Here is a 71,172-nt window from a genome sequence, read left to right on the forward strand (position 1 = left end):
CCATTTAACAAATAATGCTGCAACCAGGGTGAGCTCTCTCCATCTTGTCACCACCACATCATTTATTTTCAGACTGCCACAAAGTATGCATATTTAAAATAAATTTATACTTGTAATGCCACAGAATTAAAATAATTTTATGTAGGGGTTGACAGGCAGACAAATAACTGGTTTTTAAAGAAAGAATGCCCATAGATATCAAGAAATACCTTGAGCAAATTTGGATTTTGTTTAGAAAATTTTCACAAGGGAAAAATCTATTCAAATTTACAGAGTAGAATATATTGAAAACATGCAAAACTGTTTCCAGGTCAGCCTGAAAGAGTGTCTGGGAAGTGTTTTATTTGTGTGGGTAAGCATCGATCAGTCAAGGAGACGATTGCATTTTGAAATACGCCATGGAAAAGAAATTCTACTGCAATTATTCTTTTTTTTTTTTTCCCCTGTTTTTTTCTCTCTCTTCTCTCTCTCTCTCTCTCTCTCTCTCCCCTCGTCTCTCTCCCTCTCCCTCCTGAAAATCTCCTGCCACAGCGACTGCATTTGCCTCCAGACTTGTCAGACACAGTGAGCCGCACAAGCAAACAGGATCTGGCAGAATCCGCCAAACTGCTGAGCTCAGGATGTGGTGCTATGGCCATCGGCAAGAAGCACCTGGACTTCTAGTGATTTCTACTTAGCAGCTCCACTCAGATTTATGTGACACTCTAATTATGAGTGTTAATGACTTATATAAATATTTTTCTTAATGATTTGACCCAGCAGTCTTTAAAAAGGCACGTTAGCGTATGGTGCCTTCTTTTCTTTTTGGTAATTTTCTTTCCTGGTTTCTTTGTATGAATGTTGGGTTTGTTTGGAATTTGCTTTGAGTTAAAGCTTTGTTATGGGTCCTGCCATTGTTCTGCTTGACTGAAAACACACAGTATTTTGTTCCATTTTTCTACTGTTTTGGTTTTGGTTTTTTTTTACAATAAAAATAAAGGGACATATTTGCCAATGGAATTTTTTTATACTTCTATTTAATATTTTGTATGAATAGTAAGCTAAGTTGGATCGTTTATTGAAATAAAGGAATGAAACTAAGCAATTCATTGTCACGTGTTATTCAGAGGCAAACTATATAGTTGTGTATATATATATATGGTTTTAAATATATATATGGTTTTAAAAACATTACTTTTTGTAATTGAAATACCATTCATAAATTTCAGGAAATCTTTCAGTTTGTTTATCAAATATGGAATAAGAAATTTAAAATACATAATTACTTTTTATTCTAATATGACAGTAATTAAGAATTATTGGGGGTTTAATTATTATAGATAATTACTTAACCTTGTGGCTTACTACATGTATTAAAATGGACCTGAATGGAATTTACTAACCATAGAGAAAAGAACTGATTTCCTCATGTAGTTCAAAACAGTGATGCTAAACAATTGAAGTCAGCACTATGAAATTATGTCAACAGATATAATTCAAGACTGAAATTCAAACCGACAGCTACATTAATGCTAGGAAACCAGAAGAATGCATTTGAGCTGGGAGAAGGATATCACAGCATGCTGGTCTAAAGCAGGGCAGAATATACAAGTAATTCAGGCTTCTATACCCTCAGATATACAATTTGTGGACTTCCAACTATTTTGTCTGTATCTCTGTGTATATCTCATCAAACAAAAGAACAGTAAAGCAAAGCTGACCTGTAAGTTAAAGTGGTTTGCATTCTTTCTTCTGAGGCTGACTTTCATTTTGAAAGGTAATATCTTCTCTGCAGAACTTCCAAGCCATCCAGCTGTAAGATTGCATTACAGTTTCAAAATTTAGTCTTTATAATAGTGTATTACATGGCTGGAGTGAAATTGACTCTTCAAAGAACATGTTAATAGGATGCAATAATGGTAACTTATTTTGATGGGTTTAGAACCAAGAGCTGGTTAAGTGATTTGCTTTTTTTTCCCCTGCAATCCAGGTTCTACTTTATTTTTTTCTTGACAACACTGTGTAAAACAAAGACATAGCTTTTAAAACTGTCTAACTAATATGATGAATGTCAATCACTTAAAAAACTCCACTGTAGCATAAACACATACTGTATACAGCTTTTATTCTGAATTAGAATAATTGAATCAATGACAGTGATTTGCCAGGATGTCAAATCTATCCATCATATCCTGTCACTACCAGTTTATTTTTTGTGATCAAAATCAAAAAGACTACTATTTTATCATCAGCTATTTCATTAGTAGTAACAATCAGGTTTTCTCTTCTATATTTTTTACATATGCCTGTTATATTTTTTATTTCTAAAGACACAAATCCTTTTAAAATCTTTTCAAAATGAAGTTTCAGAACTGAACTGTCAGTTTAATAAAGCAAAAAGACATCTACTCTCCCGTGCCAATATATTTAAAATATTATCATTGATGTCTCAAACATTTTTTCTCTTTTTCTATTATGTGTAACATTGAATGGAAGTTCTCAATTGATACTTAATTGTGCCTTTTGAAAGCATGAAATAATTTCAATAGTTAAGACAAAGTGATTTTTAACAAAGGTGAAGTTTTACATAGTACGTCTCTTTAATGTAAATAAAACACAGTATTTCTTTGTGAAATATAAAATCACCAGACATATGAATTGCTGCCAACATACTTAAGTAGGTCATTGACTTAACATACAGGGGAGGAAATATAATAAAAGTCACAGTTGATTTCTTATTAATGTATTAACTGAAAGTTGTTAGTGAGTGGTATGTGTATTTCACATATGTGTGTGTGTGTGTGTGTATGTGTGTACATGTGTGTATATGTGTGTGTGTATATGTGTCTGTGTGTCCCATGCATTTATAAGACCTCAGTTTGAAATACTTTGGTAGGTTGACACTAAAGCTGACAAATATTTTTGATAATAAAGGGAACTCCTTCTGCAAATCAAGATTAATTTTTTTTCTGAGTCACTAAACATGCTTTGTAAAATAAGTGTTAGAGTATACAGATGTAAAATGTTGTTTACCTAAGGCAAAAAAACATGGAGCAAAATTTGTCTTGTTTTCTTCCAAAATATTGCATCACTTAACAACAATACATGACAGTGACTTGGCTAATCCAGTAAACGGGTAAGTGAAATAATGCTGTGTACATGGATGTAGAGAGATAGTAGATAAAGTGTAGGTTTCTTTTATTGCACCAAAAGCAGTTTTGACAGGGGGAGCAGGAGAAAAGTGTACATGGTGATTCTGTGGCCTTTCCCCATAACCACTCTGACTACAAAACATCCTCCACTTCTTTTCTTCCCTTGCTTTGAAGACAAGTGTTTTAACGAAGGGGCAGCTCAGGCAGTCGAGGTGCAGCCTCTTTTGATGGGCTGTTGCAAGGTGCTACCAGCTTCTTTTTGCATCTTCAGAGCCCCCTTCAGAGTGTTGGCTTGGGTGGAAAAGCTGCGTGATTCTTCCTTTGCTTGGTGGGCTCTTTCCCACAAAGGTTGCAGTAGGAGGGTTTTTTGTTTGTTGCGATTTTTTAAGCAGAACTTCCTACTTTTTAGCAGGCAACAAACTGAAACCACCAGACTCAGCAGGGAAACAATAGACTCATGCCAGTGAAGACGTTCCCAATTCAACATAAGAGCCTGATCTTTACAGGATTGTGACACACAGTCAAGAAAGCAGTGATGAAATTTAAGACGTTGTGTCTTTAATATGTCAAATAAGAATTCTTTATGTAATTTCTGTTGTGTTGAGGTTTTCAAAATACAAGTATTTGGAACATGAGAAGAACATTAAGTCTTTTTCTATGTTTGTAAAGAAATTTCAAAAGCAATTTTCAAGGGTGCAGCTGAATTGCGTTGTCTGTAACAGTAGCTACAAGCATCTGAAAAAGGTATTCAGCTTCTCCACACTTGATATGTATGCCATACTTTAAATCTAATATAAAATAGTGATGTTGTTCCAAACCCAGCTTTTGGAAAAGTGCAAAAGTCTAACTGACAAAAAGTCTTTACTACACCAATATTGGAAAGGGAGCTAATAATCCAGTAACACATCCCTTTAAATACATATATATTAAAAGTATTACACACACAAATGGACACACTTGCACACATATTAAACCAGTATTTCTCTAGGATCACATGTTCGAAATTTAATAAAGTGCTCTTCTTCTTTTGCCTGTGCTGGAGAAACATCATCCATAGCTACAGAGCACAACAGAAATAGGAAATAAGATGCTTTTATGCCTTTAAGGGGTGGTGGATGCAAGTGCTATCCCCTGTGACCTCTCTAGGGGTTTTTGTTCTCTCTTGTGAGCTACCTGAGTGCAAGGCCTACATTTCTTTTTTTAATCACACTGAGCACATGATGGTGCTTATTCAATAATAAATGTACCTGTGTAGAAAAAAAGAATGAAAGTGAATCCTCTTCATCTGGAGAAAAAAGACAGCTTGAATGGAGGAATAAAAAAGAAAACAAAAATTCCACCACTTTTTTTTTTCAGTTTCTAGTCTAATATAAGCAAACGTTAGGCTCTTTTGTGTTTGGTTTTGTTGTTTATTTCTTTGTTTGTTTTCCCAAAAAAGCATAATAAATATAATGGATGCCTACATCAGTATTCCAGCATCTGAACAGACAGATTTTTCAGGAGTGTTGAGCATCAAGCATCCCAGAGCATCTGCTGAAAACTTGGCTGCTTATTTAAACTCTGCCTTTAAACATTTTTGAAAGTTATCAGACACATGAAACTAATTTACAGACCTTCTGTTCATATCAAAACAAAGAAAGTTTTTATGCTTTCTAAATTTTATTGCACATGGATTTTCTGGTGCTATAGAATTTAATCTTCCAGAGAAGTCAGTGAAGGTTTAGACCAGGAGCAAACTGGTAGGATTAGGTCCAGTGGATCTTTTTTAAAATGTTAGCAGATCTAGAGAATTTGTAGCTCTGTATTCCTGTATTAAAAAAAAAGTCTTCTGGCTTTAAGGGTAAATGGTAATCAAAAATGTAACAAGAATTAAAAAAATAAAGTCTATGCTGGCACTCTGAATGCTCATGCTCTTAGAATGCTCTCAGCACTTACGGCATCAGAGATATTCTCTTAATGTCTTGAAACAGGTGAATTTTCCTGCACTTTCAGATACCTTCATTTGAGCAAACACACCAAAGAAAGCTCTTGCTGAAATTTCATGGGGCTTGGACTTACAGAAGAACAGAAATGAGGTCTGTTTTGGGTTTAGGTATGAAATCAAGCACTTTTCAGTGCCAATATTTTGGGAAAGCATATTCTGCAGAGGAAAAGCTGAAAACTTTTTAAAAATATGTTGCTTGAGACTTTTCTGCAGTTTTCCATATATATTTATTTATATTAACAAATTATTTTGGAGCTACTACTCATAGACCAGGACTGTTTTGTGCAGGACATCATTCTTGGCCTGGGACTTGCACCACTGCAAAACCAATTTGCCTTCCTGACCTATTTTAAATCAATAGGAATGGGATTGTTCTACCAGGACCTGATGTTATGTTCTAGCTCCATCATCTTCAGCTGGCAGACATAGCAGGAAACTGCAGCTCCAGCACTTGATTCCTGACCAGGGAAGTTTTAATGGGTTCATTTCTTCACCAGGCACATTCAGCATCTGTGTGGATCCAGCAGATGAGCTGGTCAGGCAAAAGATGTACCTCTGCTATCCATCATGTATAGCAAAACTCCTGCCACCAGCATGGCCTCGCCCTTGGAAAAGCTAAACTAAGGAAAAAGCTGAACACAGGCAAGACCAGACAGGGAGTGACAGGCAGAGGGAAGTGTTTGGCAGAATTCTCCAGCAGGGTGAAATTTCCATGTATGGTGCTTCCCAGCCTAGATCCAGGATAGCTCAGCAATTTTGGAAAATTACTTGAGAGAGAAGCAGTTTGACAGTACAGTCTTGGAGACAGTGAAGTAGCAAGTCCATCTGTGTGGGAGACAAAGCCTTCTCAGGAGCCACCTCAAAACCGGAAGGTTCTTTCCAACTAGCAAAGGGTCACAAGTATGGAGCTTCAAGACATCCACCATCAATACTCTGGCTTCAGACAAGCAAATGAAACTTTATCACAGCAAAACCCTGGGAAAGAGGATGGAAGCATAAGCTTTATGGTAGATAAGCAGGCACAATTACTTTGTGCCTGATGGAGGGTACAGCAGATAGCAAAATAATATATGCAAGAGAGCAGAACAGGGGGTTGTTTTTGCAGTCCTTGCCTATAAAAGACTCTATGAAGTTCTAAGTATGTCCTTGCCCAAGCAGGTGTAAATCAACAACAGTTCATGCAGAGCAACTGAATCTTAACTCAGAAAATCATCAGACCCAACAGAGGCTTAGTCTAAGTAAGAATCAAAGGCTTTTTTTGCAAAGTAACAGTGTTGATTTAAATGCAGAGAAATCGAAGAGGATAAGTTGCTTCTTTAAAGCAAAAATTTATAAAATTTACATGATTGGATTTTTATTTAATCCAGTCTGACAGAGGGAGTTTTAAAAATAAATAAACCCTCCTCTGTGGTATTCAAAACACAAAGCTGAAGACTACAGACTTTGAATATGAATCCAGATTTGCAGAGAGAAAAGTAAAGGGTAAAATATAAGCAGTTACAGGGAGAAATATGATTTCTTTTCAGTTGTGATAAGTTAACATATTTATTGTAACAAACTGAGGGTGTTTATCTGCTGTATGCAGTTCCAAACAAATCAAGAGTCCTTCTGGTGCCCTGTACGAAATTTCCGTGGAATAACTGTTCATAAACTTCTCAAAATCCATCAGCACAGGTCTGACCTGAAGAAGGTTATCTGTGAATCTTCAAACTCCTCTGGTGCAGCTGGAAAAGCTCATATGTCCCAGGAGAGGAAGAACTGCAATTCGCAACCCTCACTGATTTTAGCTGCTGGAGTGTACGTGAGGTCTGTCAGGTGCCTGGAGGCAATTGCAGCCTCTGCTGGAGGATCTCATGCAGCTCACAGCTCCTGGCAGGCACCTGAAGGTAACAAGGATCCTCCTGGTTCACTCTCAAAACCTCTGCTCATCATCTGCCCCAGCTGCAGTTCAGCTTTGGAGGTCAGGCTCCAGCACCTAAGAAACCATAGACCTCTACCAGCCCAACAAAAACAGTATCATGGTCTTTTCTGGGGTCAGAGCAGCTCCAGCATATGGCCCAAGGGCATCAGATATGCATTTTCACCTTCATCCCCTTCAAAATGATGATCACATCACCAGGGATATTACCTGTTGGGATAGTACCTACAAGGAGGAAGGAAACAGTAGGGAAGGGCCTGAAATTCTCAGTGTGTTAAAACATAGACATCAGAGGTTCTCAGTGAAACATCAGAGAAAGCAGGTTCCATGAGGACTTTTCTCTAAAGGGCCATCTTCAAAAGAAACAACAGAGATTCTGGCTGATGGAGTTTTTTTGAAAATCTGTCACACATGTGAGCTGTACATGTTAAAAGACTGATCAAACTGTTTCATTCATTTGAGGTTTCATTTCTGCAGCCCTTATGAAAACATCTTCATCTTCCACTTGATCACTAATGAAAACTATCTTAGGATAGTAAAGTATCCTAAGTAAGCTACTCTGAGGAACTGTCTGCTGATACATGGGGGTTTTCTTTCTTTACATCTACAAGAATATTAGGGGAGGAATTAATTTTAAATACATTTTAAAGCCAGGAACTTGCCAACCTGGCTTCTGTCCAAACTCTACTATCTTTACTACCACACAGCTCGTGCTGATTGCTCCATCCTCTGCTGTTCTCTCGAAGAACTACTAAACAGATAACGTATGTGAGAGACTTGCCTAACATCATTCTCCAAGAGTAATCTAAGAGGAGCTATATTCCATGGTTTGTTTTCCACCCAAAGAGAAGGGATATTTCTTCTGCCTCCACCACAGCAGGCAGGGCAGGGGCTTCAGGGCTCCCTGCAGGCATCAGCCAGAGACACGCTCCCTTGGCTGCCCTCTCTCCACAGCCAGGCGTGTAAATATTCACCATCTGAACAGGGCCCATCAGCCATCACAGACTCTGCCCTCACGTCTGTAATTCATATGCCTGTTTCTAATGGGGGAGGGATTGTATTTGGGTATTTGCAGGTGCCAATCACACTTTGGATTAGAAGCAGGGCTGAGGGAGCTCATTAAACAAGCAGGTGTCTTGTCAAAGAAGAGTTATTTAAAAAGAAGATGCTACACCATTTCCAGAGCAGAAGAGCCTTATCAGCTGCACGTAGAGCAATGCTCAACTGCTGAAGCTGAGGAGAAGAGCACATGGAAATTAACTGAAAAGGAAAAAAATAATAAATAAATAAAAGATTATACATTTTCAGTTTTCCTAGTGCTGTATATACCATGGAAATGCAGAACAAATTTAAATTTAAACCTTAGCATAACTCTAAACCTGCACATATCACCCAGAGAAAAGGAGATATTTTAGTCAGTAATATCAGAAAAATCAATTTAAAAAAAATAAAATAAAATAATTAAATCCAGACACCTTTGGCAGTGGAAAGTGCCTGAAACAGGACTACCAGTGGCTGGAAAACCTGGGAGAGGCAATGTGTGTTACCAGTCCCAGGTTGTTCTTAGCAACTGTAATCTTGTCCCCAAAGATAAATCCCATGTTAGGCTGCCTGAAGTAAACCAGCCTACAGGGGCATTTTGCTCACTTCATAAATAAAAACCTAGCTAAAAAGAAGTGATTAAATCCCCTTTCTGTGTTACAGTCAGGGTGAGAAAGCAGCTCTTTCTGCCTTCTGGAGCAGGGCACAGGCTGACTCATGATTACCCTGTAAAAAAAATTAAAACCAGTATCTACACCATGCAAGCCATTTCTGACATGTATGTCACTGCATTCATGTCTGCTGTGCCATCAGCATGTATGGCTCCTCATCTGTCTGCTCTCAACAATAACTGTTAGGTTAGCAGCCTTTTCACTTGTAAATATTGCATCTAGAACACAATATTTGAAATACAAAATACAGTGTTATTAAGGCAGCTCTCACACATCAATTCTTGTGTGACTATAATTTGTGAAATGCCTTAGGAGGGGCTTACAAATAAAGCATAAGGTGTTATTATGAAATACGTTTTAACCAAATGCACAGAAATGGCTCTTTCCTAGTGAAATAAATAGCAAAACTCCCACTAATTTCTGTGGTAAGAAGAGGAGACCCTTGGAAATTGCTGTTAGGCTGAGTAATACATTACAGCAGACTTCTGTCTTCCTCAGTAGTACAGCCCTAGAAGAAAGGGGATGAAAATGGATATTAGAGGCAGTTCAGAGCATGCTGAAGGTTTTCATTTCCCACTTAGGAGGCTGGAACTGGTGCCTGACGAGGCAGGACGTCCCCAGGTTGCCACACACGACCCCCTCCCCCGTTTGCAGCGAGGCTTGGGGGCCAGCTGGGCACCGGGGCTGCTCCAGGGCCTCGCCTGGCCCCTGGCAAGCAACCAGGAGCTGCCACTGGTCCTCAGGAGCTGGAGCCCCTGCACCTCAGCCCTGCACCCCAACCTACCCTGGGGAAAACGCTCTGGAGGGGGCTGTGGATTGTAACCCACAGAGCCCTGGCGCACACAGCATCAGCTCTTCAAGGCAAGCAATGCTCTGGGGACCAAACGCCCTAACTTCTTCCCAATGTGCAGCCAGCCAGGGACTTTTCCCTGCTGACCTCCTTCCAGAGGGCACAGTAACAAGTCAGTGAGCCAGAAATGTCTCCTCTGCGCCGCGGCTGGCTAGCCTGTCACCAGAATCGGCTGAAGGTTCATCCGCGCATCCAACTGCTTTGTAGCATTGCTGCAACAGCAGCAGTAAGGGGCTGTGAAAGGCTGCAGCCCTGCAGCACTGCCTGCCCTGGAAATGGCTTCAGAAGGGACACACAGGGCTGGACATGGCTTGATGGAGGCCACCAGTGTCTGAAGAACAAGCGGTGAAGCTGCAAATCCAGGAAAACCCAGAAAGAGCAGGGAAGAGCTGTGGAGAGCTGCCTCTGCCCATGTATCAGCACCTGCAGAAACAGCAACCTTGGCACAAAAGCTCCTGGGGGAGGAAGGGATGGGAAGCTCGTTTCCATTCCTGGTTGAGCAGAAGTTGGCATTTAGATAACAAACTGTGTTAGTAGATATGAACACACTAAGTGGCTATATAAATGCTGGGTTTGTACCTGTAATTGTTCCCAGAATTGATTTAGCTATGCAAGGAGGAACTTGCCTATGGTGGTGTTTAATATGATCTATCCATATCCTATAAATATATATAATGTAGTGTGCATGTCTGATATACATAAATACATAAATAATTTTAAAATTCCACATTTAATTGATATTTGCTGACAGATGGCTTCTAGGTAATTAAAACTACTGAATACTGGTATAACAAATATACTTACAACTGACCAATATAAATTAAAAAGAAATATTTTAATCTAATGGTTTTGCCCATTGCTGCTTGCTTTGGGCTCTTATTTTCTTGACTATCATCTCGTGCTTTGAGCGAAGCTGCTCTTTGTCCCCAAAGGGTTTGGAGTTTACGTGCGTTTAATCTCGTCTGTTCCGCCGCGTCGCGACTACCTCAGCAGCACCACAACTCTGCTACTCCAAGTTTACAGTGAAGTGTTATCTGCAGTGACAAAAATGCCAAAAGGAAAACACAGCCGGCCTAGATACTATCTTTACTTTACAAAGGCTGCTTGTGATGCCTGTGCTTTGACTCAAAACTCCCCGTGCACTGGCTTTTGAGATCCCTTTTCAGTGCGGCATCGCAAGTAACAACTGCACCACAATGAGCCAGCTTCATAGATATGGGAATGTTTAGATTTCCCTGCCAGTGACTAAAGGCCTTTAGTTTTCACTAGCCAGTCCCAGCTCGCATTGTTGTTGCCTGTTGATTTGTCTTCTGTCATTATTCCTTGACATGCAGCTCTCCACCCACGCCCACACTAACAACCCTCACACAAAGCGCATTGAGGTATTAACCAGGTTACAAGTTCAATGGAAAATTACACTAAGATTGTGCTGTGTGGCAATATAAAGGGATGGTATTCACTTTCCCAAAGAGCCTGTTAAAAACACAGCTGTTTCTTTTTTTTTCTGTCTCTCTTTTTTTTTTTTTTTTTCCTTTTTAAACATCCTAACAAAACCAATTTTTGGAAGTCAGGGATGTATATTTGTGTGTGTATGTGTCAATACATACTTGATGTAAATTAAAACAGACAGACATGAGCGTGCATCGTGTCTCCACCACTGACTGGCACAATGCAAACTCCCCACTGGAAATTCTCCTGGATTCTGGAGTTCATTTAGAACATCCCCAGAAACCTGAGCTAAATAAACAACCTCCTCCTGCTCTCAGCTGCAATTAGATACGTGAACCTATCTTCTTTTTGTTAGCCCAAATTACAGGCTGGTGGAAGAGCTGAAAGTCTATAAAAACATTTCTTAAGAATCCCTCCTTATTGACAACTGAAAATAAATTCAAAATAAAGCTTAATGAGATTAACCTAACACAGTAACAAAATTTGCAACACCACACTATAAGGTTAAAAAGAAAATAGTATAATAAAGGAAATACAAAGGCTTTGGCATGGTTTTTACAATCAACAATGGTTAATTTTGATATGTAGTTGTGAACAACTTCAAAACACTTAAGTTTAAAACTCTTGCAAGCACTTTTAATTGATTAGGAATGAATTCTAGATGCACAAAAATGATTGGACTGTGAACAGTAGTACAACTATATCTAAGAACAATTAACTCTTGCCGACCAAAAAGAAACGTATGATGCATGAAAATGTGTATAAAACATCTATAGAATATTCTTGTCAAATATAAATGAAATTAACTTTATTATAGAAATCATTCTGGGAGATTTCTAGGGAAGACAAATACTTACATTTCGACATAAAACAAATTGGATTATATCGAAGACACAATCTACCTTTTATCTATCAAACTCTTTTCTTCATCGAAGTTCTCTCTTAACCCCTGTTTGCACATAGCTTCTTCAGCCGTTAACAACCTTTGGAAATACCAACAGATATTTTTCTTACATAAATCTAGTGCGTATTGTTCCAGGTTTAATTATATGCAATGGAATGATACAAACTTGGAACATCAATCCATAATCTATGAACAGATTGGTAGAAGTATTCGATATATCTTGATAAAACTCTTAAATTCGTGGCAAAGCTTGTTGATCATGGCTTCTTTTTTTTTTTTTTTCCTTTTCTTCTTTTTTTTTTTTTAAAACAACTTCATGACCAACACAGATCAAACATCCATCCAGTCTACATTGTTCTTTTTTTTTTTTTTCATTATAACATACAAATGCCCATTTACAAATAATACACCAAAATGAATAAAAGTTTGGATACCAAAATGAAGATTTGTTCCAACTGATATAATGCCTTCAGTGTACAAAGGTCCATGTGAAAGTCTTTTCCATGTGTTACAGCATAGGGCACAGTTGCAGTACAGAAGTACTCTGAGAGCCATTCTTCCTTTATAAAATACTGCTGAACATCCAACTGTTGTCCATATAGTCATTTACAGAATTAACACATGTTTTACTGTAATCTTGGCCAGTATTGAGACATATCAGGTTCACTGCCAGGAACTTGAACCGGAACTGACACTCCAGGGGAAATGAGACCTGAGAAGGGAGGAGGGAAATGGATATTTTAGTTCTTCTGTATGTAGCACAAGTTTTGCTTTACAGTTTCACAGATGTGTGCTTGTGTTTTGGTAAGTATTACATTTCAAAAATTTACCAGTCTGTAGAACTGGGGGGGTGGAGGACATGGGGGGTGTATATTTTAATAACCTGTGCACATCTCACTGATTTGTTGTTATAAATAAACTGTCATGCTTTGAGATAAATGCCAGAGCCTCAGCTCATTTGTATCAGTTGGGAATTCAGCCCAAAATACACCAAACGTTTCTATTCTTTTAAAATGTGTCTGGATTGCTCATGTTTATGCTGACACCCTTTTTTACCCTGTTTTGCCTTCTCCTGCGTAGGTTAATATTTCTACAAGTTACATGCCTTTTCCATAACTTAAATCTTTAGCAAAAAACAGACTCTGACACAGACATGGATAAAACACACTCAGTCTTGCAATCACTTTCACGTACACTTAAGGTCACAGGTATGAGTGTCTCCACTGAAATTCAACAGTGGAATAAATGCTGCTTTAGAAAGCAATTATACAGGGAAGATGGGGTGGGGTGGGGGCCTTGCTGAGAAAGTTTCCACTCAACCACTATTCAAACCACCTCTGTTAATCATCCATCTTTCATCTACCCCTTCAGCAGAGGCTTAAAAATCACACTTTCTGCTCTAGCCCATGAGGTTATACATTTTCATCTTCTGCCTGGTTCAAAAGCTACTCAGCCCAACAGAGACACCTCTCCCAGCAATGGGGAGAGTCTTGTCCCAACAAATACATGTGAAAAACCTGATGGCCAGAGCAAGGAAGCCACAAGGCCACTCACCTGTGGAAGTGGTGCCAGAGGTGCCCATCGGCTGGCTGTTCATGTGTGTCTGCATGTGAGGAGGGGTGTATGTATCATAGCTCCGTCCATTCACCGATGGACTGGTGGGCAGCATGCAAGAGTAGGAGGAGGTCTGGCTGGGTACCGGGGGCTATGGGAGCAAAGGACAAAACTGTGTTAAGTATCAGCTGGGGTAAACACAAAATTACACTCTTCTGGCTGGATGTGCCAGAATGCACAAGCAAAAACAAGCTTCAGTTTCAAATTCAGGGACCTAGATGTGAATCCCTATCTTGGAGCTCAACCGAGCAGCCTCTTTCCAGAGGTTTTTAGCATACAGAGACAACATGGACAGTCACCAGCACCTTTTTAGACACATTTGGAGAGCAGATCCCTACATTTTGATGCTAACCAAAGCCAAGGAACCAAAGCCCTTGTTTGTGCTTTTGTAGAAGAAAGATGTCTCATGCCATTTGCAGCTACTCAGAGATAGAGTAGGACTGATGTCTTCTCTTGCATTTGGTGGTGTAACTAAAAACGATTAGTGGTGTAACTAAAAATTACTCCACGCACTGATCCTGCATCTGCAAGAATGTTTCACAGACGATGTGAAAATGCAAACGTACATATGCTTTGATTCCCCTTCAGAGCCTCAGTCACCCCAAAATCACACCAGCAGCATCTCAGTAGACCAGACATCTCCATTTACCTAAATCCCAACCCTTAAAAACCCACCTTCCATGGGAGGGGGCACCTGGGGGCAGCGGGTGAAGGCTGGTATGCTGCCAAGGAGGGACGAAGCAGGGGCATCTCCCACTCCAGGGTGCCAGGGGAGTGGGATGCACTGACACAGGGGAGCAGGAAGCAGGATGAGTAATTTCCACTCTGAGCGCATGAGACTCAACATGTCTGCACGTATTTCGTCCATCTGCATGTCCCTGACACACGCCATCTCCAAAAAGACTGACAGCACACATGCTGTGCTCCAGGAGAACCAGCAACGTGCCGACGGTTCAGCTGCCAAATCTCCCGCTCCAACGTCGCGTGGCCATCACAGCGTGGTGGCCACGTGGACAGGACTTTCCAGAGCACTCATATGTGCCAGGTCCCTGCCCAGGTGGCTGGAGGTGAATCAAGGGCCTCTTGCTTTCCCAAGGGTCCCCTCTTGTATCAGCCTTTTGATCTTTTGTCATCTGCTGTGAGCCCACTGCCGGGAATGGCACTGCTGGCCTCCGACGTCACGGAATAGCGACCTAGGCAACGTCATTTCTTTCCATGGACTTGTGAGACTCTAACTTTATTTGGTTAATTTTGGTTCAGCAATTAGTAACATAGTAATTGCTGCAGTGAAGGAGTCAGGCTCTCTAATCTGCTCGCCTGTCTCCAGCAGTGGTCAATGCTGTGTGCCTCAGACAAAGCTGTAAAACTCCCGTAATTGGCCAGCACCTTCCTAGGCCAACCCCACCATTAAAAAAGGAGGAATTTTGCATCTGAAAGGTCTATAGAAACAGACCCCAAAGGAACAGATTTCTTCCTAACCCAGCTGGTGATCAGCTAATGCTTTCAGGCATGAGGATTGACAGCTCTTGCAATTCTGGCTTAGCTGGCATAACCACTGATGCTAATCACATCCTTCCCTCACTCAGGTGCTCCTAATGTGTTGCCACCACCACGTTACCTACACTGAGAAGGTTGGATCCCTCCAGCAGCTTATTCAAGAGGCAATTTCCACAATACTGCACCAGTGGGTTCCATAGGTTAACCATGATTTGTGGGTTGTGGTGGTTTTTTTCCAGAAACCTTTTTTACATCCCAGATTTGTTGCCTTGTAATTTTGAGGACCTTTCTCTTTTGAAATTTTGGAAAAGGTCTTGTTAGAATACTGGGACTTATAGTGCCCTTTCCCTTGTGATTCTCCCAAAATAGGGTATCTTTTCAGAGGCTGGGGAAGCCTTTGATGTTGGTTTCCCTGCCGCATGGTTTGGGTTCATAACCCCATATCCTGAGGAGGAAGAGCCCCCTGCCCATGCCCCCACACACCCCAGGGGCCACCGAGTCCCAAGTGAGTGTCATGCCATGGTGGTGGCACCAGACTTACTTGCATAGGCAGGTTGTTGGCCATGGTGAAGCTGGGCATGGGCGGCAGCGCGCTGTATGTGTTTGTGAGCGCCGTGTCTGTTCTGCCCAACATGGAACCTGATGTGAAAGAGGAAACTATAATAGAATAGACAGATAGATGAACACATTAGTTTAACCACAGTTACAATTGGCAATACAGTCTCAGAGTGTCATTTTCCCAAGAGGATGGATGAACATGAGGGGGTCAGTGGCATTACCGGGGGTAGTTGGTTGTGGGATCGGCTGGTAAACGCTTGTGCTGAAACTACTACTGATGGGAATGTGACTGGGAGTATTGCTGGCTTGTCTTCGCTGGTTCCTCAGCTTCTCTTCCCTTCTCCACTTGGCCCTTCTGTTAGAAAACCATACCTGGAAATACAGCGTTTGAGAGACGTGAGTGACCTTATAAGGACTAGAGGCATGAGGTCTCCCCCACGTAACTCCAGGCCGTGCTGATAGGAAGCTGGCTGGCAGCATAGCAGGGCAGCATGCAAAAGCACACCCCAGCTGCTGTTATTGCCCTCAAGAAGGAGATGGACAAATACCCACTCATAGGTAGGGGCTGCCTTGTGCTTTGAGAAGCCAGGAATAATAAAGTTGTAATAGTAATAGTAGAAATAATAATAGTAATAATTGCACAGCAGCTCAGTACCTGTATCCTTGCTTCAGGCAGGTCTATTTTAGCAGCTAGTCTCTCTCTTGCAAACACATCAGGATAGTGGGTCCTCTCAAATTCTGCAGAAGGAAATATTGTTGTGTTAGTTGCAAAGAGTCAGTGTGGCCAGCTGTAAAATCTGAGTCCTTCTTGTGCTGCCTATGCTCTAAATGCTCTTAAGAAGCACTGCTGCAAAGGCATAGCTGAGCTTTTCTACATGTGTGTGTGTGTGTGTGTTAGGAAGGAACTGGCCTTGCCTGCTGGGGTGTATCACTGAGAGGACAGGGGGGCTGGGATGCAATGCTGCATCTTTCAGGAAGCAGCTAGAGCTTCTGTCTCTGCTGAGGGGGTCCCCAAGGCAGCTCTGACCCTGTCACTAGGAAGTGAAATGGCACATCGCTAAATAACAGCAGAAAATAAGAACAAAGATGCGCAGCAGGTCAGAGGTGAGGTGTACCCAGGCCAGTCAGGGAAAAGGGCACCTGCTCCCAGCCCTGGGCAGTGGCAGCACTGGGGATGGGGAGCGAGTGTGGGGGCAGGCATGGGGGGCTGCTGCCAGCCCCAGCTGCCTGCCATCTCCTTGCAAGCACACGGCAATGCTGCCCAGCTGGGAACACGGCACAGGCGGCAGGAAGAGATTTATCCCCCGTGAGAGGAGCCTGGGGTGTAATATCAATGTTTTGGTATGATCTGTGCCCTGAGTACATTCCCTTTGAACCTTTTAACATATTTTTCAGTGCCTATCACAGCCATCGATGAATATTTGGAGCTCAATGAATACAACAGCATGGAGGGAGAGACAGCCTTAAAATATATACATACATAAAAGGCATGTGAATGCTGTGTTTCCATTCTGCTCTTAATAGAGCCAGGGCACATTTTGCTTTTTTCTCCTGCTTCAGCCTTAGGAAAATGTCACTCACCTTTCTCAAGGGCTTCGATTTGCTCTTGGGTAAAGGATGTCCTATTTCTCTGCAGCTTTCTTTTCAGCTGAAGTCTCATTTGGGCTTCGTCTGAGTCTTCTCCATTAGAGCTGATGGAGTTAGTGTTTTCCCCTCCTCCCTCCTGTTGCGGACAGCCATCTGCGGAACCAAGAGTCGGAAAGTGAAACGCAGGCACCCTTGTTTCAAGATCCCTATCAGAGAAATAACACGATAGGAAACAAGCTCAGCTATGTTTGCTGACACCCTCTCCTAAAAACATCTGGGGTATCAAAGCAACATTGCACTGATGACATGGGTAACACGGAAACATTTCAGTTTCCAGCGTTATCACGAACATCGGAGATGAAGAATTACGATTGCCTGGTCTTAATTTCATTTTGTTTTTCCTCTGGAATAAAACCCGCATAAAAATACCTTCCCTTGAAAGTGATTCTTTCCATGCATCACTGCTGAACTGCCATGGCAGTCTCCTCTGTCTGCCGCATTTATTTACCTATTGCTATGTTTAAAATAGTGATATTCAGTATTTCAGATTATCTATAATCAGTAATTCCTATCTAATCAATTAGGTGTTGATAGGTTTGCAGAAAATGCTATTAAGAAACCAAACCAAGCTTGTAATCTTTTTTAAAAAATATTTATCCAGTTTTTATTTGAATTCTGCACAGTCAATTTCATTTTAAAGGTTGTGAATTTAGAAGTGCCTGCATTGTTCTGCAGTTTTATTCAACTATTGTATGAGTGTGCATTGCCTTGACACCTATTACTGAGCACAGCTGTAATTATATCATCACCAAGAACAGGCTATAATTGCTGAAAATGGAATTTTATATTTAGATAAAAGGACTGTCCATTCTTTGTAATGTGTTGCACCAGAGAAAAGTAAGATTTCTTTTAAAATTTTAACATGTAATTTTAAAAGAAATAGTAGCGAGTTCACTAACTAGCTAAACACGCCATTCTGCAGCTGAACGGTTGGCATATCATTTAAGCGGTACATTTTTAATGAGGGCATTTCCACCACTTTTAATGTAATTTCTGTCAGGAAACAGGGGGAAAGTTGCATTGTGCTGCGCTCCTTTCGGGCAGTCGCAGGGATGCGTCCCGGGGCCGAGCGGCTTTGCGGGGCTCGGCGGGCACCCCGAGCTGCCGGGGGCGAAAGAAACGGACCTTTCTTGCCGAGGCGGAGAAGTCGTTGTCTCTAAATTAGCTCTCCCTCTCCTTTCAAAGCATATTTTTCGGGGCGTTTTGATGTCGCATAAAGGGGGGGGGGACGGGATGAGGAACGCATGGGCTACTTATGCTAATTCCCTTGAAAAGTTACGCCAAAAATAAATAGCGACACTCCCGCTACATCCTTTAAATATTGTGGGAAATCAACTTTAAAGTAATATCATTTATAATCGGCGAACAATGGCCCCGGCCTTCAAAGCTCGGGGGGAATTGTGACAGGATCTGGTGGGACCCTTTCAACCACTTTGAAATGTTTTAAAACCCGAACTTTCTCCCCCATTTAAACACAGGGATTCAGCGGCCGTGGTCACCATATGGGCGGCCGCAGCCCCATTGAGGCGGCCGGCGGCGGGTGAATAGCCGGGGGGGGGCCGGGGGCTGCCTTTCAGGGGCACACAAAGCCGCCGAGCCCGGGGATGGCCGCCGCGGCGGAGCAGCCGCCCTGCCAAGCGCTGGTGGCAGCGCCGGGGGCCGCGCCCGCCCGCCGCGGGGGCCGCCGCGTAACCTCCGCCACCGCTCTCATCCATCACTGTCCGCACGGACCGGACCGCCACCGACCGAGAGGGGAGGGGGGGAGAGGGAAGGGACTGGGGTGTGTTGGGGGGAGCAGCCCAAAGGCGGCGGGGATGGCCCGCTGCCCCCCGCGCCGTCGGGGCCGGGCAGCGCGCCCTGACTGCGCCGGGAGCGAAGGGCATCCGCGGGGCCGCGCCCGCTCCGCCTGGGCCAGCCCAAACCGACACCCCCCTCACTTATTAGTAAACTTTTTCAGCCAGGTTTTGGGTTGTTTTGCAACCCCGTCTCGGTGTGCTGCCCATCTTCCCCCCCGAACCTTTGAGACAGCGAGAAGTTTCACCTAGAGTCAAACTCACAATTAATTAAACCCCTCGCGCCGGACAATTAAGATATCTTCTCTTAAGAAGGCCCCCTCCCATTTATTTTTCTTCCTTTTTTTTTTTTTTTTTTCCCCCTTAAAAAAAACCCTCACAACAACAAAACCCTAAAAGGAGCCATCTCAATAGGGTTGTTCCACCTTCCAGACCTAATCCGTAAGAAAGCGAGTGAATGTTCGTCCCTATTATCCTATAGCCAGACCATCTGACGCTGGGTATAGGATTTGTTTCCTGGAAGCAAAAAAAAAAAAAAAAAAAAGGACGCTGGGAAATAAAATCATTCCTTAGTTTCTTAGTGTCTTAATCAGTGAGGCGGAAAACAAGCAAAAAAAGATAGCAAACCAATTGCGGCACCTCTCAGCTATAGAGCTGGGATCAAAACATTGTAGCATCTGTTGAAAGAGAAAGTGTCTAAATCCTATAGAAGGCTTTAGTCTTATAAGAGGGGGGGGGGGGGGGGGGGGGGGGGAGATAAGAAACAGTGTCTCGGTGATCCCTAAAACTACTAAATCACTGGAGAATTTCTCCCGGATAGAGATGTCTCTTTTTGTTCTGTCAGCCCTCATGTATCCATTATTTGATTCACTGCTGCATGGCGTTTATCAGATTGAGACCATATTTGTACCCCTCTGAGACCTAACCTCGCCTTATGCTTTTTGAGTAATGGACTCTTAAAATCCAGTAACATACCCCTGCAAGGGAAAAACATTAGAGGGACCATGAATATTCCAGAGGAAATCCATTTTATTAATTTTAATTTTGCCATGCGGATGTTTTAAGTGCTTCCTGCCTCCCCCTCGCCTCTCCTGCCCACGCATCAAAACACCCCCGGTCCGAGCCAGCCCTTCCCCGCTCCGCACCGCTTTCTTTCGCTCGCAATTTGGGAGCGGGCTCCCGTGGTCCTCCCGCCCCGCCACGCTCCTGCCCGCGGTCCGCGCTTCCCCGCGGAAACTGCGCTCATCCCCACGCCGCGGGAGGGGTCACCACAAGCCTCCAGTAGCTCCACCGACACCCCCCATGCCCCCTTCGCAGACCCAGGCGCCTCCATCGCAGCGCTGGGGTGGCCAAGGTGTGTGCCCGCAGCGCGCCGCACCGCACCTGCGCACACACCGCGCAAAGCTAGGCCCGGGAGCACCGTTCCGCGGCGGGGGAGGGTGGGAGCAGGCAGGGGGTCGCCCTACATTTCTCCATTTAGCTCCTTTTCTGATTTTTTATTATTATTATTATTTATTTTTTTAAAATGTGAAAAGAAACATAAAAACCCTGCGGGAACAGAGGGCGCACGGGCCATTTGGAGCCGCACGAGCGGAAAGCGCGCTCCTCTCCACCGCGCACCTTTCCGCGGTTTGGCTCTGGGGTGCAGGGCGGAGAAGGAAGGACGGGGAACCCCAAGGCCGGCCGGCTGGCCCCGACGTGCGGGCAGGGGGCAGGGGCAGCCCCGCACGGGCCATGTGCCGCAGGTAGGGGCGAGCCGGCGGCAGGGTCTGGCCCGGGTCTGAGGGGGCACATCGGGCAAAACAAAATTATTAAATTAAAAAAAAAAAACCAACAACCCAAAACAGCAAAGTGGGGGTGGAAGGAAGCGAGGGCTTCGCTCTATCTTTCTAGTGTCCTTCATAGATTGTTTTCTTCTCTTAAAACTGACATGTCTAATTGGCAAGCGGTGCCATATCGTGTCCAGAGGTCTCCTGTGGAACATTTCTACAGCTGTCTCCTTCAACTAGACGCTTATTCATGTCGCCTTAATGAGAAACAAAACGATCTCTAATGAGCAATTACATAGCGACAGAATTGTTCCCATAACAAATTCTTGCGTGTGACAGAAACATCCTTTGTACCAGATATTCCGCACACTGTTACTGATTTTTTTTTTTTTCCTTGCGGGGTGAAAACAAAAAGCAGGTTGTTGTATATAGACACCTCTTCTAAAGGAATGACCACAGCCAGGGAGAGCGCCGAGCCTCAACAGAGCCCGTATTCAAAAAGAAGCCATTAACCATCTTAAGTATGTAACGTAACATCCCATTATCCTTCATATTATCCCCTTGTCATTCCCACAACAAATACCTATTAATCTTCAGGATAAACAGTTTCCTATATTTACAAAGTTGTTTCGGGTCCATTGAGGAGGAACTATAATCAGCCCTACAGAGATAGTTACCGATCCTCCCGACTCCGAAGACCCCGGCGCGGGAAGGCGGCCCGGGCAGGGAGCAGGAGCCCTAATTACCGGGCTGATGGGCGAGGTTAAGGATCAGCCCCGCAACCCGCCCGCAGCCGGCACCACAGCTCGGCGGCCGCAGCTCTGGCAGCGGCTGCTCCCGGGCTCCCCTGCTCCCCACCGGGACGAGTCTGGAAGCCCGCCCGGCCGCTGGCTCCCACCGCCCACCTGCCCGGGGAGGCGGCGGGAGGGGCGCCCTGAGACACTGTCCTGAGAAAATTGTCCACTGCCCTCAGCACGGCGGCGATGGTCGGGGAGGGGGCGAAGGTGACCCGCGTCGGGGCCACCTCCGTCGGGCGAGGCTGATCCCCGCCGGACAGCGCTGGCCGGATTGTCCCTTACCTTGAGCGGGCTGCCCGGGTACCGAGGTGCCAGGGTACCAGCCGGGCCGGGTGCCCCAGGTCCCCGTCTGTCCGTTCAGCATCCTTAGCTTGTCGTACATCCCGTCGGCACCCATCTGTTGCTTTTCGCTAGCCAGGTTGCGTAGGACTCTGTTTATCGACGACACCTGGAAGGCAAAGGACAGGAAAGGCAATGGTAGTGCGGTAGCGCGCTCCCCGCGAGTCACCCGCGCAACCCCCGCGCCCTTCCGCGCCCCTCCGAGCTGAGGGCGGCTCGACCTGGGCGCAAATCAGGGCTTCCCCGAGCGCCGGCTGCGCTCTGCGGCCGCCCAGCACCGCCGTGTCCCAGCCGCCCCGACTCGCTTACTGCTGGTGGTGGTGCAAACAAACAAACAAACCACGGGGAAGAAAAGAAAAAAAAGGAAGAAAAAAAAAAAAAAGAGGAAGAAAAAAAAAAAAAAGCGCCCCAAACCCAACCCTGCAAAACCAGAGTGATGGCTTCGACTGATGCTCGCAGTCCTGAGGCGCCAGGCGCAGGGGTGACCCGCATATTTTTTTATTTTTTTTTCCCCCTCCTTAAAGGCATTTGTCAGATTCTGTATGAAAAAATGTGTCTGACCCTGCCACATGCAAATGATGTGAACCTGCTATCCTCTCATCTGATACAAAAACAAAGGAAGCAGAGGCTCGCTACGGCTACCCAGCATTGTACACAGCACACAGGAAGGGGTTTTTTTCATGAACTTACACTGGGTATATTATCGTTGGTACAGACCCCCTCTGATAGTAATCTGTCTCGAATCTCCCACGCAAAGATGGAGGGGCACTCTCGTTTATACTGCGCTATTTTGCTTACAACTTCTGGAGTCGCTACTCTCGGTTTACTACCTCCGATTGCCCTGGGTCTGATGGAGCCAGTTTCGTAATACCTGCCCAAAATTTTACTCACACATCCATTCGACACCTGGATAGGGAAGCGGACAGAAAATCACATTATTAATAATTTCAAGACAAAAATAAAATTGTTTAAGTATGCATTAAACAATGACAAGCTTACGTTTTGATTGTCCAGCACTTGGACTTTTGCATCTGCATGGGTCTATAACACAAAAATATACCTTAAATGGTATGAGAACTTACTTAGAGAGTCTTTTTTTTTTCTTAAAAAAAAAAAAAAATAACATTCGTGGCCCCTACCCTCTACAAAAGTGCTACTTTAAAACCATTTGGAAGAAAAAAATAAAAATAAAAATCTGGTCGAAACGTAACTCTTTTAGCATTAATGTTAAAATACGCCTCAAATGCGAACAATAGCTAAACCAGACTAGTCTCCATCGTCCTCACTGCTCTTAGACAGAGTATTTGTGGGGGACAGGGTGAGTGAGGGGTTATCGAGACCTACATTTACATTGTACCCCTGAGCTGCGCCAGATCGCGTTAGTGTCCGTAAAGACGGATTCCGGGCTACAACTGCGTGGCTATGAGGGGGTTTCTTTCCTTCTTTTTTTTTTTCTTTTCTTTTTTTTTTTCTTTTTTTTTTTCGCTTTTTTGGAAGAAAAACAAAAAAAGAAGGTAAAAATAAAAAAAAAGCAGTAAGCCACGGCAAATGCATACAGATTTCACAAAATCCTAAGTAAACATGAGGGGGGAGGGGGAAGGAGAGGAAACTGAAATTATGGCGAGCCGAATAATTCAGTTTATTACAGCGAACTAACTGTAACGAGAGTGCAGGTTATCACCGGGTGGGAATAAAGGGGAACATACAAAATTTAAAAGGTTTTTAAAGGTGTGTATGTATATATACATATACGCGTAGAGAGGTCTATTTGGAGCAACAATCGAGATAAGCAGATGGATCGTTTTATTCGGCTGGAAGGCGGGTGGCGGTGATGGTGGGTGGGTGGGTGGGTGTGGGGGGGTCGGCAATTAGCGCCTTGGCGGCCAGCGGTGGACAAAGCGGCTCTGGAGCGGAGCGGTGGGAGGACGGGGGGGGGACCCGCCGCCTTCACCTGCAGGATCCGGGAGATGTCGCAGGGCCGGGCGCCGCTGTGAGCGAGTTCCACGATCTTCTGCCGCGTGGAGTCGGGCAGCGGCCTCCCGTTGACGAACACCCCGCCGAGCTGGTTCACGCCGCTGTGACCTGCGGGAAGCACAGCGCCCACCATAGCACCCTCCGCTCCCGCGCAGACCCCGCGGAGCGAACCAGCTCTTCTCCGCGCCCCGCCGCGCAGCACCGCGCAGCAACGACGCTCCGATCCGTCCCTCTCCGCCCGCTCAGGGGCCACCGCGCCTGGCCCGGCCCCGGCGCCGTCCTCACCCGCTGCTCCCCGGCAGCCCCCGCGGCTCCTCGCCAAGCACTCCCCGCCTGCAAAACCCTCGGCAGCGGCGAACCCTCAAACCTAACCCAAAAGCCCAGAATATTCCTGGTTGGATCGCCTTGGCTTCCTTCTTTGCGTTGTCTTTTTTTTTTTTTTTTTATATTTTCCTCCCCGTCAAAAAAAAACAACCAAAAACCAAACCAAAACAAACCAAAAAAACCCCAACAAAACCAAAATCGAAAACCAAAACCCACAACCAAAGCCCAAACCCAGCCAAGCCTGCCTGCATCCGCACAGCCGCAGCTCGCTTCGCCAAAAGCAAAGCAAGGGGCTGCCTCGCCAATGCCCAACCTGAAGCTCCAGGCTTTGGAGGGAAGTCTCCCTGGAGAAGCTCTGCTCTACGCGCGCTCCGCTCTCCTCTCTTTGGAGCCTCCTGATAAATTGACTCCAAGAGCCCAGGCTTCTTAGCAATAAATAAGCTCCAAATATAGAAGAGGGGGAAAATATGATGAGCTTCTCTGACATTTGTCTTTAAAATAAAACTAGCTGCACGTCAAGTTTGAGCTTAATTTCTGGAAATAGGCGGAAGTCGCCCCGGATCATGCATGGAAGGCTAATTGAAAAGATCAGTTGGAGCACTTGTGGCAGGCGTGTCACTTTATGACAGTACTCTGCTTTTGAAAATTGCATCGTCACGACAAATAGTAGCATGATAAAACGACCCTTTCTGTCCGCATTTGGATATCACTCAGACTAGATTGAACTCTACTCGCTCTCCCTCCGAGGGAGGCTGCGGTTTGAGGTAGCCGGGGGGCTCTGCGCGGACACAACCGAGGGGGCGCGCTCCCCGCGCAATGGATTCAAAGTGACATCGGGGCTGGGGAATTTGCCGCCCCGGCCCAGCAGCACGGCCGGCGCTGCGACCTGCGCTTCCCACCGCGGGGAGAGGAGCCTCGCGTCCCTCCCCTCCTGCGCCCCGGGGGGCGACGGGCTGCGCCCCGGCGGGCGGGCCGGCTCCGGGCGGCGGGGGGCGGCCGGGGGGTGCCGGCCCTCGGCTCCCCCCACCCCAGCCCTCGTCGTGTCCTATCCCTTCCCCCCGCCCCGTTCGCGTCAATGCGTGCGGGGAGCCCGTTTCGGGGGAGAGGGGAGGGGGCACGCTCACCGACATAAAAAATGGCAGCGGGGAAAGCAAAATCAAAGTTTCACTTAAAAGGTTAAGCCTTAATCATTATATAATTTCCCTGGAGAGCGGTGTAGATCTCGCCCAGTGGCAATGATTATGCGCCTTGTATTCTATTGCTAGTCATCTAATAGGAAAACATATGGTGTCAATTTGGATGCTCTGCACCATATACACCCAGGAGTTATTAACACAAAGCCTGAAGAGCCCGCCGCGACCTTTAAACAAAATAAAGGCTTCACCCGAATGATATCTTTTCTGCGTTTTGCAGTGGCGATCCCAAACGGCCGAGTGAAGGCATTTCCCCATTACCATAAACCCTCGGCACGCCACGGCCAAGGGCAGCCACGGCTGTCCCTGCCAGGCGCAGGTAATACCCTTCTCCGGGCTGCCGAGGCTCAGTTTTCCTCGAGATAAACGAAAATACATCGCACAGACACACAGGCAGCGGCCCCACAAAAAGAAAACAAAAAACCAGCTCCACCAGAGGTTTTCTGAGAACCCCCCACAACCCGCGGTTTTCCCGATCCTCCTCATACGAGGGGGCAACGTATTAACCGATTTAACGGGGGGATGATAAAGGGGTCTCAGAACACCGCATCCCCAGCGAGGTCCCAAAGAAACACCGGGGTCCCCCCGCAAGGGCCGCGCAACTCGGCCTGCGCTGCTCGCCGCCGCTACCGCGCAAAATAAGCGCGCCTCCCGCTCGGGAGCGCCGCGGGGTTGCGCGACCTCGCAAAATTGCGACGGCGTGGAGCATATCCAGCAGGAGATCCGCCTCTCGAGGAAATGGGGCCTGCTCCGGTCTGGCTGGGACCTCGCACCCGTTCCCCCCGATCCCCGAGCAACCTCTTCCGCCGGAGCGCAAGGAGAGGTAGCTTCTTTTCAGCCACCGTGCCCGACCGCGGGTCCGTGCACTCCCGCGTTGTGCAAGCACCTTCCCCTCTGAGTAGGGGCCCATCGCGGGCCCATCGGCGAGGTCTTAATCAACATCACCAGCGGCAACAACTTTTTTTTTTTTTAAAGGCCAAAAAAAAAATAATAATCCACAAAAGGCACCGGAATCGGGAGGCAAATAAAACCAGGAGGTGGCGGAGAACTGCACCTAGCGCAGTGGTGGCTTTTTCCTGTTCAGCTCCCACTGAGGAGCAGGTAGGGACACACACCAGGGCCTGGGCCACGGATAGGACAAGCCCCGGTGGCCCAAGAGCGGTGACAGCGGCTCCAGGCCCCTCCACGCTGCCCAAGGCGGTACCCGCGCCCCGACGGGGCGGGCAGCGCTCCCCACCGCGCAGGGGCCACCGCGCCCGGCGGAGCCGCCTCCCTCCCCCGCCCCAAAGCAAGCCCTCGGCCCCCGGCTGCCTGCCCGCTCATGCGCGCCCGCGGCCGCCCCCGCCTGCCCTCCGCGGGGCGCGGAGTCACTTACTGTTCTGCATGTTGGGCTGATAGAGCAGTATCCCACGGGGCTCGCCTATAGCAGTCTATCAGTGATAAAACAGGCGTTAATCAGGGGAGGTAGTGCACACCGTTAAGCTGCAGAAAGGCTAATATCTCACAGGCTTACTTTGTTATCCTTAGGCGTCTTCCCCCGATTAGTTTAAGGATTTGGGGGCTTTAATACCTAGAGGCGAAAATGTACACATGTATCCCTAACACGCGAAAAAAAAATAAAAAAAATAAGAAAAGCAACCCGCCAAGTGGTTTCTCGTTTTAATTGCATGCAGGTGGCGTATTGCCTCGTCGTTAGTGCCCTTTGCTGAGGTGGGGTATTAAGTGGAGCGACAACAATCACAAAGAGAGTCCGAAGTCATGTTTTAAAACTTGCCTGAAAGCGGGGTGGACTGTCCTCTCATACAATTTAGGGACTCGCACATCTGCGTGTCACTAGTTAAAGTCTTCCCTCTAGGACAAAGCAGAAGAAGTACATTAAAAAAAATGTGGAGCAATGCCGGGAAGGTGTGCGGTGCGGTGCGGGCCGGGGGGAGCGGAACGGGGCGGGCGCTGCGCGGGCACCGGCGGCAGGGGGGGGGGGAGGCGGCGGGGAGGAAAGGGGGGCTCCGCCGGCTGCCCTGCGTGCTGGGAGCGGGGCTCCATTTTTACCTCCGGGTATTCCTCGAGGTTTTTTTTGTTGTGGGTTTTTTTTTTTTGTTTTTTTTTTTTCCTCCTTTCCCCGCGGCACTAGCAACTTTTCTCCCCCAAACTCCCCGTCTTGTGATTAACTTCTTTTTTGGTCTTTAGATCTTCCCCTTTTTCACTGTACTGTGACACACGCTGTCTACCTCGCCTCACTGCTTTAAAAAGTAAGAACAGGAGGGGGTGAGAACTGTTAAACAAAGCCTACAGAAAGCGAACAATGGCCTCCATTCTGCTCCTCTACCCAAACCCAGAGTGCAGAAACCCAGGCTCCTTAACCGGCCGCGCAGCTTCCCAACTCAACGGACCAACAACCCTCCAACTTACAAAGAGCAGAGAAACAAGCCCCTTCTCCCTTCATTAGTGCCTGCCTTGACCCAGCGCCTGGACAGTCCCCAGCGCCTTTTTTTTTTTTTCCCCCCCCCCGCTCACCGCCCCCCCTCCCCGCTCTCTCCCTCCTTCCCCTGCTCCCTCTCTCCTCCTCTCGCCACCTTCCTTCCCTCCCTCCTTCCCTCTCCACACACACACACACCCCCCACCACCTCCCCGGGCCACTTATTTATTTATTTATGCGTCCCCATGTATTTATTTGAAATCGTCGCGGGTGAAAATGGAAAAGTAATTTCTCGTTATAAATATCTGGCGGTAATTGTGTTACTGGTGCGAGTTGTTAGGGGTTGTAAAAAGATACAACAGCTCAGTGGGGTGCTCAATTGGGGAGGGACAATTACAATAAAGAGCCCATTCAAGGGGGTTGCTAAAAAAAAAGGAGGTAAAATAATGAAATACTCGCAGCCTTCATTTTCTCTCCTTTTTTTTTTTTCGCCTAAAAATACTCATTCTCTTTCTTTTGCGCCTATAATGAATATTAATTTTACTCTTCCTGCATATGATGGAGAATTCAAAGAGGCACGTTTCCCCATTCAGGACTAGCCATGGTATAATATATTAAGTAGCTTTTAGTAATCTTAAATCCATAAAAATAAACATCAAACAAGTACTTTCTCGCAGCATGAAGACTTTAACTGGTAAATATTTACTGCTCTTTGGAGAGCTACCTGATTAGCAGCAGAGCAAGCTACACTGTGCTTCAATGGAGACGTGGCGATATCTCCTTCAGCTGAACTGAACGTGAAGCCATCCCTTTAATACACCAAACACGTCTGCATAGACACACACCGAACGGGAAACCCACTTCTTCGGACACAATTTCCTCACATATTTGAAGCACAACTCATAAACGTGGGGCCTACGGGGTTAAAGAAGCCATCCAGAAAGCCACTATTAAACTTCTAGCCCTTCAGCTCTGCCAGCACGAACCTCCAAAATGACAATGAGTGGATTTAAAAGAAATGTGTGTGAGGGGGCGGGGGGAGGAAGGGGAAAAAATAAAAAATAAATGGAAAAAAAATAATAATCCACGAAACAAAACCAAACCAAACCTCAAACGCAGCCGAAAGCGTTTTACAATAGAGGGCGAGGGCAGCCAAGTGCTTCAGCAAGGTAAGAGGAGGTGTGGGGCAAGGGAGCTGCGGTTCTGCTCAGCAACTCTCTCACGCCTCCAGCAACCGGCCGTGCATCCCCAGGCCAGATCCGGGGGCCCTGCACCCCCAGGCAACACCACCGCAAAACTGCCTTCTCCTGCCGCACCCCCAACTCGCTGCTCCCCCACAGGGACCTGCGGACCCGCAGCCAGGCGGGAGGGACACGGTTGGATCCCGGGAGAGGAAGGGAATGCAATTCGCCGTGTTCTAATAGGCCGGGCCTAATCTGCAAGTCGGTTTTTAATCTCGAAATCTTGATAGAATCTGCTGGCGGATAGTAATTTCCCCCCCCCGTCTCCCGGTGAAACCGTAATTAGACGTTAAGATGACAAAGTTTCACGTTCTCGGGGCAAATGAGAAAAAGATAAAAAGGAATCGTTTTGCGATTAGGCGTTGGTAAAGGTCAGCAGCTATAAACATTTATTGTCAAGGGCCACTTTTATTATTTTATGTCCCGAAAATGGAGAAGATGCAGTCACTTTTCTTTCTTAGGACATTGTTGTCGTTTTCTAAAACAGCCTCTGTCAGGTACATTTAATCGTTCGAGAAAGTTTGTTCTTAAACTTTCCAGAAATTATTCCTGCTCTGTGCATCCATGTAACATCTCCGTGCAAAGCGTTACAAGGTTAAATTCAAATTCAGATTTTTTTTCCAATTGCACTTGCGAGGGGAAAAAAAAAATATCAAGTTTATTGCTGGTTTTTGTTTGGTTGGTTTTGGGGGTTTGGGGTTGTTTTGTTTTGTTTTTCTACACGGAGAAGAGTTTGTAACTTAAAAAGAAAATATTTTAAAATTAGGGGGGAAAATGGCTTTACTAGAGTGGGGGATCGTAGTGCTGGGGGAGCAAAGGGGCGATTGTTAGGCTCTTCCCGAAATAAGCGATAGTAGGGTTGTTAGTTTTTTAAATAAAATCATATTTTTAAAGCGTATTCATTTAAGAAGGCACCCAAAAATCCCCCACGCCGCGGCCCCGGTGCCGAGGAGGGACGGGGCGGTGCGGGGGCGGCCGGCGGGGCCCGCGGTGCCGGCGACTTCGCGCCCCCGGCGCTTCTCCCGTTACCGGAGCTGGGAAAGTTGCTGGCACTAGGGACAAGTTGGGAAGATCCCCGGGTGGCTGATTAAAGCTGACAGCCCTTCAGCTCCGCTCAGCTCCCCGCCTATACCGCGCCTGGGAGCTGACTTGGCCTAGGATGTGATTTATTTTTATTATTATTATTTTTTACTATTTTATTTTCCCCACGCAAATCTCCCAGACGCTCACGCTCTCTCTTTCCACTCCCCCCCCCTCCACACACACCCCGATCAGGGGTGATCCTTCCCTAACCGAGACTATGGGAACACAAAGCTAGAGCCGCCGACCGGGCTCTTCCCTCCCTCCCACGCGGCGTGGCGTGGGGCCGGAGCCCGGGCCGGACCGCGGCTGTCCCTGCCGCCCTTGCATGGCCCCTACCCGGCCCGGCCTCCGGCCCCAGCGTCCCTACGAGCTGGGCTACCGGCAGCATCTGCAACACAGACACCGGCGCTTGTGGTCTCCCTGCCCAGCAAATGCTGCGTGGGAATTACTGCTGCTGGTGTTGGCATTGATTTCCGAGTCAGATGCTTTAGCTTTTCCAGAGGACACGGGCTTATGTGAAAGGCAGAAAGTTTGTGAGCTCCTGGGCTGGAAAGTTCCCTGGGAAGCTCTCCGGAATGCAAATGGGAATAGGAGAGAGAGAGAGAAAGAGAGGAGGAGAGAGCGAGAGCCCTGCCTAAATATTAAAATGCAAGGAGGGAGAAGTTGGGAGAAGAAATGAGCAGACTCACCTTTATGAGGCATCCTGTCTTGTTGTCAAAGCTCCTGTCAATAGTTTAAGAGCGCACTGATTTGAAATGATGGTGCTTTAAAAAGAGTTGCCAGCAAAATAGTTTTTCTCCACTGAAGCTGCTGGTTGTGTGATCTTGAATTCCTGGGAAGGAGACAGAGATTGACAATAAAATGGGCTGTCAGTGACTGGAGAGCGAGAGATAAAAGAGTGTGTGAGTGAAGTGGGGAGAGAGAGACAGAGCACACCTATGCTGATTGGTGATGGTTCAAGTGTATTAATGTATGTGTGCCTTGGTCTCTGCCTCGCCTCCACTGCTCTTCACTGGCCCATTAGCAAAGCCTGACCTCTGTCATCATCTTCCAGCAAAACACTTCCTCCCTGCGCCTTAACCAGAGCGGGAAATGCGGCTGAGCCGGGGCTGGCTTTTCAAACCCACTAATCACTCCGCAACATGCAAATGCTCCCTTCGCTCCCACACAAAATATTGCTTTATGCAAAGCAACGCCAGCGCCTCCCCGCCGCCGATTGGCCGCCCGGCGCCCGGCACGGCTCAATTGGCCCGAGCCGTTTGAATATGAATGCGCTGGGCCCGGCTCCCGGTTCCCGGCCCCGGGATCCGCACCCGCCGCCCTGCCCGGCCCCGGGCTCTCCGCCGGCCCCGCGCCTGCCGCCTCCCAGCCGGGCCTCCCCCCGCACCGCCTCCGAGCCGGGCCCCGGGGACCGGCGCGTTTTCAGGTCGGGCTGGGGGAGGGGGGAGGCGGGAGGGGGCCGGGAGTTGGAGGGTGGGGGGGTGGTGGTGGTGGTGGTGGCGGGAGGGACGGGAGGGGGGGTCGGGGGGGGGGGGGTTGGAAAGGTCAATTTGCATTTAAACAGTTCGCTCCCGTCCGACAATGGAGATAAGGGGAAAATAACATTCAAATGGTAAAGACATAAATATTTGGGAGACAGGCTCTTTGTCAGCGGTGAATCGCCCGGAGCTCCCCGAGGCCGGCAGCCCCCCCTTCCCCGCTCCCAGGGCCGGCGAGCGGGAGGCTCTGCCCGGCCGGGAAAGAGCAGAGCAAATACACCATTTACTTTGTGTATTGAGGGCTCTTGTGAAAGGCCCTGAAGAGTCCTTTACCAAACACTCACAAACTTCTCCCACGTGCCATTTGTTGACTAAGGGCTGCCCGGCTGGATTGGTTTTGTTGTTTTGTTTTGGGTTGTGTTGGGTTTTTTTACCTTTTCCCTTTTTTTTTTTTCCCCCCTCTGTTTCTTTTTTTTCTTTTTTTCTTTCTTTCTTTTTTCTTTTCTTTTCTTTTTTTTTTTTTTTTTTTTCAAGACATCCCGGAGCAGTTGGAGTGGGGGTCCCGCAGGCAGCACCGGGCGCTGGGCACTGCCACCGTTTTTGTGCCCGACCTCTGAAGGGGCTTCCCCCCCGCCTTTTTGCCAAGGGAGCCCCTTCGCTGGCTGCCAGAAACTCAAGGGGGAAAGTAAGTAAATGACTTTGCTGCTCTGACCACACACCACAAGTACATTTGTTGAATGCCGGACTATTAAGACACACCTCAGTAAACTCTAAAGCAACCCCTCAGCGCATGCATTTAAGGTTACACTGGGAGCACCAGTCCGAGCTCAGGGTGTCCCAATCGGTTATGGCGAGTGGTCCCGGGGGGAGGGGAAGCGGAGGGAGGGGGGGTCTGCACAGGGAAAGGGGAGGGAAAAAAAAAAAAAAAAAAAAAAGGCTTGGGGGAAAGAAAGGGAAGAAGGAGAAGGGACAGGAAAAAGAAATTCCAAGAGAGCCACTGCGGAAAAGTAGAGAGTATGAACGCGCAAAGCATAAAATGAAGTCGTAGCCGCATACACTTGACTTCTCTTGACATGTGAAAAGTGCTAAAAGTCAAAGCTCATCAATAAAGTATCTTGAAATTGAATAAGAGCCCTGACAACCATTGCATTCTTAAATAAAGTACAATGAGGAGACAAACGACTCTGCCAAGGAGTTTGCATGTGAGTGAAAGGGCGCCTCAATGGGAGCGGGATAATGGGCTGCCCGGCCGTCATGCACTGTCATCCCCGGTCCCGCCGAGAAGCTGCCACAGCTCCCTAATACCACAAAATGGGCTCTTAAAAGACTCCTGCCTTCCCTTGCACTGCTTGCTGCTCTTCCCCTTCCCCCGACGTCGGGGTGCCACGATGGCCACCCCCGCTCCGAGCCCGGTGGGGAGGCCCCGGGAGGCAGGGGCTGAGCCGGGCAGCCTTTCCTCGGCCCTCCCTTGAAGCCGGGAACGGGCCGAGCAAAGTCTTTCCTCGGATGCTACGGAGAAGGAAGAGCCATCGGTGCTCCTGCTCCGGGACCCAGCCGGCCCCACCTGCAGCAGCGAGGGGCCGGGGGCTGCTCCTTGGCGCGGCTCTTGCCACCTTGCCCAGGCCTAAGTCAGTCTGCAGGTTGTTTGGGTTGTTGGGTTTTTTCTTTCTTTTTTTTTTTCTTTCTTTTTTCCCCCTCCTTTTTTTTTTTTAATTTCGCCCCCCAGTCATGCATATTTATAGAAACGGAGCCGAATATCGCGGTGGGCGTACGGGAGCATTTGGGTGTGATGGGATCTCCTCTGAAGGTAAGGCAGGGCAGGAGTGGGGTACCCCGGTCGTGGGACTGCGAGGCACCCCAAGGGGAGCTCTGCCAACACTGAGGGCTCGGGCAGGACCCCCCATCCCCTGGCAACCCCCTGTTCTCAACTCTCGCTTCATTTCCTCCTCCCCAAAACTTTCCCAAGTGTCAGCCGTCACTAAGTTAACCTGCCCATGGCCAAACACCATTTCAGGAGGTCTTTTCAGCACGACAAAAGTTAACCGAAACAAAGGCCAAAATAAAAGTACGAACCGATGTCCCGCTTGTCTCCTCCTCCAGGGTGAGTCCCGGTGACCGTCCCGCGAAGGAGCCAGCCTGCCCTCCTAGTTGCCGGTGGCCAAGGCCGGGCGTCCCGCCGCACGCATCCTGCAGGCGAGAGAAAGAGGCTGCGATTTGTAAGATCGAAGGTTCCGAAGGGCTTTTAAATGCTGGGATCTAGTCCTTCTGCTGGAGTGAAGTCAGTCGTGTCCGTGGGTTTTGATACGATTTTTTTCTTGCTTTTTTTTCTTGCTTTTTTTTCCCTGTCACTCTCCCTCTCTAACAAATGAGCGATTTTAATTTTTTTTTTCCCCCCACTCTGGTCCACGGGGAGTTAAAGGGGGAAAAGAAAAAAACCACTTTGTCCGAAATGGCAGGCAAATATCATTTTTACAAGCTCTCAATTAGCCATCCCTTGGATTAGCACCTTCTTACGCCTCCTCGCCAGAATAAAGCAGCCGTAATCTTGTTGCTATTTTCCCCTCGGGCGCAGCGGGCTTTGTGTTCCCTCCCCTCAAAAAAACTTTTAACGCCCCCCCCCTCCCCACACACACACCCCAAGTTGGGAAAAAAAAAACCCCACCCGTGCGGGGAGGGGAGGGCAGGGAAGGGAGGGCAGGGGGTGAACCGGTGACGTCACGGGGGGGGTGCGGGTGGAGCGGGAGCCCCGAGCGAAAGTTGAGAGGAAGAAAGAGCAGCGGGGCGGGCCGCGCCTGCCTGGGTGCGCGCGTGTGCGCGCAGCGGCTCGCTGCCGCGCGGAGCGGTGCGGAGCAGTGCGGTGCCGCCCGCCCCGTCGCGTCCGGCGGAGCCGGGGCTGCTGTCCCAGCACGGAGCCCCGAGGGGTCCGGGCCCAGCTCCGCGCCGCCATTTTACCTACGCCCGCTGAGGCGGGAGCGGAGGGGCTGAGCGGGACCGGCTCCGGCCCGGGCCCACCGCCCCCGGCCCGGTCACCCCTTGTCCGCCCCCCCGGAGGAGCGGGCAGCCCGCCCTGCCCCGGCGCCCCTTCGCCCCCAGCCCCAGCCGTCCCCGGTAGTGGTGCCCGGCCGGGGGAAGCAGGACCTGCCGGGATTGCCGTGCCTGGATACTTCCAAACGCAACGCTTGCTTTTCTTATCCTTTTTTTCACCTAACATCTTCCCAGCCCCCAGTCGCCTTCCGAGAAGGCTGCCGCCCTCCTCACCCTCCCGGCCTATTTTTCCTTTTCCTTCTATTTTATTATTTTTTTTTCCTTTCTATTTTTATTTTTTTTTAAATGAAAGTGGGTTTTCGACTTTCTAAATTTCTCCGCTCGCCTTTTTAATGAGGCGAGAGAAGAAGCACTGCTGTGAGGTGCTTGGCTTCGCCCCTTCCCAAAAGCCCTGCCCTCCTGCCAGGACAGGCCGCCCCCCCTTCCCACGGACCGACACCCTCGCCCGCCCGAGGTGCGTCCTGGGACGCCGCGGCCCCGGCAGTGGCTCTCGGCACGGACTTAGTGGCCCTTTGAAGTTTTCTACTTCAAAATCCGCACAGGATTATTGTAACTAGCATTTTTCTGCATCTGTTTTTTTCTCCCTCCTTTTTTTTTTTTTTTTTTTTAAATAATCCAAACTAAAAAGAAAAAAAAATGGGCATAATAAAAAAGGTGGTTTGGTTTGGTTTTGTTTTAAAGGTAAGTAACTATTATATATGACAAAGCTTTTTATTTGTTTGTTCGTTTGTTTTTCCTAATTAAAATAATTTTGATTTTTTTTTGTTTTTATATGATCTCGTGCCTGGGTATTGATTTGTTTTAAACAGCAGCGTTTGCTTCCCTTTCGTATTTTGTTAGGTGTTGAAAGCAGAAAGTGCTGAGTTAGAGACTCCGGTATCGTCTCGTTGTATTAATATCTGGGCTGCAAACTACCTTTTTTAATACCCAGAAAAATGCTTAAAGTCCTCTTGTCCAGTTCGGTCTAAAACTGAAGAGATACACAAATCCTGACGTCTTAGACTACAATGCTTTTGCCTTCAGGACACTTAATGCCTATTTGTATATGTAGAGACAGTGTTTGAAACCTATAATGCACAGGACACTGAGTTAAGTGGAGCTTTTCTAGTTTATAAACAATCTGCAAAAAGTTTGGAATCGATTTAACCTCTTTTATGTTGGCCTCTTGAATAAGGCACAGCTTTGTGTGGCAGGTTAAAATAGGGTTTTTTTGGACCTTGCCGAAGTAGCTCTGAAACTAGAAGATGAATATACATCTTTCTGTACGAGAAAGCCTTTGATTAGATATATGTGAAAAGTGTCATGCAACCGGAGCCGCTCGAAAAGCCTTCAGAAAAGAAGGAGGGGGTGGAAGCTTAGCGCATCCTGACGGGCTTTTTAAATGCTATTGATTGGGACAAGCTGTTCAAAACCCCAGTAACAGTTAATCTGCCTGTTAATCAAGCCACTAAGGAGCTCAATGCGAGTTTTATTAGCAACTGGAGAACACAGGCAGCAGAAAGGATCAAAAGCCTACACCCTTGATATTTGTAAAACCAGCCTTTCCCAAAAATATATTTTCAATTACAGAGTAATTCGGAGCTTATCAGGGCTCGCTCGCAGCCCCGCGCAGATGGTTCCGCAGGCGGTGCCAATACCACGAAACCAAGTAAACCAGCATCGCATCGCGCTGGCCCTGCCGAGGTGCGGGGTTTAAAAATAACGCGGTTACGGGGGCGGGAGGAGGGGTGTCCCGCTCTCTCTTCTCCCCGACCTCGGGCTCTCCTGGCCTCCCGAATTAACAGCAAAACCTGAATTTGGCAAAGCACGAGGAACCGAGAGATAAACTCCTCGAATTCACGTCAAGTGTGTTATTAGGGGGAGAGCTCTTTTTCTTTTAGCTGGCATATTTGATTTATCGCGGCAAGTTTGCAGGGTACGTTTCCCTCTCTCCGTACTTTTGGTGGAGCCGCACATTTAATTCCTAAAAGAAAAACGGTTTAATCACAAGAGTCGTAATTTGGAGAGCTTGAAAGCTGAATTTCAATTAATTTAATGACCAAAAAATATTATTATATCGGCTAAAATCAACATTTGATCTTGTCATTTTTAATGCAAACCGATTGCTTTATATGTCAGCGAGATATGCATATAAAAGACTATCTGGTCAGAGGTAATTATGTCACAGCTTTTTCGCGGCATGACAGCTGGATAAACACCATCTCCAATAAACATCTCTAATTAGGGAGGAGGATCTGCGATAGATGGTGTTTGATTTATTACTGAAGGAGAATGTCCATTTACCGGTGTATTATAGTGAAGCATCACCGGGAGCCTTCCCGCTAAGGCACCGTAAGGAATATTTGGAGATGATCGAGGACAGGTAAGCGGTATTTTAGGCTATACTCTCTTATTTTGTTTCGTGTTATTTCGGAGGAAGAACGACTTTTCTAGGGTATCTCTCTCTCTCATTGACGCCCTGATTTAGCAGGGGCACCTCGGGCTGGGAAGACAAGCCTGAGTTTAGGGAGCGAAATATTGTCTCCTCGCCGCTACCGGACGTTCCCCCAGTCCAAGCAGCACGACCGAGCCCCCGCGGCGACCGGCGAGCCCCGGCGTTACCCAGGGAAGAGAGACTGGGATGCGGGCCCCGACGACCGCTCTCCTTCCCTCCCCGCAGCCCCGCCGACTGCCTTTTCAGGCCTCTCCGCGGGGGCGTCCGGGCCGGACCCTCCGTGCCCCGCTCCCTCCCCGTCCAGCCGGCCCGGGGGGCTGGGGCCCGAGCCGGCAGCGCCAGGGCCTGGGGGGTGCGGAGAGGGACCCCCGACGGACGCGGTAACTTACAGCTGCCTCAGCCACCTGAGATAGGGAACGGCGAGGGATCCAGGCCCGGGGCAGGGGCGGGGGAAAGGGGAGGGGGCTGCACCGCCCGCTTGGGGGGAATTTTGGGAAGCTGCTCGCACCACCGGCCGCCCCCTCCGCCCCGGGGCGCCCCCTCCGACGGGTGGGCAGTGGCCGGAGCCGCTCCCTCCCACCCACCCCCACCTGTTGTGCGGGGCTCCAGCGCTCTCATCTTTCCTTCCCCCCGCGGGGGGTGCCCGGGGTAGGGGTGCCCGGCCCCTCCCGTCGGACTGGCGGCAGGGAGAGGCCCCGCGCCGGAGCTAAGCGGCCGGGGGGGGGAGGGGGGCGTGCGGAGACATTACCTGTCAGCGGGTGCGAAGGACCCGGGCGCGGCGGTCCCGCGGCCGGGAGGAGGTACCTGGCGGCTCCGGTCGCCAATTTCCACGCAAGAACCTGCCACACAGTTTAAATGTCAATGACAGCAAAAGAGGGGTGCTGCCTTTGCACTAACTTTCCCTTAATATCCACGCCAGCGCCTCCCCCATTGGCTGGGCCGCCCCGGTGACGTCACGGCGGACAGTAGTTAGCTAATGAGACATTTTAGGCTACACGAGCGCGGACGGCGCGAGCCCGGACACCGCCCGCCCCGACGGCGGGCACGGCCCGACCCGGCCTCGCCTGGGGAACCCGCTCCGGGGCTGGGCCATGGGTCGGGGCTCCCCCACAGCAGCAGGGGTTGCTGCCCTCTCCCGCTGCTCTCTCCCGCTGCCCGCCGGCAAATGGGGGCTGCGGCCCGACGGCTCACCCCAGCCGCTCCGCTGCCTGCAGCCGGGCCCATCCTCGGCCTCCCAGGCCAAGGTTTAAGCTGAAATTTGGCTTCTTCCCCTGTGAAACCCGCTCCGAGGGGAGACATATGTGCGCGGGTAAAAAGAAACCCCCAAAGCTTGGCCCAGTCCCGCGGATCCTCGGAAAAGCCGTGTCCGCCCCATCCCGCCCGTAGCTCTCCTGGGGGAGCGGGATTCTAGTCCCTGCCAAACGGCGGGGCAGGACGCGGAGAGCCCGGGACACAGCAGCCTGTCTGCGCCGTGACAGCCCCTGCGGGTCACCCGGGCCCGGCAAGTCCTGCCCGGGCTCCCCGCTCGCCCCACCCGCACCCTTTCCCGTTAGAGAGGGAGGAACAGAGGCCGTTATTTGCACACACTTGTCAGGGTAAATAATTTATCAGTAAAGAGCCACCCACCCTCCACCCCCTCCCAGCCGATAGTTTTATTGAACTGCACTTAAATGTTTCATGAACATGCCTGGGATGAGGCGGAGGCTGCCAGCTACATTAGATGGAGGCTTTGACGAGGGGTGGGAGGACAGGGCTTTGCGGGGTACACGGGGTGCTGCGGAACTGTTCTCCCCACCCTGCTCCCTGCTCCGTCTCTGCGGGCCGGGACCCTGCGGCCGCCACCCGGCCAGGGAGCTCAGGGCGCCCGGCTCGGATCCCAGGTGACCTTTTCTCCTTACGGGACCTGGCCGCGTAAATCCCGCACGTTGGCAGGTAGCGACGGCCCCGGGGGCCGGGGGTGGCCCTGCCAGGAAAGGGTTTCGCGGCGCGTTTGGAGCCGCTGCCATTAAGGGGCTTGCGGCTCCCTGCAACCCGGCAGGGTCCTCCAGGGAAGCGTTGGAAACACCACGGCTCCCGCCTGCTTATCTGGCTGTCAATAAAAGGAGATGGCTCCTAAAGCAGGGCCAGGTGCTGCCTCCCCTGCTCTCCAGCGCGCCGCTCTCCAGAAACTGCTCAGGCGTGAAGCCAAGTCTGCTTGGCCAGGCCTCGGCGGAGGCAGGCAAACAGTCCCTTCGCCAGTGCCAGAGCGCTCTCTGTTTGCCTTTTTATCTCCTAAAAAAAAAAAAAATTAAAAAAAAAAAGAGAGAGAGAGAGAGGGAAGCGAGGCAGGAAGGAGGGGGAGCGCCGGGACCAGAGTCCGTGTTTGCCTGTGAGGTCGCCGCACAGGCTAAATAACTAAATAAATAAATTAAAATAATAATAATAAAGAGGGATGGGGGGTGGGGGAAGGCGCAAAGCGGTGCCCCCAGAGGCAACCGGGCCGGGCCGCCTCTCCCCGCTGGGCGCTGGCTGGGGACACACGGCCATGGGGACACACGGCCATGGGGATGCCCCGGGCTCACCCTTCTCATTCTCCCCGTCTCACCCCCTGGGATGGCGGAGGCGGGGGTGTCTGGGAGCGCAGCGGGCCGCCCCCGCTGCGCAGCAGCGCGGGCAGCGCCCGGGGAGCCCACCAGGACCGGGTGGCTCAGGCAGGGAGCGGTGCCGGGGAGCCTCCCCATATCCCCGTGTGTCCCCGTATTTTTTTTCTTCTGTCATCGCCGGGTCCGCAACCTTCACCTGGGCCGCGGAGGAGAGAGGCAGCTCCGCGACGCAGCGCGGAACGGAGCCCCGCGGGCGCGGAGGGGAGTCAGGCTCGGTGCGGGAGCCGATGAGCAGGGCAGGGGTACGGCAACGTGTCACAAATTTAGAAGCATTATATATATTTGATTCACACCACGATAGGAAGTTCTGTTTGTTTCTTCTTCTTTTTTTTCTTTTTCTTTTTTTTTTTTTTCCCCGAGGATGCCCCAAACCCCCGTGTTCACATAGATTGAGCAATTCTCAACACACACTGTAATAATGAGCTTTAATTCTCTATCCAAGCAGAACTTGAGCAATAATAATAAGCACATCAGAACAATTTGTTTACTGTGGCATTGCGCAGGCTGCAGGGTCCAAGACCAGCTACAATAAACGGTAAAAACCAGAGGAAACTCTCTAGAACAGGAAAAATATTGCGATAGAAACGTGGTTTTGGCTTTCAAGGAAAGAGGCACTTGACTAGCATTTTAGCGGGGATATTTTGCCCTCATCCAAGGTATGTGGTTTTAAATACTTTCCTTTTATTTTCCCCACACATTTCTTTGCTTCTCTAACGTTTTTCTTTTGCCCCCAGGATTGCGTTTAAACCTTGGTGCAGAAATGTAATTTTGCTCTCGTTTGGTTTTGTCGTTTTGTTGTTCGGTTTGCTTTTTATTTTTTAATCCTCTCGTCCTGTCGGCTCAGCCCTCTCGCAGTTTGATAGAAACTGAATAGCTCCATCTCTTCGAATAAAAAAGACCTGAGTTATTCTTGAGATGGCTTTTTGTGTGTTGCCGTATAAAGGTCTGCGAGCTTTCCGCCTGCCGTGTGGATGGATGGAGGGCTGCGAGGCTCTCCTGCAACCTGGCAAATGGTTGCACCCAGCCAGGAGAGCTGAGGCTTCGCCAGGAGCGGGCTGAGCTGACACGGGGGGGCACCCCAGGTTGTGAGCCCTGGCGAGCTGGGAACTTGTTGTAACAAGCGGGATTAGTGTGCGGGACTGTGTGGTTGTTGGGGGGCGGGGGGGGGGGGGGCTGGACACGACGACACACGATGCTGCAAGAAACTTCTGTGAACTGCAGCGTCCTAAAGACAGACATTTCGCAGAAAGAGAATATTTTCCCTCTTGAAGAATCCCACTGTAGCCGCCTGTATGAAAATACTCTCATTTTCAATGCCGTAACCTTGTTTTCTCACTCGCAGAAAAAATATATATTTCAAGATCAAAAGAAACCAAACAACCCAACTTTTTGCTTAAAAAAAAAAAAAAAGAAAAAAAAAAGAGAGAGACCTATAACTAGACATAATTTCTTTATACCTTAACTTTGCAGCTGGGCTTTCTTTTTCTATTTTTTCCCCCCACCCCCGAGGATTAGTAATGCTATTAATTTGTCTAAAACTTTATTCTGGGCTGTCTTGAATTATTTCCCTTCTCTATCCTTTAAAACATTTTCATAATAAGCGTGACTCCGGACAATGTTTGATTTGTTTTTCTCCCCTCATCCCGGTTTAGACTGAGACATTAGCTGAATTCCCTGAGGGTGATTGGATGCAATTCGCTGAAAGTCGACAGGCACGTCCTGGATGTTAGAAATTCACTTTTCCTCAACGTGACAAGGCTGAGTTCGATCTACAATTGTATTTGAAAGGGCAATGAGCGGAAAGATCTCCCATCATTAAAGCCTCCCTCTTCTTTAGCAAAATAACAAGATACTTCATTTGCACACAAACACTCAGGGAAAAAAAATCCCTAAACCCCAACCGACCCGCAATAACTCTTTAATAAAACGCTATCTCTGCATAATTTGGGATGGGGGGGACGACATATCAAAAGGTATCGGAGGTCCCCCAAAGCGCCCATGTGATCAAGTTGACTTTTTACTTTAAATCTTGAATAAGATGTGAGTTGTAACAAGGGGATTTGCACTTACTCCATGACCCTTGTAATTGGATTAAATATAGACTGAGACGTACAAAAACATACCAAGATTGACACCTGCCAACTGGACTTCCTTATGATTGATTGTGATGCTTCGTGCTGGCAACAATAATGAAATAAATTGTATGGATAAAACAGCACATTTGTCATTTCCGTGCCATAAGAGAGGAAGGCAGCGTGTTAGGCAAGCTGTTATCTGACAGGCACGAACAGCAGACACAACTAAAGAGCTAAACAAGGATTCCAGACATTGACAAGACAAATTATAACTTGTCACAACCTTTTTAAATTCAGAAGTTTTCAATTAACATATATATTGCTGTTACATATAAGATCGGGTGGACTTAAGACATAAACAGGCAGGGACGGAGGGCGTCGGGGGCCCGCGGCGCCGGCGCTGACCCGGCTGCCGGTGCTCACCGGAGCCGCGGCCCCGGGGACCCCGTCTGGGAGCCGCCCCACCGCCCTTGCCCCCGGGCACGGCTCTGCGGGGCAGCGGGGCCGGGCGCTGGGACGAGCCGCCGGAGCCGCTCCCGACCGCCTTTGTCCGCGCCCGCCTCCCCGGCCGCAGAGCGGAGGGGCGCGGAGGGGCGCGGAGGGAGGGGGGCAGGTAGCGCAGCCCCTCGCGTCGTGCAGGGCTCCCCGGTGATGGAACCACCGCCCGCTCCTCACGGGCTGCAAAGCCCGGGCGGCGGCGGCGTGTCCCGTGGATAATTGATTTGGATTTATGGCTCCCGGCGGCAATTGGCGGCGGGGGGCCTGGACTCGGTGCAGGCGGGCTGCCGCGCTCCTCCGCGTCCAGCCGCACCCGCGCAGAGCTGCTAGTGGCCGGATCCCGGCAGCGGCTCCGGGCCTGGCTGGGCTCTCTTCTCCCCTGCCCACCGGCTCTGCGGGAGCCCCGCCGCGGGAGCCAGCGGCCCCGGGACCCCCCTGGGGAGGCCAGGGCCGGGGCTGGGACCCAGATCGGGCACCAGCCCCTCTCCCCCGAGGGCGGCCTCGTCCTTTGGCTCCCCACGGCCACTAGTGACAGGGCTCTCCCCTGCCCGGCCCGAGTGTCCCGGCGGGAAAAAGCTGCCGTCCTGTCCAAGAGGGAGACGTCCCCTGCTGAGGGGACAACGTGGCACAAGGGCTTGAGTTTGGGCTGGGGTTTCCAAGGTGCCCAAACCGACAACGTGCCGTGCTGAGGGCTGGGGCCAGCGAGGTGGATCAGTGTCGGGTTTTGGGCCATCAGGTCGTTTCTGGATAAGCCCTGCCCTTCCCTGCCATCCGGGAGGCGGGACAGGGCTTGCCGGGGCACGGATCCGAGCCCCCCGCTTCAACCCGCTCCTGTGGCTACCCCAAAAAAAGCCACCGAAACTGCCGAGGAGGTTCACCGAGAAACGTGGTCCGCTTTGGACGAGGAGATGCTGACCTGACCCGGGCAGGCGAGCTGCTCCCCCTGGCCCGGCCAGCATCTCCCAGGAGCAGAAATAAATCTTGACTCTCCCTGAAAACTGTCGGGTCCCACTCGAGGGGCAGCTTCAGCGCTTATACAAATATTTTTCATCTCTGTTTCTTCTGTCTGAGTGGGTTTCTGCTGGGTCCGAGGTGACGAGTGGTTAAAGTGCAGGGCTGCAGCAACGCGGCTCTCCCGGCCATCGCCGGGGGCAGAGAAAAAGGACCCTCCCCCCCAAAACCCCGAGTCCCAACTTGGGAAAAAATAACTAATATTCCAAGGCGACCTTTCCATTTGGTGTAATTACCGCCAAGCTCATTCCTCTAAATTAAATGCTGCAAGTGATTTGAATCCTTGTAAAGCAAAAACCAAGTTCCATCGAATTAGTTGTAGCCTGCCTGCTTTCCCCAGTGACTGCATCTATTAACATTATAATCTCAAACACCATTTTTTATGTAACACTATTGTTAGTAAATCAACTCCTCAGGTCCACAGAGACGCTGACCCCTGGCAATTCAGTGAAAGTGTAATTATCTCCCCGAATCTTGGACAGATTTAAGAGATTACATTTCAACTAAATCTATATCAATGCTAATTTTTTCCAGACTCCAGGTGCTAGGCACTCCGAAATGGTGTTTCTGCCCAGCAGAATGGGTTACAAAGAGGAGAGGGCTTGCTGTGTGGAGGGCCAAAAGAAATGAAGCCCCACATAAAATTACACCTATTTTTTTGCTACAAAACCTGGTTCTTGTATGGCAAAGTTAAACAAAGCAGCTATGCTAAATTAGCGTTAAATAAAGGCTAGTTTAATGCTCGGTTACAGTCAACTGGTGTATATTTGATGGCTAATTGTCTATCAAAATTAAAAAGAAAAGAACAAATGATTCGTTATAAGAAGGTGTTAAAAGCTTCGACAAAAGGACATTTCACAAATATAATATCTGTGGATGGCGAATTGTCCTTTTGAAGCTTTTTTAATGTAGTAAAGGCCTGGGACTCCCTAGATATGAATAAGGGGGTGAAACGCGCTCTTTTATTGGGAAAGAGTCTCTTTTAAACCAATCTCTCTAAGAAAACCGCAAGGACAATATTCCGGGAGGAACGAGGACTCGCGTTGCCGTGATTTCCGACGGCCACTTAAATAAATAATGCCTCGGCAGTAAAAAGGCATTTAAATATTATTTGGTTTGCGCTTACAGAGACCTAAGCGCCTTCCCGGTGGAGAGCAGCTCTCATTTGCAAACCAACCCATATCAGCAGGGAGCAAAGAGTATTTGTAGGGATGCGAGGACAAGGATGGATTCTGCCGCGGGTGCGGTGCGGGGCAGCCCGCCCCGCATTTATTTATTTATCAGAGTAATGGGCCTAGAAATATTCGGCTAAGGGAGGGAGGGGGGGGGAAGCAGGAGACGGAGCGCAGCGAAAATCGGAGGGGAAAAAAAAAAAAGAAGATAAACCCAAGGAAAAACCTGTTGGGCGTAGTTAATTAGAGATGGAGGGTGCGAAGCGGCGCTGGGGCAGGGTCATCCCCGCAGCCTCCGCGGGCGCGGAGCTCTGCGCGGCCGGCCCGTGCGGGGAGGGAGTGGATCTGCGCCCCCGCGGAGGGCGTGTGGGAGAGACGGAGTATGCAAAAAAGCCCCGACTAAATCATGCAGCAAGAACGACAAACCGTCTGGAAAATGGACCCATGGAGCAGCAAGAATGTACTTTTTTATCTTTGACAACTTGTGTCCTAAAGAAACTATCTTGAAGATAATTGAAATGATTACAATTCATTGCTGCCTTACTATGAGTAGGAACAGTCAAATAATGAAATCTTAGTAATACAGCAAAAATTTAATTTACATTACACCACTGCTCGAGGTTTTCCTTTCCCCCCACCCCTTTTTTTTTTTTTTTTTTTTTTTTTTTTTTATGCCCAGTTTCCTCTAGAAATTTTGTGCTCACACATAATTCTGCACTTCGTTGCATTATTCATATTTTCGGGGTTATTTCCCATCACCTCCAGCCCTTTCTCCTTTAGTAATGGTCTTCTCTGAAACTTCCAGGTGCGAGGGGAGGGGGCTGTTCTGGAAGGAGAGTACCCCAAGAGGCAAGAAGGAACCCCAAAACTAACCCCAGCGAGGCCAGGGTGGCCTCTGCAGCCCCGTGACAGAGGAGGTGCCCCTGCCCCACAGCCTGAGGGGAGGTTTCAGCTAATCCCACCTTCCACAAACACTTCTGGAGGTGGTCAGCTGCGATGACCAAGGGATGGACAGGCATGCCCCTCCAACAGAGTCTGTCCTGCCCAGGGCAGCAGCAATAATTAATTTTTAGAAGCTGTTCTGGGTATCAGTCTATTATTATTATTATTATTATTATTATTATTATTATTATTATTATTATTATTATTATTACCATCATCACCAGCACCACCACCATGATCACTATCACTATTTATTATTATAATTATTTATTACTATAACTATTTATTATGATTGCTATTACCATTAATTCCCATTTCTGCCAGAAAAATGTTTCCTAGAAGCTGTAGGGTGTCCCCAGGGATGGGGAGATGGCTGGGGTGGTTTTGCTAGAGCTTGGGGCTGGAGAAGGGCAGCAGGGCTCGTGGCTGGGTAATGTGGTGGTGCCAGGGTGACCCTCTGCCCCAAAGCTCCCCCCCGCAATCTCCCCTGGCTTCCCCCCAGCCTTCCTCACAGTTATTGGCCATGGTGCTGCCCTGGATGCCCAAAACCCCTTTTTGGCCTCTCGCCTCACAGATTGTGTGGGAGGCAGCCTGCCTTTTAATCCAAGTCAGAAATGGACCAGGGTACATCCTCAATGCAAGTAACTGTTTCTAAAAAAAAGACCATCTGGTAATTGTCTTCCTTTAGATCTTCCCTTAATTATGCTTTTAATTAAAGATGGTTCAAGGCATTGGACCACATGAAGGGCAGTAATTACAAATTACATTACAAACCCAACAGATGTAGCTCTATCTGCTGGGAAAAAGGTACTGGAATAAAATTTGACTAAACTTTAGGATAAATTAATCTGCTGCCTTGAGAACAGAAGCACATTTTTTATTATGCAGACTCTAGCCAGGATTTAAGTTCTCTGTCATGATTGTTTTCATATTTCTTTGACATCTATTGATTTGGAGGCAGCTGCAAGGCTTTGTCACAAGAGAGAAGAGCAGTCACAATATATTAGCTTGATGGCATAACTCGAATATGAGTAGGAAGGATAGAAACATGACAGGGAGCCATGTGACCGAGTGATGGGTCTCCAACAAAATAAAGAAATTAATTTTTAATAAAAAGCTTTAAAAATACCACAGCTAGTGCAATAGTGAGGGAAACGACAGAACTTGTTAATTATCGAGCATCGGAGTCTTTGAAATTTACCCCTGAAGACTAGGAGGGGACAGGCTTTTCATTTCCAGTTACGACTTGTGCATTGGGCAGAAGTCACAAGGAGAAAAGCCCCACAAAGGGCATGCTGAGCCAGAGCCCCCCCCCTGCCCCAGGAGCCAGTCCCAGCCTGGGGACACGAGGACACCCGGCTGCCGCGGCAGGGCTCCCCTTCTCTGTCAGGCACTGGAAATGAGCATCCCAGTTTGCCCATGATCTGCTCAGAGGCAAAGCTCCAAAACCCCGAGTGGAGTTAATGTAAAGCCCCCTCAGTGAGCTGATGCAAAGCAATGCAGACCCAATAGCCTTGGTAATGAGAGAAGGCAGTGGAGGCTCAAAGATTTCCAGAGGGAATATCGCCCCACTAATCTGTGGTCACTGATGTCTCCAGATAAGCTACTTATAATGCCTATTGCAGGGTTGCAGGAATACAGGCATATGAACTCTTCTAAAATGACCTGGTCTGCAGAGGCTGGCTGGCACCTCAGGAGGAGATCAAGAAATTATGGGTGTGAGGGTTTATGAAACCCAGTTCTGGTTCAGTGGATAAAGACGTTATTGACGATCAAGGGAGAGTCTAGCTCCAGCTCAAAGTATGCGCCTCTCCCGCGTTTTGCCAAAATCCTGTGCTAAATGTGTAACTGGGAGCTCAAAGTATTTGAGCAGGTTTGGACAAGGTAGCAGAATTTCCCTGTCTGGGGGAGGCTGTTTGTTAAAAGCCGTCATTGATGTCGAGCTGGAGAGCCGGGACAGTGAGGATTCACATGTCAGACGCTCCATCAGACCATTAAAAAGAAATTAACTTGGGATGTTTTGTCTTCCCCTCTCTCAGCTCCATCACTGTGGGAAAAGCACAACAAAAATCCAGCCAGTGCCTTAACGTGGGGGGTGAGGTTGTCTCCCCTTCAAGCCGCAACACGGTCTGTGACGCCTTCGGCATCTCTCAAAGGTGAACTTGGACACAGGAGACTTTGCGTGCGAGGTTGCTTGGAGTTGCCCCTTTTTTGTCTGCAACTGCTTGCACTTGCACCCCCCGAGACCTTACTGGTCTCGGGAAGAGTGCATGGGCACCCCAAGAACTCAGACTAAATGCACATAGGGCTGTATTGTGTCTCTGGCTTCCTTCTCACATGTATAGACGTGGTGATGCTCTTCCTGTCATGTCTCAGGCGTGATTTCCAACGTGCCTCTGCTTAGCTAAGCACCCTGGGACCTGGCCCAGCTGTCTTCAGCCCCAGTAGACTCCACAGTACAAACCAAAGACAGATTAACACACACACACACACACACCCCCCTCACACCCGACCTCGGCTGCACATTCACACGTTCTCACACCCTCTGTTAATAGTATCACTTTTTTTTCCTTCCGAGGAGCGCTAACCCCTGTGAGCATCTAACCTGCTTTCTTACCCATTTCTGGATTTCATCCTGCATGCAGTAGAGAAACACCAACAGCTCCTGGTGGCTTCTCGGGGCCCTCATGTCAGGAAGGCAGTTATTTGGTCAGACCTCTTCAAGTGCCTCTTAATCAGCCGACTCTGGGTTTCCCTTGATGCTGTAATTTCTGACTGCCAGGTGTCAGCAGGTATGGTTACTCAGATCCATACATTGCAGCTCCTAGAAGCTCATTTCATTTTACAAGGAGCAAACATAGCACTCCTCCACTTGTTCCAATTTTAGGCCTGTATTTGACTATCACAAGCGACACTAATGACAAAATTTCAGATCAGAAATGCAGAATAATTTCAGGTTTAAAAAATATTTTACTGTGTAAATTCCACGTGTTATTCAGGAAAACTTATGTTCATCATACAACTAGTCTATATAAGTTTATAGATCCTCCTGGAAAGGTCATACTGTGTATTTACAGAAATATTTGGTGTGCCTTGCATATCAGTAAACAAAAATGTTTGCCCCAAATTGCAACAGTGCCTTTAAATCAGTTTCTATGTAGAATACAGCTTTATTTAAACAGATTTATATTCTATATTTATGTGTATACATGATATTTATATCCTGTATTTATCTTCTGCACAGAATATAAATATATTTAAATAAAAGCACATGTATAATACTTATATTATAGATGCAATATATAGAAATATAACACAGATTTTTAATAATAATTAATTTATTTTTAATTTGTTTGTTCTCCCTATGGCCCTGTGTGTCACCATTCAGAAATGATGCAACATACTATTGGACAAATGTTTCTTTGTGAAATATGTGAAAGACTACAGATGTTTCACTGACCTACGGGTAAATCTCAGACCCTTTTTGGTGACATGGCCTATACTACTTCACATAGCAAGTCTGCAAGTGAGAGGTGCTTTTCTTGGAGTTACAAGACTCATTAGACATAAGGTTCAAGGCATATACACAGCTCTGGCTTTCACAGGTCTGATCCAAAGCTTGCTGATGTGATGGATAAATCCCCAAGTCCATGTGATACAGTCACCAGGCTGAAATCACAGCTCACACAGTCCATGATGGTGTTTATGTTAATAACTGAATACTGCTGGTTTTATTTCGAGTCTTCTTTCACGGTCAACACTAAGCACGTGGTTTTTTTTTCCTCTATTGTTGTCTAAAATTGAGCTTTTTCTTGAAGAAGAGTCCTTATAGTGGTTCTGTGGTTCTGCACAGGATGTTGGGCAGGGATTGAAAGCAGACAGCAAACTAGATATGTGGAGGAGCCTGTCTCTTTAACAGTGCATCTCACAGCCACCATTGCCATGCATGTGTGAATCGTATTTCATGCAGTAATGATGTTGCATAAACTAGCAGTTTCAGAGGTGTAGAGGAGATGCAATAACCTCAGCTTCTTTTTTGGCCCAGAAGAGCCTATTCTTTGAAGTTTCTCTGAGCTGATGTTGTCTGTGGAGGGTCGTGAGTTGGGAACATCTGTGTGATTCACAGAGGCAAAAACCTGGCTCTGCAGGTCAGCCTAAATGACCAGAAAATCCTTCTGTCAGGCTGTCATGCATTTTGTGAAGCCATGTTTTTAAACGTGTATGGATGGAACACTGTGATTTTTCTCCAGTTTTAAAGACAGATTGTTTCAATCATCACAGCAAACAAAGAGTGAGAAAATACTCTCTCCAAGCAGAACAGAAGCAAATTTAACACTTTCAAAATGCACCGACAATTACTTTCCTGGGCATAGCAATGGCATGTTTTTAAGGTGTAATATTTTGGAGTTCAATCCATGTTAGACATTTGTGTTAGGCATTGTATTTGGAGTGTGTAGCAACTTCAGTGGTAGCAACTTCATCCATAGCAGGTCAGGCATTGCAGGATTTATACTGAGATTGGAAAACTTCACATTCTGCACCTCTGCCAGTGTGTTTGTTCTAGTTAGGTTTGGAAATAGATTACAATTTGGGTAATAATTTCATACATTTTTACGTTTTCTGATTAATCTAAAATGTAAAATTTGAGAGGCTGTTAGGAATTTTTCCTTGCTTTCTGTAGCAAACTATTCAGTTGTCCTTAGCCAGTGGGTTGCAAACCATTTCTGGCAAACATTTGCAATGCATTGAAGTTCAGTTACATAAAACATTGTGCAAGAGTACACCTACACAAACCTGTAGACGTGGCCCCTTTATTTACTGGGTCTCTCAGAAAGAGAATATATTTATTTATTTATTTATTTATTTATTTTACAAAGACATGTTTATTTGTGTATGATCTGTTGTGGGGCAAGTATGTCAAAGGGATAAAGCTACACATGCAAACTCCAGACAAAGATATAGCAGGACAGTATTTTTCTGTATGTTCATTTTACAAACAAGACGTACTGATTCACACTGGGAGCCAACTGCTTCCTTCACATCACCACTTCTCCAAACCCCACCCTGTGCTGGTACAGTACAAGTGGATCCTGAAATAAGGCAAATCTGGGGCAAAGTAGGAACTTTCACAAATATTAAAATGGTTCTCTTTTTCTTGTCTTGAGCAGGAAAATGGTGTTGGTCTGTCTGTGCTTTGTGGGAAGAAAAAGTACCTGGCTGTTAATTAGTTGTGTGAACCATGGTTGGGTTTTGAAGGATCCACACGTGGTCTTCAGTCTCCTCAGCTGGGCAGCAGCAGAGCACTCTCCACTTACAGTAACTTTTACATGGCTTCCTCAATGAAATTAGAAATCCAGAAACAAACTGCATCGCTCAGGGACAATGTATAGATTTCTCACAGCCGTTGGAGAGCTGAGAATCCTAAAATCAATGACCAGATTACACTGATGAGTGTTTGTAGATGTCTCATCTGCGGTAGACGGAGTATCGATAGGTTGCTTCATTTTAACAAAGTATTTCAGATCACCATGTGGGAAGGCACAGTGGAAGGGTAATTACATTTTCTGGGGTGAGAAATACTTCTTAAAGAAGCTGAAGCCATGGCATCTGATGTGGCTGCAAATTGCTGCTACCTCCTGTGACATGTTTGAGCATACATTTGGTTACGATGTCGCTGAGTTACAAACGGTTTTGCAATAACAACTGCACATTTCTGATCCAAGCATCAGGATGGAGAGACACCTAAAGGCATCTGTATGTGTGGACAGGGAGACAGAGGCTTTCCTGTGTATGTACATTTCAAATATTTGATGCTGCTGTTTTACTATTGATTTCTCCAGTTACACGTGCCCACTTAATACTAAATTGTGTGATGGAAAAAAATCCCGTGAATGGTGAAATCAGTGGCACTATTAGGACAGTAAAAAAAATCAGGACTGCAATATTTTATGTTATATTTTCTGAGAAACAGAACTTTATATTACCAGTAATAGCAGGGTTTTGGGGAGTAAGGGGATTTGTGGCCTGACCATAAATTATTTTTTATAACTGATAAAAAGTGTTAGAGAATACAGAGCAGCAAGTAATTGCTAAGTGCATCAAGCAGAGATCTATATTGATCTAGATAATATGTGATTAACACTAACCACATCTGGCAGAAGAGTGCATCATAGCCCAAAGCCAGATTTACACCTAGATGTAAAAACCAGAGACTAAAGCTGCAAGGAGGAAAGCTTAGTATCTCTGAGGCCAATGGAAGTTTAGGCATTGCTGTCCCCTCTCCCTGCCTGCTGCTCAGTGTTTTATTGCAGACAGCACTTACTCAATCTATAAACTGCAGGTAAAAGGAAAAAGATATGACTGAGATACTACAGATTTTGCATGCAAATGTCCAGGTTTTCGAGACGACAAGGTGTTTTTATAAGGATTTTTAATGAAGCCCCAGTATCCTGCGTGACTTCTCTCTGAGTCACATTCTGAATCCCCTTGTTTAAACAAAAATCCCCCCTTTGCTGTCTGACTAACAGCCATAACATCCCCAGAGAGTTTTTTCAAAATCTGCTGCACAGTTTGTGCACAAACATGCAGCTCATGTGTCCCAGGCTCTGAAGTTCATGAGGGTGCAATGGAGGCTCAGGCACATCAGTAAGTATTGGAATTCTTAGATAATAAGAAATTTAGAGCAGCTTTATCATTGATTGTTATTTTTTTTCTTGTCTTCAGCCATGGCCTTAGTGATGTTTCTTGCACATAGCCATATTCTTTGCATATTTGGAGGAGTAAATGAAGCATCTATGTTACATGCATTTCTCTTGGAGTCTATGCCTGAAGCAAGATAAAAAAAGGATCTATAATTAAGAGAGTGTTATATTTTCCCTAAAAATATTATCCAAAGACTGAAACAGATATAAATAGTGTGTTTTATAGTAAAAAGGTATTAAAAAATTCATTTGTTTTAGGTAAAAGATCCAGTTTGAATCAAACCAAACCATTGAAAAAAACAGTGGTAAAGGCAGGAAATATCAGCGAGGAAAAAGAGACACTGAGAGAAAGGAAAGCCTAATGAGAGGAATCCCAATATTGACTGATTATGCTGAGTCGTAGGAGATGGGGTAGAAAAATGCAGTCAAACACAGACAGAAATATGCTGTTTAGCAGGAGGGGATATCTACATAAGCCAGCTCAAATCTGCCCTTCCCCTAAAACATAAGGCAGAAAACTTTCTGGAGCCCCGGACTCTTGGAGGGAAAGGATGCAAAGGGAACGAATGCTGAGCCTTCAGTGAGCTCTGAGCCACCTACAGCCCACCTGCCTGCTCCCAGGGCTGACACTTTTTCATGGGTCCCACAGACTGAAGTTTGGTTTGGGCATGAGGTGCTGCTCCCCCATCTCAGCCTGAGAGCATGGGACAAAACCTGCGGTGAGCTCTGACAGTGCAAGGGTGGCTCAGCCAGGCTTCAAGACAGTTTCTTTGTAATTTGTCCCAGAGACAGAGGGTATGTGGTCCTTGAGGGGTCCTTCTGCAGACCCTGCTCCTGAAAATATTCTGCTTTTGCACGGGATTTCATTGGGATTCTGAGCTTCCTCATTGTACGCAGATTTAAGGCTTTGCCTGAATCTTTGCAGGCTCAGGAGTTTGTAGCTTAGTTATAAAGCAGCATCCATGGATGCAACTCATTTTTGGTTAAGTCTTAGTATATTACATCTAATGAATGTGTGGTTAAGGTAACAACAAAGCAAAGCAGCCTTTACATTATAGAGCTTAGAACTGAACTGGACTCCACTTTGATAACCTGTTTAACAAATGAATTTTGTCTCACATTACATGAAACAATTTTTTTTTACTGATATGAGATACTCCACAGTAGTAAGTCATAAAGGCTCTACCCATATCTGGTGCTTGCTTAATACTAGAAATTAATGTTGATTGTGTGCATTCTTCTTTTAACCAATATTCAGCTGTCTATAAACCAATCATCTGAGGAAATTAATTGAGAAAACGGCAGAAATGCATTTTTAGCACAAATCCCTCACTCAGTAGAATGCTGAAGTTTTACTAAGTGGATTTTACCTCTGGGAATGAAACATTGCAGGCATCAATTTTGCACATTTTTAATTATTTTTGATTGCCCAGCAAAGCATACCCACAAACATCCCCATGCATGGGAGAGCTGGAATGGCTGCAGAGCGGATCTGTGCCTGTGTCTGCAGGGGTCACTGAAAACTAGACGTGCAAGTTCCCACGTGGCAGTGTAAGCCTGAAGAATATTAACTGCAGCTTATATAGGCTGCTTCAGTGCAGGTCAGATGTACCAAAAGAGTCTTTCAGCCTGCACATGAGCAGTAAAAATACAGAAAAGTATTACACAGCCAGAATAGGTTTTGAAATATTAATGATAAAGCCTTGAAATAATTTTGGAAGGCTCTTTGGCCATCGCTTCGTAATATGGATCAAAAGCCAGAATAATGAAGTGTTAAACAGCATCAAGTAAGAGGAAAGCACATCATTAGTCTCCAAGCCTTTTTTTAATCAAGACAAGAAGGTGTTTATAGATGTTCAGTGTCCAGGACCCACCTGAAAACCTTGTGCCTGTTTTTCAGAAGCTTTGTACCCCTGTCCCTGGGATAGGGAGAGGCTCTGGATCAGGATAAACTATATATATATAGTTTAACAGAATAAAACCAAGAGCCAAGACACTGTCTCAAACTGATTTCTTTAAGTTATTCTCACTCAAATCTGAAAAATATTACCCAAATATTAGCCACATAGTGCAATAAGAAAGGGAATAGACCAACTTTGGAAGGTCTTAGATTAATTAATAATTTCCGCTGGCAACAAAAAAAACCTCAGCCCAGACTTCCAAATTTAGGGAGAGCAAATACAAATATACTCACAGAAATCCCCACCGGACTGCCCTGAAGCCAACTTCTTAGCTTTAGGATCACTTTTATTTAAGTTTCTTACATTTCAGCAAAATGCAGCAGAGCTTGATAAATTCGCTTGGCAAGAGAAAGTCTGCTATGACTTGTTTTCTTTCTGGTTTTGAAATGAGGATGGAGTAGAAAGCATTCCTGAAGAAAAAAAAAGAAAAAAGAAAAAAAAAAGGATTATTTCACCACAGTTAAGGTAAATTTTACAGGGATTGTAGCATACCACACTGTGCACTGGGAGATATTAACATTGGTTTATAAACAGCATTGTTAAAAATTCTTGTATACATTTCAGATGCAGTTGTTATTTGGGCTTACAGTTTATCCTTTCTCAGGCAAACAAAACTATTTGATTTTGCAAATCAATTTTCTAATTACAAAGGTACAATTAGTTTTTGAATGGCAAGAAATGTTTATTATTTCTGTCAGGAACTTGAAATGGTAAGTATGCTCTGAACTGCATCACTCTGTTTAATCTCCAGCACCTTTAACTTCACTAAGTAGGTCAGACCAGCAGCAATGTCTTAAGATAAGGTTAAAAATGTAAGAAAAAGATGGAAAATATGTGATCCCCAACCTCTTCAACCCAATGAATACTTAGAAACCCTCAAACCTGTACTGAGGTAAGAAGCAATATCCACAGATCTAAGTACAATTTTCTTCTAAAGATACAGTGGTTGGGGCAGAGGCCATCTAAGGAGAAATGAAATTATATATGGGCTCATTAGGCCTCTGTGTGTATTTTGCACAGGGGATTGTCTGCAAACAGTGGGATGGGTCAGGCAGGACAGACACGTCCTGGTGAGTCCTCATCCTGAACCACACGACTGTGCTTGAACAGCAGGAGCCATCTCAGGCATTCCTGGAAAAAAGGCACGTGGTGCTGCTTTCTGATTTAGCTACCAAATGCTATGAGGAGTTTTGCAGAAAATGACTTAATGCATTGGTGTCTCAGAAAAATGTCCCAAATAAACATTGTGGCTGTTCCTGGAGGCCACACGGTAGCTGAAAAGGGGTCTGGGGTGTGAGGTGGCACTGGGGAGGGTGTGGAGTTTGGGGGGACACAGGTCAGTGAGCATCAGGGTGTGACTGGGGTGGATGCGCCCTGAGATGTGACCCAGGCTGGCATATCCTGAGATGTGACCAGGGATGACATGTGCTCTGATGTGATCCAGGCTGGCATGTGCCAATGACGTGGTTGAGAGCAGCAAGTGCCCAAGGGCAGGGCTGGGGCCAGGAGGGGCAAAGGCAGTACCTGAGTCACGGGGATGTCACTGTGTCACCTCGGCATGCTGGCCCCAGCGGGCACGGGGAGCAGCCTGGGCACTGCCCTTTCCACGGGAGCTCCTTGGCACCACAGGGCACAGCTGCAAAGTGGCATCCAGGCAGGTGTCATTGGCCCCGGCTGCCTGGAATGTCCCTGGCTGGGGGACAAGTAGGTGGTGACAGGAATTAATATGGACAAATAGTTCATAAGGAGATTTAGACCACAAGGGAGATGACTCCAACCCACAGAGGGTCTGGGCAGGGAGAAACTCACCCAGGCATGTGCTGGCCTGTGGACACAATGCTGCCTGGACCAGCCGTGGTGGCCACTGCCCCACCTCACCTTGTGAAACAGTGAGGCAGAGCCCTTCCTTAAAATAGTGACAAGACTGTGCAACTAGAACATTTAGGGTTCCATCTGCCTCCTACTTGTTGAGGTTTCCTTCCCAGTCATACAGACTGGAAGTTTATCTCTACATGAAAACTGAGTGACTCACAGAAGAACCTGACGCTGAGAGCTGGACCCTCAGAGCAGCAACTTCCAGCTCCTGAAAACCCTCCAAAGCTGGCAGCACTGGCAGCCTGGGAGGAGGCTGGCACCTGTGCTGGAGTGCTACCCTGCTCTGGGAGCACCTTGATGCTTCAGGGGGGGTTTCTTTAAACTTTCACCTTCCTCTGCCAGAGGTGGATGTGGGATGTGAGAACTACTGACGTGGGCTGTCAATGTGGGATATTGATGTGTATGTAGTGAGGGAGCTGGGATGCATCCTGCCCATGTAGTGCCACATGCTGAGGCTGGCCACAGTGCCCCGAAGCTGGAGGAGACCTTTGGAGCAGATGGCCCAAACTAGGACTGACCCTGCAATGCAGCCCTGCTCTGTCAGGGTCCCCAGCAGCAGCGGGGAAGCTGCAGGTGGGCACCACGGGCTGGGAGCTGGCAGCAGCGAGCCTTTCCCAGGGCCTGATCCTTTGCTGGGAGCCCAGTTTCAGCTGTCGCTGTGGTGGGAGCAGACGTGAGTCCAGGACGCCCAGGCTGTCACCCTGGTTTGCTCTCACTACAGAGCTCCCTGCTGCCTGCCAAGCCAGAGGCACAGGGGAGACAGCAGATAATACTCTGTATTGTGCTCTCCCAGCACCTTTACTCTCCTCCACAATCTAACCATTGTGAACGTTTTATCGCGATTAAACTCCGAATGACCATCAAAGGGAAAGAAGTTCATCAAAACAGGAATGAAACAAAAGGCTTTTAAAGCGTGGTTGTGGTGCACCAAGCGATGCTTTTCAAAGGCAGAAAAGTTCACGTTAAATATAGACTACCTTGCTGGCACTGCTGTAATGGTGAGAGCACCCAGGCAGCCCTCAGCACCATCTGGCAGCTGTACTTGTTGCTGGAGTTGTTACAGCAAATCCCTCTTCGTTTTCAAGGCTCTGTCATGCACGGGTGCCAGAGCTGGCTGAGGCCACTGTTGTGCAGGGAACAGCCAGACACAGCCTGGGAAAGCACATGCTTTATTCATACAAGTGAGTGGCACTTTTCAGCTCAAAATATAAATAGTGAATGTTTATTTTCCTAATGAAGTGCTTTCTAATGACGGTTGGGAGACTTTGCTTTTCCCCAGGTATAAATGTTGGGAACTCAAATAACTAGTAACAGTTTTTGCAATTTACAATCATGTTTATAAGTTATAAACTGTGTAAAATATACTGGCCTCTAGAGGATTTTAAAATCCAGTTGCAGGTCATGTACAACTTCATTTTTTTAACTAAAATGCAAAAAAAGAACTAGCAGGAGGTGGGGAGAGGGAAGGGCTGGTTATGTGATTAGCACTGCTTGCCCAGGGAAGGCAGAGTGGGTCTCCTTAGGAAGAAATCCATTAGCTAAGGTCATGTTCCAAAAATGAGGCTGAGGTGGGATTCAAAGTCCCCAGAATCTGGAAATAAAATTAATGGGATTTTAAACGAACAAACAAAAGGGAAAAAAAAAAGAAAACAAACAACAAAAAAACCCCAAACAAAACAGAAGAATAATTATTACTTACTTGAGTACTATTTTTTTTCCCTTAAGTGAGAAGATTTTTTTTCCTTAAGACAAGTTGGCATATTCTCATTCCCCATTCAATAATTGCACCAGTGAAATAAATTACAAAAAAGTGGAGCAGAAGGTGAGAAATGTCTCAGCCCTCAGTGAAGAAAGTGAATAAAACTCATCGTCTTGGAGCTGGTAAAGTTTTGTTGTTTTGGTTTGGGGTTTTTTTGTTTGTTTGCTTGTTTTTCTCAAATATCTGTGAAGAAATATATTGTTTATGGATTTGGAGAGCTAAATCCTGGTACAGAAAAAGAAAATGCCCCCTATTAACCAGCCCTGCAATCACTGAGCATGTCAAACTCCCATTGAGGTGATGCACTTTTTGTGCCAGAGAGCCAGCATATGGCACAAAGTAACTTTCATTCTCAACTCCAGGTAAAAAGTTTTTTACCATGGGCTTACAGGAGGTTTGACTTATTCACCCTGAAAAGTGGAAGCCTGAGAGTCATGGTCTGTAAATTCTGTTTTGCAGGAGTGGGATACAAGCCATTTTCTCTGTGAAACCTATACAGTTAAATGTTTTGTAGGCAAAGTGAGTACCTTAGTTCATCTAAAACTACACCCCTGCTATTAGTAGCCAGAAAAACAGAAGGCAACACAACCAAATAAAAAACAGAGAGGGGGGGGAAAAAGGCCTCTTCAGGTCTTGCACTATCAAAGCCAGCCATGCCCTCTGCTAACTTATTTTTAAAAGAGACTCATGCAGGGAATATATGTGCCAAAGAAATCCACAGACTGAGGGTATTACGTTGTGTCATCCAGACAAAGAGGATATTTTTTGTAAGTCCATATAAAGCTGAACGCAAAGATAATCCGCAGCTCCAGAAAGCCTCTAGCTCACTGCAAAATAAAATGACACCCAAGAAAGCCTCTGCAAGAAAGAGTAAACAATTAACACAGATTTTAAATCAATGCGCTGTCACCTTAATAGCCAGTGAAGTCAGCTAGGACAGGCATAATATGATGAGACAGTTTAATTCTTGTTATGACATTAGCTGCAGACTTTTACAACAGCTGAAAATGCTGGAGTGAGAAGAGTTTCCAATTATCACTGAGCTACGATACACAACTCTGGATTAGACTGAGGCATGAACAAGGGTTCCTCATCCTGACAAGCAACATACAACAAAATCCACAGAAGTTTCCAAAATCCGATAAAGACATTTTCCTGTCTTGTGAAAAGGTTTATTTCAGATAAAATAGGGCCTTTTTAAAGAGCCTAGCAGTGAAAGCAGCTTCCAAACTGCGTGCTACAATATTATATATCATAAAGCTGTACATCCAGGAGGTGAACTGAACCAATCTGAAGCAATTCTGTTTTCCCAGCATTAAGCTTCAAAAAATTAAAAGTCACCCAGGCTTGAAGTGCAGATAGACAGGTAATAAGCCATGACAGCACTTCACGGGAATCCACAGGAATAGGCAAGTAGGTCTGGGTGTCAGCCATATAAATATGATCATCAGACCCAAAGCTCCGAATAATACCGCCAAGTGTGAGCATGTCAATATGAAAGGCAAGCGGGCTGTGAACAGGAGCCCGAGGGAGCAGTGAGTTTAGTGGATGGCCCAGGGCTGGGGAGGCTGTGCCCGTTCCCAGAGAGGGGCTAAGCCAGTCTGAAAATGCAAATCCCTGAGCTGGGAATGGGCTATAATTCACATGCTGGCAGGAAGGCTCCCTTTCTGGCTAACATGGAGTTGTACTCTCTGGCAGGTGGTTATTTTTTATGTGTGCTTTGGGATGTTTTTGCCCCAGTTTTTTCCCATAACTTATTTTAGACCTCTTCTATCTATCTATCTATCTATCTATCTATCTATCTATCTATCTATCTATCTATCTATCTATCTATCTATTTATATTAAAACTTGAAAGAGTGACACTCCTCCTGGACCCTGCATATGAGGAAGGATTTATCACACCCAGCCACGTCACTCTTTCATGGCTTTTGTCAGTCTCTCAGGGGCATTCGCAAACAGGGAAAGTAGCTGGGAGGTTTGAACTACTGACTGTTTAATCCAAAGGTGGCTTGTACTGTGTTGCTCATGTCACGTTCTTTTTCAATATTGCTTTTGGAAAAATGGGTCACAGTTTCCTTTTCAGATCATAGGGAGAGAAATCGTGTTGGCAGGTCTCCCCCTGTAAAGTGCTTCTGGGTTTCCTCCATGTTATTTCCTGTAGCTGATAATATAGGGTCTGAAAAGGAGAAAAGTAGCCTGATAAGATAACTGGAGAAAGCCCCACCCCGAGCTGGAAAAGGTCTTTGCTGAAAAATAAATTGTAATTCTCTAAAACACCTTTTCCACTCTCACAAAAGCCCTGTGAGCACTTCATGTTCACTGATTATATCACAGAAGGGTCCATCCATTCCCCCCAAAACTGGGTAAGGCCCTTGCTGAAAAGTAAGTAATGTCTTCTATAATGTCTTTCCTGACTCTTTTAAAAAACTCATGAGTGTTTTCCCTGGTGCTCTGGACCACAGAGAGCAGCAAGGATCCTGCTGCCCAGGCTGCTGTCTGACAGCAGACAAGGAAAAAGAGGATGTCCTAGGGGGAGAAAACTGAAACTCCACTCAAACACCCCAAATCCTAGTAAGGGAGACCTATCTCCAGTCACTCCTTGTTGTTTGGTATGTTTTTTTTTTCTTTTTCAGCTGTCTTTATTTGGCAACTCATTTTTTAAAAGTTTGACCTGAAAAGTTGCTGTGTCATGAGGCACCTTATTCTGCATGAAAAGGTAAGATAATTTCTCATTAAAATGGTTGGCTTTCGACCTCCTCCCCTCCCTGATGAATGAACAAATAAATGAATACGCTTGAATATGTCCTGGATATGCTCTCTCTGCTATTAGCAAAACAGAAAGGGAAGCTTTGAATTTGGCATGTGCTGCCCTCTCCCAGCCTCGCTGGGGGCTGCGGGGCAGCTGAGGGGTGGCCAAGTGGCAATTGTCCCTTTGCAGGTTCCCCATGTCCTGCAAAACACTCCTTACCTGCTTGGCTCTGAGCTCCATCTCTTCTCAGGCAGTTTCAATACCCTGCAGCCCACAAAACTCTCAGTTCAAGATGTCAGTTGCTGTCTGCTCTTCTCCCAAATATTCACCTCCAGCTTTTTTGTTTCACGATGCCAATTCCCTGGAGTGAAAAGGGGCTTTCATGCCTTTATATGGAATTGCAAACCTGTATTAAGCCTCAAAAGATGTTTTTATCAAAAAATCTCAACAGCTGCCAACTTCCCTAAATCCCAAACTATCATTACGCATTTAGACTTAGACAGGGGATTTTTCTGGATCTTCCCTCCTGACCCAATGATAAAGCCAAGTTGGTTTGAGATTGAAGATTCGTTTATCTCTCCTTGGCAATTATCTCTATTACTGCCCACAATCCTTCCCAATCTTTTTAAACAACATCCTGCTATTAAAGCCACTTGGCAAGCATTTAAAGCCCTGGGATAAGTTAACCATGCACAAAATATCCCACTTGGGGAAGAATCCAGCTATAAAAATAAATGGTTTACATTCTGAAGGCCATGGTTCAGGATGGGTATTCTTCATTTGTGAAGAGAGGTCATCATTGCTGACAATAAAATTATGTAGGACCTGATCCTCCCCCACTGAGCTCAATAGCAAAATCCCTCCTGATTTCAATGGTGTTTTCCGGGGTCAGTCGCCGGGAAAGCCGACATTCCACAAAGTTGCTGAAAATCTATAATTGGATATATTAAGAGGGCTTTCAAAGAGATGTCAGATTTGGAGGCTTAGTGTAAACTGTGCTGCAAAGGGGATCATTTCATATAACCAAATCAATAAAGCTTTTTTTTTTTTTTTTTTTTTTTTTAACATTACTCTTCTACTTGATTTCTGATGGCGGGAAAGCTAAGCTCTGGAGACTCACCATCATCACGGACAAGGTGCAGGGACCCTGGCTGGAGGGTGAGCCACCAGTGGGCAAGATCCTGCCAAGTGACCTGGTGTAATCAAGGGGTGTAATCCTGCAAGTGTTTGATCCAGTGGCTCTGCTTATGCTGTGGAGGTAACTCGTGCGTGTCAGTACTGGAATACCGAGCCCTTATTTTCATGGGGTTGCAGGTCTCCTGTCACAACACATCTCTTCAGGAGATTTGATTGAGAGTTTTGATGAATTTTGCCATGCCTTACATGTCTATATTTAGTAAAATGAAGCTTAGTTTGTACCTTTGGAGCAAGAGATGACTTTATCCCCCAAACGCAGTTCTTTTAGCTCACGGGCTGTACTTCAAAGTGTTTTTTAATGCCACTTTGAAAATACTCACTGGTAGCTCTTAAGGAACTGGAAATCTTCCATTTCTACATACATGGCGCTTTTCTGGCTGACAAGCATAATTTTCCCTTTGGTTCTCATATGGAGAAGGAGCCTCTTGGCATGGAGTGGCTGTGTGGGGCAGGGCAGGTGCAGGGATGGCAGCCTCTCAGCAATCAGTGGGCACCAATGTGCCCCAGGAGCTCCTGTCTTTATGGGACCCCAGGGCAGGGACACCAGCTGGGGTTTGCACCAGGTTTTTGCAACCTTGCAGCAGTGATTTGCAATTGTGCTGGTGCATCATCTCCCCTCCAGCAACCATCCATTACGTGCCCCGGTCGTGCAGGTGGGGATGGGCAGGCAGCTGCAGCTCCCACAGGTGACAATGCCATCACTGCCATTGGGACCTGCCTGCCACAGGTCCCCTCTGTGCTTCAATCAGGAGCTCTCTGTGGTTCAGTCACACTTTCTCATTGTTTCTCCTTCCCTACCATGCTGGTGAAGCAAGCCTCTTTGGGGCCACAGTCACAAAGCTTAATTCCTAGAGAGTTTGACTTGGTTTTTTTTCAGTGAAAGCTAAAATTCAACAGAAACTGATGAACCCACCATGGAGAAATGCTGGTTCATTGTACTGGCTAGTAACAGCTTGACCTGGCTGCAGCTCTCAGATGTGCAGCCTACAGACACAGTAATGAAAAGAAATATTCTGTAAAGGATGAGTCAGCTGGAGGCCAGTGGGGAGAGTGTGTGGGATCTGACTGGAATTTAAAAAGTTATGAGGCTACATGTTGTTTTGAGCCCTGCCAGCAGAGAAGCTCGTACATCTAAAATGCTTTGTCATCTGGCATAGTTATGTTACTTTGCTGATTAGCTGGGAAACTCTTTTCAAAATGTTTTTAGACAATAGTAAGTTCATGAAATATATAAAACTTCCTGCTTCATGTGTTATTGCAAACTGTCTTCCCCAGAACCCCACTAGACCACTGAAAAATTGTTCTCTTACTACATATTAGATGACTTGCTCATTAAAACAGTCAAGGTATCTTCCCACCTTGATTTTTGTGCTGTAAGTACACCTGAACTGATGTGAGCTGTGGGTACACCTACCCTCATAGGGAAAAACCTTATTTCTGTGCTTGATTTTCATACATTTGCACTGACGAGGGCAACCACAGTTTGGTGTGAAGCTTCTTTGCTCACTTCTCCAACCAGATACCAACACGTCCTTCCTGCCTCCTCTGGAAAGCAGTGCCTGGCATATGGGTGATTTGCAAGACCTTTGCAAGACCTACCACATATTTGAGCTTTTGGCTGTATGCATCTTTAAATAAATGTCATCAGAATTATATTTATTTGTTGTGTGAAGAGATATGCTTTCCATTCCCCCTCTCTTATAACGGGCTGATCCAACCAGTCCCCCTTTCCAAGCCTGGTCAAAGCAATGGCAAAAGTCCATGCGCATTTCTGGAGCATCTCCAAGCAGGGGGTCAAGAAGGAAATACCACCGACATCAGGCATGATTGGTCACCCTTTTAAACTGTGCTGTGCCTGCCTTCCCTGCATCCTGCCATCTTTCCTTTCAATGAACCTTGCCATTAACAGAGATGCTGACATAAACTGAGTAACTGGTTTTAGGAAAGACCGGTACCCACCAGTGAGAGAGCAAGGCATAACTAATTGTTTGCCCTCTCAAAGATGTTGGTCCCTTTCTCAAGTGTGGAAGAATGAGACATCAATTCAACCAGACTAAATCAAAACAGGTGATTCTCAAACTTGTGTCTTGTAATCTTTTTTGGGAAGCAGGGAATTAGCTTCAGTGTTTTACCTCTCTCACTGCCGTGGTGTTAGAGGTTATTCCCCGACTGCCTGGGATGGTTAGCAAAGGGCTAATGTCCTTTGGAAGCAAAAGGGAAGTTCCATTTAAATATGAGAAAAAAAGCTTCTCTACGGCGAGGGTGACAAAGCACTGGAAGAGGCTGCCCAGGGAGGTTGTGGAGTCCCCTTCTCTGGGGATACTAAAAACCCTCCTGGATGCAGCTCTGTGTGATGTGCTCTAGGCAATTCTGCTTTAGCGGGGAAGCTGGACTAGATGATCTCCAGAGGTCCCTTCCAAGTCAGACAATTCCATGATCCTGTGCTCAGAGCCATTAGCAGTTTTCACAGAGCTTGCAGAGGACCTTTACACCGGGAAGAGAAGCACCAGTGAATTTTGGACAAGGCAGCCCAATTTCAACCCCAGAAAAGTGCTGGAGCAAATAATCATACAACTGTTTGTAAACAGCCAGAGGGATAGATACCGATGGGGATTTGTCAAGAACAAACTGTTAAACCACTCCAGCTATTTCCTATGACAGGCTAAGTCCTGTCATGCAAACAGAAGCGGTGGATATAGCTCTGTCTCCATTTTTCTCTTGTTTTAGGAAGGCAGAGCTTCACATGACATTTTCTTGAGCAAAGTTGGGCATCATGTTTTGGATGAAGCTAGTGCAAGAGATACTGCAAAACCTCAGGGGCAGCAAGACAGTAGTAGGTGATTCAGTGCCACTTTGGACTGGCAGTGAGGTGGGCTAGAGGATGATCAGCCTTGCAACCAGGCAGTGCTGAACTGTTGTTCCTGCCCTGGATAGTGGACCTGGTATTACCTAATTACAGTCTCAGATAACCCAAAGCAAAGGGGACTAGCAGTGTGCAAGGAGGTGTGATGGGATTCAGGAAGACCATGCTGGGCTGGAAGAAGCAAGGTGCAACGCAGGAAGGACAATGGTGCTGCATGCAGGGTTGGATGTGTGCAGACAGACCTACAGACACACACTGTTTGGATGCTGCGCTTCAGGAGCAACAGAGGTGCTTGGAGAGACTTCAGAGGGATGTTAAAGATGGTCACAAAAGGAAGGAGAAGGACTTGCTCTCTGTGTTCATCATGGATAAGACAGGAGCAAACAGGCTTAGTGTGCAACAAAGAGATTAAGTTCAAACCTAACACAAGTCGTCCCTCACAGTAAGGCCAACAAGACCCCAGGACAGCCTGCTGGTGTGAGCCATGGGAGCTGCAAGGACCCAGGGGACCTTGTCTAGGGGCAGAGGGATGCTTCAGATGACCCACTGAGATCCCTTCCTGGCCTTTTATTTATTTTTATGCTGCGATGAAACAATCCTACGGATTTCATTAGGATACCTCCTGGAATAGAATTCCCTCCATGGGCTGGTTTCTCTGCCACAGCTCACCTGCGTGATCCCTTTCTCCAGCGCGAAGTGGGTGTGAAACGCTGCGACTCGGATGTGTCGCTGTCGTACACCTCCTCTCCAAACTGCAAATAACTCCCCAGGCTGCCAGCTGGGGGGACTGGCCCACAGTGAGCCATGGGCTCTGGCTGATGAATTTTCACAGCAGGTGAGAGTGGCAGGAGACTCACACATGGCACATTTCATATACAAACAGTAGCACTCCGGAAGACAAATTGAGCGAATGCCTCAAGATGTGGCTGCTGGGTCAGGCACCACCCCCAGCGTGGTGGACAAATCCCTGCCCTCAGCCCCGGTGTGGGGGTTGTAGGCAGCACCCACCCTGTCTGTCCCTGCAGAGGTGGAAGGGGTGACACTGCTCTGGTGGCCAGTCCCAGTTTTCCTCATTTCCTGCTCTAAGCTTTTCTCAAAGATAAGCAGTTTTTGTTCAAAGCTGCTAATTTAACCCCAGCAAACAAGAAAATAAGTCTGGATGGGAAAGGCTGGTGGGATTTTGACAAGATGCATGTAGAAGTTGGGCGTCTAGGCTTAATTAGGCCATCTTTGTTTACATTTGATGTTTATCAGCTAATTGGCATGGCAAGGTGTGAGTCACACAGCTTCCCTCTGGCATGAAATCAGTTCGAAGCAGAAAAACTGGGAGAACAAATGATCCCAATTATAAGAATACCCACTGTGCTAATTACCATCCCATGGAGGACCCAGCCTCCCACCCGTGGCCTCGCACAGCCGCCCACCCACCATCTCCCATGCACAGCCCTGGCTCCAGCACACTCCTCCTGCCCTCGTCCAGCCCTTTGCTCTACCTGGGGACTCTCCACGTCCTCCCCTGTCACCACAGGACCAAAGCACTTCTCAGGGACTAAGGCCTATGATGCTGCTCTTTCTTTTTCCCACCCCCCTCCTCCTTTTTCTGTTTCAGTTTGGTGGATGCCATGTCACAGCAGCAGCTTGTAGGGAATATCTCATGCTCCCAACATCACAACGCCTACCAAATCAAAGCCTGGATGTTCACTACGGATGAGCTACACGGAACATCCTGGCTTTGGCTAATTAAAACCAACATTCAGACCTTGCCTTGACTTTTTCCTTCCTCCCACCTTTAAAAAATACTTTTAGACTATCTGTAAGTTGGCCAGTTTCCTGCTCTATGCTCCTTCTACTGCCCTGGCACTTGATTTTGATGCACACACTCACACATACTTGTATGTGTGTAATTATGTAAGTATGTATGTACTGTAAATCTCCATCCTTTTCCCTCTGTATCTCTCCATCCTTTGGGGAGATGCATTGCTCCTATATCCTTTCAGGCCCTTTCCCTATACACTAAGGGTCCAGTGCACAGGAATGTTTCTTGGCTGCCCTTGAGTTGAATGATGATCCTGGAGGCTTGGAAAAGCCACAAAACTCAATGCTCTCTGTCTCCCTGTGTCTCTCTTGTCTTCCCTTCTTAGTAGGGGTAACAGATGGCTGAGGCTTTCACCAACAGTCCCGAACACATTGTCACTCCCAACTGAAAGTGAAATATTCAGTGGCATTTAAATTAAATAGACTCTAATGCTTCAGTAATATTAATTACGGTTTCATTCATCCCTGGCCTAATAAATCAACACATAAAGATAGGATGATCCTGTGGTTGGCAGCAAAGCAGGGCTATTCTGCCCTTTGTAAGGTTATGCACACAAAGCCCCCATTCTTATAGGGACATGATGGCCCCCGCAAACATCTGTGCTCACCACCACTTGAGGAGAAGCCAAAGTGGTAACATTTAAACTTTTCTTGTCCAATTTGTCCACGCAACGGGGCTCAATTCAAGAAGAACTTGCAAGTTAAAATTATAAAACCCGTGTTAAGCGGGCGAAAACTTTTCAGCAGTTTGTCTGGGGGGCCCAGGTTTATTCTGGCAGTGCTGCCTGAAGCCAAGGGCAGGGTGTCCATTCTCGCTGCTGAATTTGTTACCCCAGCTTCAACCTTAAAAGGGGTGGGGGTGGGGGTGGGGTAGGCTTGAAGGGTTTGAAAACCTTGTGGCACTAAGCTAAATTTCAGGATTTGGGAAGGCCCAGGGCAACAATTTTTCACACAATTTTTTTTTAGTGTGAATACCAGGGGGGAAATAGGATCTGTACTTTGCCAACAACAGGTTTTTTCCCCTCCCCGCTATACATATGTAAAAGGAGGCTAATAAAACGGGTGAAGAAAAGATCGGTGCTAGTAAATCTTCTGGAGACAAAAACCTCCACTTGTGATGCTTCAAAGCTGCCCAGAGCTACCAGTTTACCCCAAAAGTCCCAACTCAGGGCTGCTGATTGGAAAATAAAAAGCCCTGTGCATAAAAACTTCACTCCAATTGTTATGCAGTGAATGCGACGTTTACTTACAGCAGCTTTGCTTGACCAAATGACTCCCCAGTATACAAATGAAAAGCTTGTCTCCTGCACAGTTTAGCTCCTTTGGAAAAGCTCAACTGGGGTAGGTTTGTAGTGAAAATAAATATAGGAGAATGACAAAGCATATTTTGTAAGTGCATCACAGAAAGCTGGATCAGTTGAAAAAGGAAAATGAAATGGGAAAAAAAAAAAACAAACAAAAAGAGGATCCACAGAGATGCTGGATGAAGGGTTAGGGAAGTATAAGTGGTCAGTAGCCCGTCTTGGAGACGGCAGAGAGGAGCAGCCTCCCTCCCTGCAGCAGGGCAGCCCCTCTCCGGCCGCGGCGGGCGCGGAGCTGCCCGCGCTGCCCCGCGGAGCTGCCCGCGCTGCCCGGGCCGCCCGGCGCAGCGGGTTCCCGGCGCCCTGCAAGGGCTGCAGCTCGGCAAGAGGCAGCGATCTTGAAGCAGCTCGAAAGGAGCGAGGTGGAGCCTGTTCCCGCAGGGAGCGCGCACCGGAGCGCGGCTCCCAGCCCTCCGCCCGGCCATCGCCTCTGGGGACGTGCGAGCTGAATGGGGTCGGTCTGGGCCAACAAGCTGACCTGTAGTTAAGTGCTTAAGAGAGGGATTTTCAGAGCCGATCCTTTAAGCAGAAAAGTATTCAAACTACCCTAGGACTAAATGCTGAGGAGCTTAGCCTGAATTCGGCCAGGTGGAGGTCTCTGCTAATCCCGCTAGCCTGCATGATGCCTCTTCTAGTTCACACAGAGCCAGTAACACCCGTGCTGTGCAGTTCAGGTATTCCTGACCAGATGTCTCACTGATGGTATCTGCCACTGTCAGCCTGAGATTATCCCACTTAAACCCCATTAGCTGTTGGGATAACTCATTTGCCTTCCCTGTTGCTGATGCCTATCAGATTGAGACCTTTTTTATGCTTTCTCTAGATGTCCCAAAAGTCACAGCGTTTTGTGAAGGTGCTTTCTACAATGCTCCTTTCCTGTAGCCTATGTCCAGCAAGTCTGTTGACGGACTGACACAGTCAGGCTTATCAAGTTTGGAGCTGACCCCAGGCTGCCCATCGACTGGGGTGTGCGTGCCCTGCTTTGGCAGCCTCAGTTGCAATATTGACATGCCAGTGACACTCACCTGGAGCATCAGGACATTGATGTGCTTGCTCACGGATGTGTTCTCCCTATTCTTTAACAAAACAAAAAAAATAAATGTTGCCTGGCTGGCACAGAGAGCAGGCACCAGCCCCTTGCCTCTCTCTGTGTGACCAAGAGCAGGTTACAGAGCACATAAGAGAGGGATTCATAGGTGCCAGTCTCACATGGGTGGTTTTGGCAGAAGCTATCCATGAGATGGCATCAGGCTTGGAGGGGCTGAGCATGGTGATGGGATGTGCAAACCACCTTGCATGCACCTTCCCAAAGCAGTGCCTACGAAGCCTGGCAAGTTCAGAGCCTCTGAAAGGACCTCTTGAAATAGAGAGCCCAGCCTTTCTCCCCACTGCCTTTGCTTTCCCTCCAGTTTCAGGCTTTGCATCTAATGCAGCACAGTAATGTCCCCTGGGTTTGAGGCACGGGTCTGGGAATGCTTTATGGGAAGCAGAACCTTCTTTTGATGAGGAGGAAGCCTGACACAGAAGAAGGGTGCCTGTGGGCTCCTGATGGTCCCTGCTGCCTCTGCTGGGGCTCCAAGGGTAGCATGAGATGGGGGTCCCAGTGGCAAGGCCAGCCCTGAGCGAGGGGCAGCACCCGGCAGGGCAGCGCAAGGGCAGGGCTGCGGGCAAGCAGCCAGAGCCCCCATAAGTGGGAAGGAAGATGGGAAGGGGCTGTGCTGCAGGGAAGCAGGGGACCTGGGGAAGCCTGTCAGGGAGCAGCAGCTGCTGCTGCACCCTGGGGCATGGCTCGTCAACTCCCGGCTGCGATGTCGCTACCTCCACCAGCCTCCCTCTCCAGGCAACTGCCGATTTCTGCCTGTGCCTAAAGCTGGCCCTGGGAGCTGGGCTGGCAGGGAGCTGCTCAGCTCCTTAATGCTCCAGCTGGCTCCGAGGCCATCACAGCAGCTGAATGAGCAGAATGCACTCCTCTGCATGTCCTAGTTCCCATCAGCTGGCTGGGGCCAGGACAGACCGTATGCCCGTTAAAAACAGACAACGGCAGCACGTGTTGCTCCAGCTTGTCCTTACCCAAGCCTCTGATTCAGCATCCTGGGGAAAAAAACTGGGGCAGGAGTTGCATGAGACCCATGGTGTACTCCTGGGGTGGAGGTGGCTGCTGCTGGCCCTGGCCAGGCAACACATGGGGTCAGGGGCTGGCGCGCTGCAAAAAGGCGAACACAGAAGACACTGCATGGGTTTTGAAGGCAGAAATGTGTCCAAAGGCAACTTCTTTTTGTTTGCCCATTGGAAATAGTTCACAGAAATCTTAAATGAGTCTCTTTTGACACATTTTGGAAAAAAAATATTTGGAGTATCAGGACTAAAGAATTAGTGTGTGTTCATGCATGTCAACATTTTGCCCTACCCCTTTATGGAAGAGACATCACCATGGGTTTGATGAAACTGCTCTTTAGCAGCTGCACTACTGTCTCCCTGAAGGAGGGTCCTGCAGGCTCCTGTCTTCAAAGTAAAACCACTCCCGTGTACCAGTAACTATAACAGTAACCAGTGGATGAGTCTACTGTCTAGGTCATGTATAAATATTAACCAAACCATAATTCCTTCATTGAGGCTACATTTAATTCTGAAATACATCTCCATGGCCTGACCTGCAGAAAAAGGATTAGTCTTTGAGGAAACTGGCCTAGAAGATACCACATCCTCCACATAATGATGAACCACAGGAAATATTTGAAAGAATAACATTTATTCATAACTAAGTCCTGGACAAAAGTTACTAAAATCCCCTGGTTTTAATCTTGTGGACAAAAAGGAAAACACAAAATTCATCATCCTTTCCCCAAGTGGAGAATGGTAGAGGCTTTGTAGTAATACAGAAGGCATCTACATCAGTCTGCAATTTGGGTGCATTAGCAATTGGTAAATAATTCCAAAATTGCAACATGGTGTATTAAACCATGACTGTTTCTGTGTTTGGACATAAACCTTCTGCAACCTGTTATGGACTAAGAGAAGAATGAGTTGAAAAGCAATTTTTATATGGCAGAGATTAGCAGAGAACATTTCACTAAATTTCTCTCAAGATATAATTTGCTAACATCTCTTTCTTCCTTGCTTCAAACATTCTTTGGTAGTTATTTTTAGTAATGACATATATGTTTCCTAGTAAGGCACTTTGCATTTAATAGTAATAAGAAATAACATTATCTACTTTTTATGATTGAAGATTAAGGAGTCTATTCTAATAGCTTCAGTTGTCAACACAAGGTCCTCTGGTACTATGTTTCTTAGCTTCCCTGTTGTAAAAGAACATGTCTATGTAGATATTATTAATTTATCATTGCACAAAACAAAGTTTATGAATACTTAATATTTAATGTGCTGTGAATTTAATAA

At 47.1% G+C, this 71,172-nt stretch overlaps 2 protein-coding genes across 19 annotated transcripts in view; one reads left to right on the forward strand and one right to left on the reverse strand.

Moving 5' to 3' along the window:
* ELP4 (elongator acetyltransferase complex subunit 4) overlaps window positions 1-1,080 on the forward strand; it is a 139,001-nt gene extending 137,921 nt beyond the window's left edge. Inside the window, exon 10 of the mRNA XM_051622093.1 lies at window positions 532-1,080. Coding sequence (XP_051478053.1) covers window positions 532-663 — 132 coding nt within the window. The 3' untranslated portion in view covers window positions 664-1,080. The remainder of the gene's footprint in view (window positions 1-531) is intronic.
* A 10,463-nt stretch (window positions 1,081-11,543) lies between these two features.
* Window positions 11,544-34,342, reverse strand: PAX6 (paired box 6). 18 transcript variants are annotated; one of them, XM_051621578.1, is made up of 12 exons: window positions 33,745-34,342; window positions 30,883-31,025; window positions 23,914-24,044; window positions 22,962-23,003; window positions 22,653-22,868; window positions 21,906-22,071; window positions 17,199-17,357; window positions 16,273-16,355; window positions 15,839-15,989; window positions 15,601-15,716; window positions 13,503-13,653; window positions 11,544-12,660 (listed from the first exon to the last, which is right to left on the reverse strand). In XM_051621578.1, the coding sequence occupies exons 2-12, from the start codon at window positions 30,893-30,895 to the stop codon at window positions 12,575-12,577; spliced, it is 1,314 nt and encodes a 437-aa protein (XP_051477538.1). In that variant the 5' UTR covers window positions 30,896-31,025; window positions 33,745-34,342; the 3' UTR covers window positions 11,544-12,574. The 18 variants fall into 18 exon arrangements, with proteins under 18 accessions (XP_051477538.1, XP_051477540.1, XP_051477537.1 ...); XM_051621580.1 differs by lacking the exon at window positions 33,745-34,342 and adding an exon at window positions 31,130-31,284 and having other exon boundaries at window positions 15,601-15,698; XM_051621577.1 differs by lacking the exon at window positions 33,745-34,342 and adding an exon at window positions 31,130-31,284.
* Between the last annotated feature and the right edge of the window lie 36,830 nt (window positions 34,343-71,172).

The sequence above is a fragment of the Apus apus genome, chromosome 5 (genome assembly GCF_020740795.1).
Source record: "Apus apus isolate bApuApu2 chromosome 5, bApuApu2.pri.cur, whole genome shotgun sequence".
Classification (NCBI taxonomy): Eukaryota; Metazoa; Chordata; class Aves; order Apodiformes; family Apodidae; genus Apus; species Apus apus.

What these genes read in the sequence shown, in the direction of transcription:
- PAX6 (XM_051621578.1), bottom strand. An exon ending in ACATCTCCCGGATCCTGCAG is followed by an intron (nt 23,004 to 23,913) that starts GTGAAGGCGGCG and finishes TTTGTGTTATAG; the next exon opens with ACCCATGCAGATGCAAAAGT. An exon ending in CCAACAACCTGCCTATGCAA is followed by an intron (nt 13,654 to 15,600) that starts GTAAGTCTGGTG and finishes TTGCTCCCATAG; the next exon opens with CCCCCGGTACCCAGCCAGAC.